Consider the following 72,089-nt stretch of genomic DNA (forward strand, 5'->3'; position numbering starts at 1 on the left):
CACAAGCTTTAAATGACACAATAGAACAGATAGATTTAATTGATATTTATAGGGCATTCCATCCAAAAACAGCAGATTACACTTTCTTCTCAAGTGCACACAGAACATTCTCCAGGATAGATCACATCTTAGGTCACAGATCAAGCCTCAGTAAATTTAAGAAAATTGAAATCATATCAAGCATCTTTTCCAACCACAATGCTATGAGATTAGAAATCAGTTACAAGATAAAAAACGTAAAAAACACAAACACATGGATGCTAAACAATACATTACTAAATAACCAAGAGATCACTGAAGAAATCAAAGAGGAAATAAAAAAATACCTACAGACAAAGACAACTAAAACACAATGATCCAAAACCTATGGGATGCAGCAAAAACCGTTCTAAGAGGGAGGTTTATAGCAATGCAATCCTACCTCAAGAAACAAGAAAAATCTCAAATAAACAACCTAACCTTACACATAAAGGAACTAGAGAAAGAAGAACAAACAAAACCCAATGTTAGCAGAAGGAGAGAAATCATAAAAATCAGAGCAGAATAAATGAAATAGAAACAAAACAATAGCAAAGATCAATACAGCTAGAAGCTGGTTCTTTGAGAAGATAAACAAAATTGAGAAACCTTTAGCCAGATTCATCAAGAAAAAGAGGGAGAGGACTCAAATCAATAAAATTAGAAATGAAAAAGGAGGAGTTACAACACCATAGAAATACAAAGCATCCTAAGAGACTACTACAAGCAACTCTATGCCAATAAAATGGATCACCTGGAAGAAATAGACAAATTACTAAAAAGTATAACCTTCCAAGACTGAACCAGGAAGAAATAGAAAATATGAACAGACCAATCACAAGTAATGAAATTGAAGCTGTGATTAAAAATCTTCCAACAAACAAAAATCCAGGACCACATGGCTTCACAGCTGAATTCTAACAAACATTCAGAGAAGAGCTAACACCAATCCTTCACAAACTCTTCCAAAAAATTGCAGAGGAAGGAACACTCCCAAACTCATTCTATGAGGCCACCATCACCCTGATAACAAAACCAGACAAAGATACTACAAAAAAAGAAAACTACAGTCCAATATCACTGATGAATATAGATGCAAAAATCCTCAACAGAATACTAGGAAACAGAATCCAACAGCACGTTAAAAGGATCATACACCCTGATCAAGTGGGGTTTATCCCAGGAATGCAAGGATTCTTCAATATACACAAATCAGTAAATGCGATACATCATATTAACATATTGAAGAATAAAAACCATATGATCATCTCAACTGATGCAGAAAAACCTTTTGACAAAATTCAACACCCATTTATGACAAAAACTCTCCAGAAAGTGGGCATAGAGAGAACCTACCTCAATATCATAAAGGCCATATATGAAAAACACACAGCAAACTTCATTTTCAATGGTGAAAAACTGAAAGCATTTCCTCTAAGATCAGGAAAAAGACAAGGATGTCCACTCTCACCACTGTTATTCAACATAGTTTTGGAAGTCCTAGCCACAGCAATCAGAGAAGAAAAAGAAAGAAAAGGAATCCAAATTGGAAAAGAAATAAAGCTGTCACTGTTTGCAGATGACATGATACTATACATAGATAATCCTAAAGATGCCACCAGAAAACTACTAGAGCTGATCAGTGATTTTGGTAAAGTTGCAGGATACAAAATTAATGCACAGAAGTCTCTTGCATTCCTATACACTAACAAGAAAGATCAGAAAGAGAAATTAAGGAAACAATCCCATTCACCATTGCAACAAAAAGAATAAAATACCTAGGAATAAACCTACCTAAGGAGGTAAAAGACCTGTACTCAGAAAATTATAAGACACTGATGAAAGAAGTCAAAGGTGACACAAACAGATGGAGAGATATACTGTGTTCTTGGAATGCAAGAATCAACATTGTGAAAATGACTATACTAGCCAAAGCAATCTACAGATTCAATGCACTCCCTCTCCAATTACCAATGGCATTTTTTACAGAACTAGAACAAAAAATCTTAAAATGTGTATGGAGACACAAAAGACCCTGAATAGCCAAAGCAATCTTGAGGGAAAAAAAATGGAGCTGGAGGAATGAGACTCCCTGACTTCAGACTATACTACAAAGCTACAGTAATCAAGGCCGTATGGTACTGGCTCAGAAACAGAAATATAGATCAGTGGAACAGGATAGAAAGCCCAGAGATAAGCCCATGCACCTATGGTCAACTAATCTATGACAAAGGAGGCAAGGATATACAATGGAGAAAAGACAGTCTCTTCAATAAGTGGTGCTGGGAAAACTGGACAGCCACATGTAAAAGAATGAAATTAGAACACTCCCTAACACCATACACAAAAATAAACTCAAAATGGATTAAAGACCTAAATGTAATACTGGACACTATAAAACTCCTAGAGGAAAACATAGGAAGAACACTCTTTGACATAAATAACAGCAAGATCTTTTTTGACCCCCCCCAGAGTAATGGAAATAAAAACAAAAATAAACAAATGGGACCTAATGAAACTTAAAAGCTTTTGCACAGGAAAGGAAACTATAAACAAGACGAAAAGGCAACCCTCAGAATGGGAGAAAATATTTGCCAATGAATCAAAGGACAAGGGATTAAGCTGCCAAATATATAAACAGCACGTGCAGCTCAATGTTAAAAAAACAAACAACCCAATCCAAAAATGGGCAGAACACCTAAATAGACATTTCTCCAAAGAAGACATACAGATGGCCAAGAGGCACATGAAAAGCTGCTAACATCACTAATTATTAGAGAAATGCAAATCAAAACTACAGTGAGGTATCACCTCACACTGGTTAGAATGGGCATCATCAGAAAATCTACAAACAACAAATGCTGGAGAGGGTGTGGAGAAAAGGAACCCTCTTGCACTTTTTGTGGGAATGTAAACTGATACAGCCACTATGGAGAACAGTATGGAGGTTCCTTAAAAAACTAAAAATAGAATTACATATGACCCAGCAGTCCCACTACTGGGCATATACCCAGGGAAAAGCATAATTCAAAAAGACACATACACCTCAGTGTTCATTGCAGCACTATTTACAATATCCAGGTCATGGAAGCAACCTAAATGCCCATCGACAGATGAATGGATAAACACGTGGTAATATATACAATGAAATGTTACTCAGCCATAAAAAGGAATGAAATTAGGTCATTTGCAGAGATGTGGATGGACCCAGATACTGTCATACAGAATGAAGTAAGTCAGAAAGTGAAAAACAAATATCGTATTTTAACACATATATGTGGAATCTAGAAAAATGGTACATATGATCAAGTTTGCAAGGCAGAAATAGAGACACAGATGTAGAGAACAAACGTATGGACACCAAGGGGGGAAAGCGTCGGGGGGATGGTGGTGGTGGTCGGATGAATTGGGAGATTGGGATTGACATATATACACTAATATGTATAAAATAGATAACTAATAAGAACCTGCTGTATAAAAAAATTAAATTTAATTAAATTTAAAAATGAATTATTTTCATATTTCATGAGGGGACACCAGAATAAGGAGAAGTGCCTCAACTCTTCCAGCTTCACCCAGCTCGGAAACCAAGTCCCCCCCTTCAGAGATGAGGACATCAATCAGTCGACCCTCTGCTGCTCCAGCCTGAGGTCCCCTTCCTCTCTTTGGTTCTCCACTGTGGATAACCAATGTTCTTGGCTCCTTGTTTGATCTTAAAATCAGTGTTTGATGAATCAGTCAGAAGACTTGGACATTCTGTTCAGAAAACAAGTTTATAAATTCATCAGCTCTTGCTGGATCTGCAAAAGTATCCTGGCATTCTCAATAGAATAGCAATCTTCTGTCCCCAGATGACTTCATGAAGTGTGGGACTTGTGTGAGGAGATGATACAGACAGTTTCCCATTGCCCTGAAAGAGGCACACCCTGTCACAGCTCCCTGCCTTTACCCATGCTGTCCTCTCTTCCCTGCCCTTATCCACATGTAGCATTCCTATGCGTCTTTTAGAACTCATTTTGACTGTTATCATCTCCTTCATCAAGGCTTCACATGCATTCTCAAGTTCTGCTTTCTTAACAAAGTCCCAGTTTAGTTCAGGTCTCCACTTACTCCTCTCCCACCAGGATGAGTGCCTGGTGAAAGGCACTGACTTTAGCCCCAGCTCCCTGGAAGGCCTCACCAGTGTAAGCATAATCTCTGCCCCTTTGCCAGAGATTGGATCTGTAGCTTTGACCAATCAGACAAGAGTGGAAACATATAAGGACTCTTGGTCCTCACAAGTAGGGTGGGATTTGAGGAAGAAATGCTCAGCCCTCTTCCTCTGGACATGCTGTGTCTGGCTGTGGCCTTGGGGTGGCTGCCACCTTCTCACTTCCAGCCTGAGGATGATGCAAACACTGATGATAACAGAGCAGAGACAAGGACAAAAATCTGAGTTCTTCAAAGCTTTGTAGAGCCATTGAAACAACCAGACTTGAGGTTGGCCCTACTTCTAGATGCCTTCATATATAAGATAGTAAATGGCCTTATTAACTGCCAGAGCCCTACTTTCTGTTTCTTGCAGCAGCTGAAAGCCTCCTAATTTATCCAATGCTTTTCCTTAACTACAAGCCACACCTTCAGTCAGAATTGGATATTTATTCCTTTGATTGCTATAACACTGTGTATATACCTCTATCAGTACATCAATTCTGGGTTTTAATGATCCACTTATGTCTATCTTCCTTACTATGAAATCAAGGATCATATTTTTATTTGATTCACACTTTACTTATTTATTTTTAGAGTTTAGTGTTATGGCTGACACATATCAAGTAATTAATGAATATTTGATGAATGAATGAATGAATTTACTCAGAATATGTCAAGTGAGTGCCATAGGCAGCCTTAGGCATAAGCAATTTAAATAACTCCTTGAGATCCTAGCCCTTTAGACCCTGCTTCCAGGACTGACTGATTTTTCCGTCATCTGTCCATCTATCCATCCAATCCACAGAAATGCCAGGCACCATGCCAACCCCTAGGAATTCAGAGAGATACCCTGTATTGTGCTGGTATAGATTCCATTCTGCCCTCCACAATGTAAATTGGGGGCCCTCTGGCCCTTTGACACCACTTCAGGTATAAAGTGTTTCTGGGGGCATGTGGGAAGCTGGCAATGGACAGAACTACAGCTCTCAGTATAAACATATAGGCCAGCACTGACAAGGAAGTGCTTAGTTTTCTGTTCAGGAAGTAGAGGTGGACACGCATCCAAGAGAGAAAAATAGCAGAGGGTGCTGCTTCCCATCTGAGAACTGGGGGCCCTGATTCCCACTGGGCCTAGTTACACAGAGTCACTGCGCACATCTGCTGAATTGTCTTTCTGGCCGATTGTGGCTTTTTAGTAATGGAGAGAGCTTGCAGCTTCCTAAGAAGAGAACACTCTCTAGAAATTTAAGGATTTCTGAGTATTTCTATTTGATTACCTGTTTTTTCTTCTCGTCCAGAAAATTACATGCTGCAAGCCACTGGGAAAAAGGCAGGAGAAGGTCAGACTCTAGATATAGCCAGGACCTTCAGAGATTCTGGAGTTCATCTCCTTTTTATCAGGACATAATATGTTTAAGTGTTCAGAGTTCAAGTAGTATCTCTGTGGGTAGACTGACTGTGAACTTCTCCTAATCATCCTTGCAATTCCCAATGGTCCCTAAGAGTTCCAGTCTTCTGGGAAAATCTTTTCCTTTAATGTCCAAATAAAATAACTCAAAATAACTCAAATAACTGGCCACTGTAGTTTGGGGAAGTACAACACCCTCTCCAGCATTCTGAAAATGCCTAATGGAGTACTTGCCTTCCTCTGCTGGCTTCTTGTCATCTCTCTCCCTCAACTTCGAATTCCAACTAATTCTTGGTCATCCTTGGTTTCTCACCACCACGCCTGCCAACTGCTGCCCTCTTTGTTCTGTTTCCCCCAGGATGTGGGCAGAATTCCCTCTTCCTTCATTTCTAAAGTACTGTTAATCACATGAAGGCTATTGTATATAACAGATTTTAACTAAATATTAACAGAGAGGCATCTTTAATTCTAAAATTCTTTAGCTATCCCTTCACAGAGAATTTATGACCAACCAATTCTCTTGTTGTAGCTAAGACCTGTTCTATTTCTTCTTTTACCTGATTCCTCAAGAGATTCCAAAATTTCTATTACTGGATCTCAGAGGAACACTTTTAAAATTATGCTGATCATTTTAGTTTCCTTTATTTTGGTATTTCCAATGCAGTCTACAACCTGAGCCCTACCTTCCCTGTCTATAAACTGTGGTGTATTTCCCTAAAAGGACAAATTTTTCTCTCATGTCTCTTTTCTTGCATCGGGATTGTAGAAAAGACTAAAGTAAGATTTAAATGAGCAATTTTTAAATCTCCTTATTGCACTTGTTTCTCAGTTTAGATGCGATATACTTGGTATGTGAGGTTCTTGGCATGTGGCAAAACTCAATCTTTAACAAGAGTAATATTCGATATTTCCTTGAAGATAGTGATTAATCTCATGAATATTTCATGTGTTGTTTCCCTTTTTCATCTTGTGATCCTTTTGAAGACTCCCATAAATTCTCTCTTGAACCCTAATTCTCAATCCAAACAAAACAAACTGTAAAGTCCACTTTGTGAATGCTCTCATCAGCAAGCAAAGCAATTTCACACTCCAGCTGGCTTCTGAGTAACACCCAATTGTCACTTTACTCTGAGAGTCTTAGTTTCCTCTTTTGTAAAATGAGGAAGTTTGCCTACTTTTTCTGTAGCTTCCTTCCAGCTTTAGAATACCATATATGCCTCTTAAAGATGATGGGGGAGGAGATAAGGGGTTGGATCCAGGAAGTGGAAAAGGCCAGCTAATCTTATTTGTATCTCCGACCATCTGCTGCCATTAACACTAACAGCCGCTATTTGTTTTTTAGTAATCGAGTGATCTCAACTCTCCAGTTTAAGAAATAAGTGAGTACTAATCTTGATTTAAGTGCTAAGAGATCCTCATATTTCTCCTTTCCCTGAAATAAGACTATTAATACTGACCCCTATCTGGTTTGATAAACAAAATGTTTCAACTAAAATTAAGTGATAGGGGTAATACAATCCAAGTTTGAAAAAGTTTTTTCTCCTTAATTTTAATTTAAACCATTTTCCCTTTCTTCTGGAACTGTTTCAGAACTACCCAAGAAGACCTAAGAATTAGTAAATGAAGGGACAGTTGTATGGAAAAATAAAAGAAAAAAATGCAGGATTAATGTCTGAGGTTAGATTTTAGCTTGCTTGGAAATGTTAAAAAAATTAAGTTGAAGCACCATCTAGTGGCTCTCAGTTGTGTTTTATAAAAGTTGCTCCCAATTTCCCTCAGTTTAGGACCACAATTAATTTGTTGTGCATGTATATGTGTATGCACATATGTGTTCAGAAAAGAAAAAGAAATTTTTTTTGTCTTATGTAGGGGTAGGAGGTTGAGAGGGAGTACCTTAGCGTTTTACTCTGCCCAGAAAATCTTGGCAGTGAGAATGGATCAGACAAGAAGCATGAACTTGGTTTAATCTCTTCAGGGAATGATGGAGTCTTTTTCATGGAAAAATAATTAGCACAATAAAGTCCCATAGATTTCAGTTCCTCTGTTTTTCCTGCTCACATCCTCTCTAAGAGCCCACAACAGTATCTTTATCTTCCCAATCCTATAATGCAGACATGTCCTCGCATGTCTAGGGATTAGCTGACTATTAGGTCACCTCTTCACACCACCTGATTCCCACGTCCTTTCCTATCACAAGCCTACAGCATTCCTTGAGCTTACACAGCCAGCTATTCCTCTGGAACTGTCAGAAAGATGGCTCTCATACCTATGATTACTATATTCTGAAGTTACATCTGTTTCATTATCTCTAAGGGAAGAATGAAAATAGACCATGACAATGCACATGAATAGAATATACCTTGCTTCATAATCTCTAGGGGAAGAACAAAAATAGGCCATGACAATGCACATGAATAGAACATAATCCATGTTGCAAGATTGACAGCAAACCTTATGATTGGTAAACTAGATATTTGTATCAATCAGATTAAGTTCAACTACACATGGAGTAAAACCCAAAACAACAGTGCCATGAACAAAATAGCTTATTCTCTATCACACAAAAGTTTAGAGGTAGGTAGTCTATGGTTACTCCATGCTCATCAGGGACCAGGATCCTTCCATCTTTCTTTTCCACCATCTTAATGAGTAGCTTCCGTCCTCAATGTTACCTAAGACCCATGTTGGCTGCTGGACTTCCAGTCATCACACCAATGCTGCAGGCCAGGAGATAAGAAGAAAAAGCAAAAGAGGACCTCTTCTTTCTCTTTAAAGAGCTTTCCTAAAAATATCACACAAAATGTTTGCTTACACTTCATTTTTGAAAACTTTTGTGGGTGGTCATACTGAGTTGCAAGGGAAACTGAGACATATCTTTTAGCTAAGTATGTCTCCACACTAAATAAAATTGGTGTTATATTACTAAGCAGTATATCAGAAACCTAATGTCACAATAATGCTTTGTAACAAAACCACAAAAACCACTGTGACAATTGGTCAAATGTCTGGGATTAACTGGGGGGTCAGGTAGGCAGCTCCTCTGATCTTGACTGAGCTTCTTCTCACTTCTGGGAGATGGCTGATGACTATTGGATTGTGTAGGCTGGCCTCAACAGTGAAGTGGAGGATGAGCCTGGGGTGTCTCAGCTCTGTTCTGCATGTTTCTCATCCTCCAGAAGACTAGCTCAGGCATGTTCTTGTGGAGTAACAATAGAAACTTGCAAGACCTCTTGAGACCTAGGCTCAAAACTGGTACATGCCACTTCTGCCTCATTTGATTGGCTAATGCAAATTACATGGGGTGGAAAAATATGAACTTTCTTTATGAAAAGAACTCTAAGGTTATTGACAGATTACATGAGTAGAGGGAGAAGAGAAAATTTGGACTCATGAATACAATCATTTACTGTGAGGAGAAAAGAGAAAATGAGCATTGAACCGGGCAGCTAGCAATCTGTGCAACAGTATCTTTGAGTCTGTGACTGAATTGTGGTACTATGCTTTTTTCCATTTTATGCCCTGTCTTAAAAGTCAGGGAATTATGATTTAAAAAGAAAAAGAAAAGAGCAAATATGTTATACACGACATTATTTACTAATTTTTTTCTTGACTCATGTTCAGTTAACTAATGGAGTAGGTATTAATCTTAGCATTTGTCTTACTGTTTACTGTAGGCAGAGACTGGATGTATAATATATGTACCCAAAACCTGATTCTATTTCTTCCAAGGCAACTACACTACATTTTTCAGCTTCCATAGAAGTTGTGTGGCTATGTAACAAGCACCAGCCAATGGAATGTGACCAGAACCGATTACTACTAAAATCCTCCATCTCTCTCCGTTTCTCTCTCTCTCTCTCTCTCTCTCTCTCTTTCTTTCTCTCCATCTCTCTCCCATTCACCAGCTGAACGGAAATACTCTGAGAAGGGCAGAGCCATAGGATAAAATGCTAGCTTACAGCAGAATTCTTCCTGCCACCCACATTAGCCCCACCAACCTGCATTGGAATGTGAAGTGAGCAACAATTAAATTTTTGTGTATGAATACACTGAGATTTGGGGGTTGTTTGTCAACAGCTAGACTATCCTGCTTAGGTTAGTATCCTCCAGGTAGTATGCATTCATTTTCTCTCTTAGGGTTTTGCTTAAAATAAAAGTAACAACCCAAACCACCTGCCACTTTACACAATAAAATTTTCCTTTAACTAAAAGGACCCTTTTTTACTATAGGATTGGCATAAATATCAATGAAGTTAAGGTTCTAGTTTACAGTGGCCCTAGAATATGTTAGAGTTTCACCAAGCACTCTTACTCTTATCACAGTTAACCCATTGTGTAGTGCAGACAAGAAACTGAGACACTGGAGCTCTAAAAGGTGAGGTGACATTCAGCACTGTCTCCAGTGACTCTAACAGTTCCTTATGTGGGATCAACTTACAATTTCTTCAGAAATGCAGGTGCTACTAAAAACGACTCCTGGCCACTTATTTAATGATCAGGTCAAACATGCAATACAAATATCTCAGTAATTGCTAGCAAGCGAGAAAAGGATGTGAGGTCAGCTATGGACTGACTTGAAAGCAGTGTTTGTAGTGGTTCCAGCCATTGAAACGTTGATTAACATCTCAAGTGGGTAGAGGAAACAACTAGATAGGATGAAAGCACCATCCAAAGAATCTAATGGGTGTAGAAAAACTGCACAGCATTGTTATTTGCTTTTTGCTGAGCCATCCTCCTCTTTCGGCTGAGAAGCAGGGTTGTTTCTCATTTGCAAATAAGAACTCAGTAGGGCAAGGGGAAAGTAGATGTGTCATCCTAGGCATTTATAATGGCAGGTGACAAGCTTTTGCATGTGTATATACATATACACTAAGAATTTGAAAGAGGTTTGACACCTATCACACGAATTCTAAACACAAATGTATCTAACAGTAACAGGAGCAGTTGAGCTAGATGTTGAACCCGAAGGCTGATCTCAACTGGCTGCTTTTTTGTGATATCAAGTCTAAATTAACTTCCAGATTTTTTTATTTTCTTGCTCTAGGAAAAAACATAAAATATAAAATTAAGCAGAAATGAATGCAAGCCTTCAGAAGTATAGAAACTGGGAAGTAAACACTGAAGGAGCCCCAGCTAAACTTCATTTCCCCCACAGAATTTTCAAAGGATGGTCTAGGACAGGTCTTTCCCAGGGAAAAACTACAATGAAGCAGACTCTCTTGCCCCAGTGATGCAAGAATTTCTGCCTGGGATCTCAGTTGTTAACAAGGCTTTTATGTCAAAGAAGGAGCTGGGGCACAAACAGTGTGCCAAAAAATGGGTCAAGCTTTTCCCATGACATTGTAAACGCAAAGTCTTAAAATAATGTTTTCTTTCTAATGAGTCTGTATTTTTCACTCTTCATCTCCTACCTGCAATCATTTGTTTGCTGGAAGTAGATGAAGCCCACAGTGACTAGGATAACCAAGAAAAGAGAGAATTTCACATAGAGAATGATCAGTAAGCCTGATGCTGGAAATCCCAGGGATCTGACACCTTTAAGCATAGGCAACACAGACAGGGGTGAAGAGCCATTTCAAAAATTCTTCTAATGAAAAAATTAGAGTCTGTAATTTAAAAGAGCCTTTTACAATATTCCTAAAAGTTCACAGACTATCATAGTCAAAACCCCTTCTAAATTACAATTTGAATTCTGCTAGTGTATAATTCTTTCAGGACAGAATTTAGGAATGGTGTCTTTGTTTTTGTACATGGTATTTTTTTTATACTTTAGACTTATATTATTTATTACTTCTTGATATCATTCTTTATCAGATAATCTTTCCCAACTCCAGACATTTGAAGAATAGCATTTGTTTATAGCTTGATTGATTACAATGTCTTATAGGACAAAGAAGATGTTTTAAAATCACATTTCCATTTGCAATTTGAAACTCTTCTGCCACCTGGGTTTTTCCAAAGGACCTGCCTCTCTGAAATTCTGTTCCCTTTTCTATTAACTTTTGTAATAATCACATTGCAAAGAATTAATGCGATTAATTGAGGCATGTTTAAATAATCTTGTATAGTACCTCATTTGTTAATTTCCCTACCTCTTGCTTTTCTTCAAAACCAAATTTAAGGCAATTTTAATTTAATAACAAACCTAAGAGTTACCCTGAGTTCATTTAAAATGCTAATTAGATAACATTTTGTACACACAATTAGCATTATATTAATATTTTATTTTTACAGTATTAGAGTCAGCATGAGTCATTAACATAGTTTGTTTTTAGTAAATATTTTCTGAATGAATAAATGCACAGTAAGCATTGTAAAAACCTCCCAGTTTTATATGAAAAAAGGAAATGTACTTTCTAACTTCCTGTGTAAATGTTAGTCTTTTGGGATATTATTCTTAAATATTTTGAGCACTATTTTATGGTACTTTCTACACAGTGAAGTGGTTTTGTTACTGAGTTGCTGTCACCCCTTTAGTAGGGTATTTTATGTCTTCCTACTTTCATTTATCCATCTGTGAAATGGCCCCAAGAACTGCTGAAAAGATAAAATGGGACTAATTAGGACCATCATTCTGAAGTCTTTACTCCTATGAAAATGGCAGCCAAAGAGTGTGTGAACTCTAAGTACTAGTCTGACTCTTCACTCAAAAAGTCATGTCATCCTGTTAAATAATCTGCTCAAGGCCTAAACTAGAAGACTATCTCCTAGGCACTGTCAGGGAAGAAGAAGAAGACATGTCACATCCCTCAAAAACCTCACAATCCAATTGGAGAGTCAGACCCAGACAAATGAAAAGATAACTTACAAGACACTAAACAGCACTAAGTGAGCTTTACGGATTGTAAATCATCTAAGGAATAAGAAAGCTTAATCAACTCTAACTGGGAGGTCAGGGTGAAGTGGAATTTGAACTGAGCCTTGCTGATAACAGGATTAAATAGGTTAAGAGATGAAAAAAAGACTTTTCAAGGGAAAGAAACAATATGAGCAAAGTTTTGAAGATGAGTTAACTTTAACCATATTTGGAGCATAGAGTGGGATATATAGAGATGAACTCTGTGATGATCTGAGCTTAAGTCTGCAGTTATTTGTGTCAGGCACTGTGCCAAACTCTGGGGATATAGAAATGAATGATATGGTTCCCATTCTCAAGGAGCTTACCCAATACTGGGAGTCAGAGAAGTGGGTGGTCAACTAAAGGGCTGTGGAAGTACTCAGACAGAGGCATGCATGAGGCTTTATGTGGGCACAGAGAAGGAACAGCTAACCAAACTTCAGGGCAAGAGAAAATTATCCCAGAGGAATTATATCAAATTAAGTCTTAAAACTTCAATAGGAATTGATCAAATGGAATGGAAGAAGAGAGTTGGGGAAAGAACTATACTATGAAGAAGTAGAAATTGCTTGTAAAAGAGAAAGAAGACTAAAAGAGGATAACACTTTTGAGGAGCCTGAAGAGGCCCATATGCATGGGGTACAGGCTGGAGAATAGCAAGACACAAGGCAAGGAGAGCAGCAGGCCAAAGTGATTTAGTTTTCTATGAGGCAAGGAGAAGTCACTGGGGGCACTTAAATAGGGGAGCAGCATGTTTTTCAATTTGGAAGTCACTGGCCGCAGTATAGGGGAATGGAGGGAGGAAAGCTGGGGGACAGAAGACCTGTTAAAAGGACATGATCATGTGCTCAATTAGTGCAGTCAGGAGAAAGAAAATGGTCTAGATTTAAGAAAGAATTTAAGGTAAAATCAGCAAAACATAGTAACTGATTTCCATTATGGGAAATAAGAAAAAGTGCTATTGTGGGATATTTTTAATTTTCTGGCTTGGGTCATTTATCAAGACATAAAATATAGGTATGGAGCTACAGAATGGGTAGAGGAGAGGAATTATGTTTCAGGAATATGCACATTGGGGTGTCTCTGATGCATTCAGATGAACCTTTTCAATTGGAAATTGATTTTGATCATGGGGTAGCAAAGGAGAGAAATCTGGGCTAAAAATATAGATTTAAGAGTCAAGAATTAGACAATGGTGGAAGCCATGGGTAAGGATGAGACCTCTCAAGGAACAGGGGTAAAGGTGAAAAGAGACTCAGTGATGGAACTCATAGAAATGCCTTCCTTCATGGAATGAGTAGTTGAAAAGGTATCTATTAAAGAAGACTAAGAAGTTGGCTGAAAGTTAATAAGAGAACCAAGTGAATATGGGAGGAAAACAGATAAGGGAAGAGAGACCGCATCAAATATCACAAAGAAGCTAATTAATAACAAGGAATAAAAAAATTATATTTTATTTGGAATCTGGGAGAACTTCAGTGCTTTTTGTTAGAACATTTTATGTGCACACAGATGCATGTGAGTTGAGTAGATGTGAGGTGGCATAGAAAAGACAGACAATATAGAATCCTCCTTTTTAAAAAAAATTTTTTTAATTGAAGTATAGTTGATTTACAATGTTGTGTTAGTTTCAGGTGTACAGCAAAGTGACTCAGTTTTAAATATATACTTTTTGAGATTCTTTTCCATTATAGGTTATTACAAGATATTGAATATAGTTCCCTGTTATATACAGTAGGTCCTTCTTGTTTATCTATTTTATATATACTAGTCTGTATCTGTTAATCCTAAACTCCTAATTTATCCCTCCTCCTTGCTTTCCCCTTTGGTAACCATAAATTTGTTTTCTGTGTCTGTGAGTCTATTCCTGTTTCATAAATAAGTTCATCTGTATCATTTTTTAAGATTCTACATATACATGATATCATATATTTGTCTCTCTCTGTCTGACTTCACTTAGTAAGACAATCTCTAAGTCCATCCATGTTGCTACAAATAGCATTATTTCATTCTTTTTTTGTGGCTGAATGATATTCCATTGTATATATGTATTTAGGTTGCTTCCATGTCTTGGCTATTGTAAATAGTGCTGCTATGAACATTGGGATGCATGTAACTTTTCAAAGATAGAGTTTTCATCTTTTCCAGATATATGCCCAGGAGTGGGATTGTGTTTTTTTTAAGGAACCTCCATAATGTTCTCCATAGTGGCTGCACCAGTTTACATTCCCACCAACGGTGTAGGAGGGTTCCCTTTTCTTCACACACTCTCCAACATTTATTATTTGCAGATTTTTTGATAATGGCCATTCTGACTGGTGTGAGGTAATACCTCATTGTAGTTTTGATTTTCATTTCAATTTGAGATGCTAATTATTAGAGCTAAGAGCTTGAGGAAGTCATAGCATCTAGTTTTAAATATGGGAGGAAAACAGCCATGTTTATATAATCAGTCTTAGGGAAAAGATTTGTGAAAGAGAAAAGACTGAACAAAACAGAGCAAGGATAATTAATGGAGCACAGCTTCTGAGGACATGAAAGAGGAAAATAGAGTATAAGTTGAATGTTTGGTCTACAGAAGAGAAGGTCAGGTGGGACTGGAGATAAATGCATGGGTCTAGAGACAGGAAGTATAAAATAAGAGCCTGGAGTTGGTGGGAGATGGATACAGGAAAATAAAGATTAGAAGTGAATATACTGATACATGCTACAACATGGGTGGTTCTTGAAAATATGCTAAATAAAAGAAGCTAGTCACAAAGGCCACATATTATATGGTTCCATTTATATGAAATGTCCAAAATAGGAAAATCTATTGTGAAAGAAAGTAGATTAGTGATTGCCTAAAACTAGAGGAATGTTGGAGTTAGGGAGTGATAACTAAAGGGTAGAGGGTTTTGTTTTGGAGTGATGAATACGTTCTAAAACTGATTGTGGTGATAGTTGTACAACTATGTTCAAAGACCACTGAATAATGCACTTTAAATGGGCAAATGTATGGTATATAAATAAGATCTCAATAAAACTGTTGCAAAAACACAAATAAATATGACAGGTGTTATGAATAATTAATAGGTATGATTATTTTAATAGTTATAATAATGAGTATAATAGCTAATGTGTACTAATATAATTAATATAATAATAGTTAATATTTCTTAATATAATACATACAATAGCTAATATTTATTGAGTACTGACTTTGTGCTAGGCACCATGTTAAGTAAGTATATTATTTTATTTAATTAACACAATAACTCTGTGAGGTGGGTACTTTCATCCTATTTAACAGATAAACCACGAGACATTAACTCGATCTATTTTGGTGATCATTTTACAATATATACAAGCATCAAATATTATGTTGTGCACCTGAAACGAATATAATGTTATATATCAATTAAAAAAACAAAATCATGAGACAGAAATTAAATACTGTTCAAAGTCACACAGTTGGTAAATGAGAAGCCATGTATCACCAAAGGCATTGCCATTATTACCAAAGGCATTGCTCCTAATCAACAGATAATATTCCCTGGAACAATATGAACAATATGAAGGCATGGACTTTGTCTTTTCATCTTTGTATCACCAGCCTTAAACACATAATAACATTCAATAAATGTCTGGCCAATGAATTGGTTTCAGATGACAAGGGAGAAAGAGAAGGAAAACTTGACTTTTACTCAGAGTAGCAAATAAAGACTACTATAAGAAGCAAAAACATCAGGAAGGAAATAATTATTGTTCTTGGCTATCTACTGAATAAGTATTGTTAAATTATATAAAAGTATTGATATTTTATACCAATAATTAATCTCAAAGTAAAAGCCTGGATCACTAAATTAGCAAATAATATTTTATGGCTGCCAGAATAAAAAGTATTTAGAGAATATATTAGTAAGGAGTTATTGAGTTAATTCCTTCTCTTTGATAAAGGAATACAAACAATTTCTCTAGCATACTAATGCATTACCCAGTTAAATTTTAGAGAATATCTTCAAATTAGGAGCATAAGCTTTCTTATCTTCTGCTTGGTTGTTCAGTCTTCTGTGGAGGAAAAGGCTGAGCATCAACTTCACTACTCTAAAGAAACAGGTGCTTACCTTGATCCAGCTCTATGGACAAACTCTTGTTCCCAGTCAAGTGGGAGACAGAACAGGACACATTAGGTACACGGCGGCCCTCCCAGTGGCATGTACTCTGGACAGTCACTGTGCCATTGCCCCAATGACATTTTTGCTCAGTGACACAATCTCCCTCTGGGGTCCAGGAGATCTGTGCAGCTGGCTTCCCTACAACTGCCTTGCACACTGCAGTTTCATTCTCAGTTTGAACCAGGGTCACCTCAGGGGGCACTGCAGAAATGTAGGGGAAATGCTTCAGTCTTAACACATGGGCTCAATAGTCGTGGCCCACGAGCTCTAGAGCACAGGCTCAGTAGTTGTGGCACACGGGCTTAGTTGCTCTTCGGCATGTGGGATCTTCCCAGACCAAGGATCGAACCTGTATCCTCTGCCTTGGCAGGCGGATTCTTAACCACTGCACCACCAGGGAAGCCCTCTATTTATATATTGTTGAATTCAGTTTGTTAATATTTTGTTGAAGATTTTTGCATCTATATTCATTAGAGATATTGACCTGTAATTTTCATTTTTTTGTAGTGTCTTTGTCTGGTTTTGGTATCAAGGTAATGGTGACCTCTTAGAATGAATTTGGTAGTGTTCCCTCCTCTTCATAGTTTGAGAAGGATAGGTATTAACTCTTATTTATATGTTTGGTAAATTTCCTTGTGAAGCCAACCAGTTATGAACTTTTGTTTGCTGGGAGTTTTTTGATTACCGATTCAATTTCACTACTAGTGATCTGTCTATTCAGATTATCTATTTCTTCCTGATTCAGTCTTGGAAGACTGTCTGTTTCTAGGAATTTAGTCATTTCTTCTAGTTTGTCCAGTTTGCTAGCATATAAATATTTAGAGTATTCTCATGATTTTTTGTATTTCTCTGTGATATCAGTTGTAAATTGTCCTCTTTTATTTCTTATTTTGTTTATTTGCATCCTCCTTTTTTTCTTAATGAGGCTGGTTAAAGTTTTATCAATTTTGTTTATCTTTTTCAAAAAACAGCTTTTGTTTCATTGATCATTTCTTTCTTTCTTTCTTTCTTTCTTTCTTGTCTCTATTTTGTTTATTTCCTCTCTGATCTTTATTATTATTCCTCCCTTCTGCTGACTTTAGGCTTTGCTTGCTCTTCTCATTCTAATTCCTTTAAAGAAATTAGGTAGGTTAAGTTGTTCATTTGAGATTTTTCTGTTTCTTGAGGTAGACCTGTGTCACTATAAACATCCCTCTTAGAAATGCTTTTGCTGCGTCCCATAGATTTTGGAATATTGTGCTTTTATTTTCATTTGTCTTGAGGTATTTTCTGATTTCTTCTTTGATTTCTTTATTGACCCATTGGTTTTTTAGTAGCATGTTGTTTAGCCTCCACATGTTTGTGGGGTTTTTTCCCCATTTTCTTCCTGTAATTGATTTCTACTTTCATACTGTTGTGGTTGGGAAAAAAAATACTTGATATAACTTCTATCCTCTTAAAGTTATTGAGACTTGTTTTGTGGCCTAGTATATGATCTATTCTGGAGAACGTTCCATGTGCATGTGAAAAGAATGTGTATTTTGCTGGTTTGGATGAAATGTCCTGTAGATATCTATTAAGTCCAACTGGTCTAATGTGTCATTAAAGACCATTGTTTCCTTATTGATTTTCTGTCTAGAAGACCTGTCCATTGATGTAATTGTGGTATTAACATCCCTAATATTACTGTATTATTGTCAGTTTCTCCCTTTATGTCTGTTAATATTTGCTTTACTTTTTCAGGTATTCGTATATTAGGTGCATGTATGTTAACAAATGTTATATCCTATTCTTGTATTGAACCCTTTATTATATAATGCCTTTTTTTGTCTTTTGTTACAGACTTTGTTTTAAAGTCTACTTTGTCTGAGATGAGTGTTGCTACCCTTGCTTTCTAGTCATTTCCAGTGCATGAAAAAGCTTTTCCACCCCCTAATTTTCAGTCTGTGTCTTTTTTTTAATTGAAGTATAGTTGATGTACAATATTACATAAGTTACAGGTGTACAATATAGTGATTCACAACTTCCAAAAGTTATACCCTGTTGATAGTTATTACAAAACACTGGCTATATTCCCTGTGTTATACAATATATCTCCATAGCTTATTTCATACAGAATAGTTGTATCTCTTAATCCCCTACCCTTATTTTGTCTCTCCCCCTTCCTTCACCCCACTGCTAACCACTAGTTTGTTCTGTAAATCTGTGAGTCTTCTTCTTTTTTATTATATTCATTAGTTTGTTGTATTTTTAAGGTTCCACTTAAAAGTGATATCATACAGTATTTATCTTTGTCTATCTGACTTATTTCACTTAGCATAATATCCTCCAAGTCCATCCCTCTTGTTGCAAATGACAAAATTTCATTCTCCCCCATGTTTTCTGTTTTTGATGTCATATTTTACATCTTTTTATCTATCCCCTATTTATTGTAATTATATTTGATTTTACAATTTTTGTCTTCTAACCTGCATACTCATTTAATTAAGTGGTTGATACATAGCCTTTTTATATATTTGCCTTTACTAATGAGAATTTTCTTTTTCTATCAATTCTTAGTTCTTGTTGTAGCCTTTTCTGCTTAAACAAGATCCTTTAACACTTCTTGAATGATCAGTTTAGATGAACTCTTTTAGGTTTTTCTTCTGAAGCTCTTTATTTCTGCTTCAATTCTGAATGATAACTCTGCTGGGTAGAGTATCCAAAGTTGTAGATTTTTGCCTTTCAGCACTTTAAATATATCATGTCACTTCCTCTGGCTTGAAAAGTTTCTGCAGCAAAATCAGTTGATTACCTTATGGGGACTCCCTTGTATGTGACCCTTTGTTTGTCCCTTGCTTCCTTTAAAATTCTGTCTTTATCTTTAACTTTGCCATTTTAATATGATATGTTTCAAATCATACCAATGTTTTCTTAGGTCAGTTTCCAAGGCAATTGAAATAAAAGCAAAAATAAACATATGGGATCTAATCAAACTTATAAACTTTTGCACAACAATGGAAACCATAAAGAAAATGAAATGACAACCTCTGGACTGGGAGAATATATTTGCAAATGATGCGACTCATAAGGGCTTAATTTCCAAAATAAACAAACAGCTCATACAACTCAATAACAAAAAAAAAAACCCCTCACTTCCGGGGAAGATGGCGGAAGAGTAAAACGTGGAGATCACCTTCCTCCCCACAGATACACCAGAAATATAGCTACATGTGGAACAACTCCTACAGAACACCTACTGAACGCTGGCAGAAGACCTCAGACTTCCCAAAAGGCAAGAAACTCCCCACGTACCTGGGAAGGGCAAAGCGGAGAGATTGCCGCACAGAGGATCGGTGCCGACCGGCACTCACCAGCCCGAGAGGCTTGTCTGCTCGCCCGCCTGGGCGGGCGGCGCTGTAAGCTGAGGCTCGGGCTTCGGTCAGAGCGCAGGGAGAGGACTGGGGCTGGCGGCGAGAACTCAGCCTGAAGGGGGCTAATGCGCCACAGCTAGCCGGGAGGGAGTCCGGGAAAACTCTGGAGCTGCCGAAGAGGCAAGAGACTTTTTCTTCCCTCTTGGTTTCCTGGTGCGCGAGGAGAGGGGATTAAGAGCGCTGCTTAAAGGAGCCCCATAGACGGGCGCAAGCCGCGGCTGAAAGCGCGGAGCCCAGAGACGGGCGTGGGACGCTGGGGCTGCTGCTGCCGCCGCCAAGAGGCCTGTGTGCGAGCGCAGGTCACTGTCCACGCCGCCCTTCCGGGAGCCTGTACAGCCCGTCACTGCCGGGATCCCGGGATCCAGAGACGGCTTCCCTGGGAGAACGCACGGCGCACCTCGGACTGGTGCAACGTCACACGGGCCTCTGCCGCTGCAGGCTCACCCCGCACTCCGTGCCACTCCCTCCCCCCCAGCCTGAGTGAGCCAGAGTCCCCGAAGAGGCTGCTCCTTTAGCCCTGTACTGTCTAAGCAAAGAACACACGCCCTCTGGCGACCTACACACAGAGGCGGGGCCAAATCCAAAGCTGAGACCCGGGAGCTGTGAGAACAAAGAAGAGAAAGGGAAACCTCTCCCAGCAGCCTCAGAAGCAGCGGATTAAACTCCACAATCAACTTGATGTACCCTGCATCTGTGGAATACATGAATAGACAACAAATCATCCCAAATTGAGGAGCCAGGAGTCAGTGCTGTGCCTCTGAGGTGGGAGACCCAACTTCAGGACACTGGTCCACAAGAGACCTCCCAGCACCACATAATATCAAACGGCGAAAATCTTCCAGAGATCTCCATCTCAACACCAGCACCCAGCTTCACTCAACGACCAGCAAGCTACAGTGCTGGACACCCTATGCCAAACAACTAGCAAGACAGGAACACAACGCCACCCATTAGCAGAGAGGCTGCCTAAAATCATAAAAAGTCCACAGACACCCCAAAACACACCACCAGACGTGGACCTGCCCACCAGAAAGACAAGATCCAGCCTCATCCACCAGAACACAGGCACTAGTCCCCTCCACCAGGAAGCCTACACAACCCACTAAACCAACCTTAGCCACTAGGGACAGACACCAAAAACAACGGGAACTATGAACCTGCAGCCTGCAAAAAGGAGACGCCAAACACAGTGACATAAGCAAAATGAGAAGACAGAAAAACACACAGCAGGAGAAGGAGCAAGATAAAAACCCACCAGACCTAACAAATGAAGAGGTAATAGGCAGTCTACCTGAAAAAGAATTCAGAATAATGATAGTAAAGATGATCCAAGATTCTATTTCCAAGACCCAAAATCTTGGAAATAGAATAGACAAAATGCAAGAAACAGGTAACAAGGACCTAGAGGAACTAAAGATGAATCAAGCATCGATTAAAAACACAATAAATGAAATGAAAAGTACTCTAGATGGGATCAATAGCAAATAACTGAGGCAGAAGAACGGATGAGTGAGGTGGAAGATAAAATAGTGGAAATAACTGCTGCAGAGCAAAATAAAGAAAAAAGAATGAAAAGAACAGAGGACAGTCTCAGAGACCTCTGGGACAACATTAAACGCACCAACATTCGAATTATAGGGGTTCCAGAAGAAGAAGAGAAAAAGAAAGGGACTGAGAAAATATTTCAAGAGATTATACTTGAAAACTTCCCTAATATGGGAAAGGAAATAGTTAATCAAGTCCAGGAGGCACAGAGAGTCCCATACAGAATAAATCCAAGGAGAAATACGCCAAGACACATATTAATCAAACTGTCAAAAATTAAACACAAAGAAATTATATTAAAAGCAGCAAGGGAAAAACAACAAATAACACACAAGGGAATCCCCATCAGGATAACAGCTGATCTCTCAGCAGAAACTCTACAAGCCAGAAGGGAGTGGCAGGACATAATTAAAGTGATGAAGGAGAAAAACCTGCAACCAAGATTACTCTACCCAGCAAGGATCTCTTTCAGATTTGATGGAGAAATTAAAACCTTTACAGACAAGCAAAAGCTGAGAGAGTTCAGCACCACCAAACCAGCTTTACAACAAATGCTAAAGGAACTTCTCTAGGAAAGAAACACAACGAAGGAAAAGACCTACAACAACAAACCCAAAACAATTAAGAAAATGGGAATAGGAACATACATATCGATAATTACCTTAAATGTAAATGGACTAAATGCTCCCACCAAAAGACACAGATTGGCTGAATGGATACAAAAACAAGACCCATATATATGCTGTCTACAAGAGACCCACTTCAAACCTAGAGACACATACAGACTGAAAGTAAGGGGATGGAAAAAGATATTCCATGCAAATGGAAACCAAAAGAAAGCTGGAGTAGCAATTCTCATATCAGACAAAATAGACTTTAAAATAAAGACTATTAGAAGAGACAAAGAAGGACACTACATAATGATCAAGGGATCGATCCAAGAAGAAGATATAACAATTGTAAATATTTATGCACCCAACATAGGAGCACCTCAATACATAAGGCAAATACTAACAGCCATAAAAGGAGAAATCGACAGTAACACAATCATAGTAGGGGACTTTAACACCCCACTTTCACCAATGGACAGATCATCCAAAATGAAAATAAATAAGGAAACACAAGCTTTAAATGATACATTAAACAAGATGGACTTAATTGATATTTATAGGACATTCCATCCAAAAACAACAGAATACACATTTTTCTCAAGTGCTCATGGAACATTCTCCAGGATAGATCATATCTTGGGTCACAAATCAAGCCTTGGTAAATTTAAGAAAATTGAAATTGTATCAAGTATCTTTTTTGACCACAATGCTATGAGACTAGATATCAATTACAGGAAAAGATCTGTAAAAAATACAAACACATGGAGGCTAAACAATACACTACTTAATAACGAAGTGATTACTGAAGAAATCAAAAAGGAAATTAAAAAATACCTAGAAACAAATGGCAATGGAGACACGACGAACCAAAACCTATGGGATGCAGCAAAAGCAGTTCTAAGAGGGAAGTTTATAGCAATACAATCCTACCTTAAGAAACAGGAAACATCTCGAATAAACAACCTAACCTTGCACCTAAAGCAATTAGAGAAAGAAGAACAAAAACATCCCAAAGTTAGCAGAAGGAAAGAAATCATAAAAATCAGATTGGAAATAAATGAAAAAGAAATGAAGGAAACGATAGCAAAGATCAATAAAACTAATAGCTGGTTCTTTGAGAAGATAAACAAAATTGATAAACCATTAGCCAGACTCATCAAGAAAAAAAGGGAGAAGACTCAAATCAATAGAATTAGAAATGAAAAAGGAGAAGTAACAACTGACACTGCAGAAATACAAAAGATCATGAGAGATTACTATAAGCAACTCTATGCCAATAAAATGGACAACCTGGAAGAATTGGACAAATTCTTAGAAATGCACAACCTGCCAAGACTGAATCAGGAAGAAATAGAAAATATGAACAGACCAATCACAAGCACTGAAATTGAAACTGTGATAAAAAATCTTCCAACAAACAAAAGCCCAGGACCAGATGGCTTCACAGGCGAATTCTATCAAGCATTTAGAGAAGAGCTAACACCTATCCTTCTCAAACTCTTCCAAAATATAGCAGAGGGAGGAACACTCCCAAACTCATTCTACGAGGCCACCATCACCTTGATACCAAAACCAGACAAGGATGTCACAAAGAAAGAAAACTACAGGCCAATATCACTGATGAACATAGATGCAAAAATCCTCAACAAAATACTAGCAAACAGAATCCAACAGCACATTAAAAGGATCATACACCATGATGAAGTGGGGTTTATTCCAGGAATGCAAGGATTCTTCAATATACGCAAATCAATCAACGTGATACACCATATTAACAAATTGAAGGAGAAAAACCATATGATCATCTCAATAGATGCAGAGAAAGCTTTCGACAAAATTCAACACCCATTTATGATAAAAACCCTGGAGAAAGTAGGCATAGAGGGAACTTTCCTCAACATAATAAAGGCCATATATGACAAACCCACAGCCAATATTGTCCTCAATGGTGAAAAACTGAAAGCATTTCCACTAAGATCAGGAACAAGACAAGGTTGCCCACTCTCACCACTCTTATTCAACCTAGTTTTGGAAGTTTTAGCCACAGCAATCAGAGAAGAAAATGAAATAAAAGGAATCCAAATCGGAAAAGAAGAAGTAAAGCTGTCACTGTTTGCAGATGACATGATACTACACATAGAGAATCCTAAAGATGCTACCAGAAAACTACTAGAGCTAATCAATGAATTTGGTAAAGTTGCAGGCTACAAAATTAATGCACAGAAATCTCTGTCATTCCTATATACTAATGATGAAAAATCTGAAAGTGAAATCAAGGAAACACTCCCATTTACCATTGCAACAAAAAGAATAAAACATCTAGGAATAAACCTACCTAAGGAGACAAAAGACCTGTATGCAGAAAATTATAAGACACTGATGAAAGAAATTAAAGATGATACAAATAGATGGAGAGATGTACCATGTTCTTGGATTGGAAGAATCAACATTGTGAAAATGACTCTACTACCCAAAGCAATCTACAGATTCAATGCAATCCCTATCAAACTACCCCTGGCATTTTTCACAGAAGTAGAGCAAAAAATTTCGCAGTTTGTATGGAAACACAAAAGACCCCGAATAGCCAAAGCAATCTTGAGAATGAAAAATGGAGCTGGAGGAATCAGGCTCCCTGACTTCAGACTATACTACAAAGCTACGGTAATCAAGACAGTGTGGTACTGGCACAAAAACAGAAAGATAGATCAGTGGAACAGGATAGAAAGCCCGAGATAAACCCATGCACATATGGTCACCTTATCTTTGATAAAGGAGGCAGGAATGTACAGTGGAGAAAGGATAGTCTCTTCAATAAGTGGTGCTGGGAAAACTGGACAGGGACATGTAAAAGTATGAGATTAGATCACTCCCTAACACCATACACAAAAATAAGCTCAAAATGGATTAAAGACCTAAATGTAAAGCCAGACACTATCAAAGTCTTAGAGGAAAACATAGGCAGAACACTCTATGACATAAATCACAGCAAGATCCTTTTTGACCCACCTCCTAGAGAAATGGAAATAAAGACAAAAATAAACACATGGGACCTAATGAAACTTAAAAGCTTTTGCACAGCAAAGGAAACCATAAACAAGACGAAAAGACAACCCTGAGAATGGGAGAAAATATTTGCAAATGAAGCAACTGACAAAGGATTAATCTCCAAAATTTATAAGCAGCTCATGCAGCTCAATAACAAAAAACCAAACAACCCAATCCAAAAATGGGCAGAAGACCTAAATAGACATTTCTCCACAGAAGATATACAGACTGCCAATAAACACATGAAAGGATGCTCAACATCTTTACTCATTAGAGAAATGCAAATCAAAACTACAATGAGATATCATTTCACACCAGTCAGAATGGCCATCATCAAAAAATCTAGAAACAATAAATGCTGGAGAGGGTGTGGAGAAAAGGGAACACTCTTGCACTGCTGGTGGGAATGTGAATTGGTCCAGCCGCTATGGAGAACGGTATGGAGGTTCCTTAAAAAACTACAAATAGAACTACCATATGACCCAGCAATCCCACAACTGGGCATATACCCTGAGAAAACCATAATTCAAAAAGAGTCATGTACCAAAATGTTCATAGCAGCCCTATTTACAATAGCCCGGAGATGGAAACAACCTAAGTGTCCATCATCGGATGAATGGATAAAGAAGATGTGGCACATATATACAATGGAATATTACTCAGCCATAAAAAGAAAGGAAATTGAGCTATTTGTAATGAGGTGGATGGACCTAGAGTCTGTCATACAGAGTGAAGTAAGTCAGAAAGAGAAAGACAAATACTGTATGCTGACACATATATATGGAATTTAAGAAAAAAAATGTCATGAAGAACATAGGGGTAAGACAGGAATAAAGACACAGATCTACTAGAGAATGGACTTGAGGATATGGGGAGGGGGAAGGGTAAGCTGTGACAAAGCGAAAGAGCGGCATGGACATATATACACTACCAAACGTAAGGTAGATAGCTAGTGGGAAGCAGCGCATAGCACAGGGAGATCAACTCGGTGCTTTGTGACCGCCTGGAGGGGTGGGATAGGGAGGGCGGGAGGGAGACGCAAAAGGGAGGGGATATGGGAACATATGTATATGTATAACTGATTAAATTTGTTAAATAAAAAAAAAAAAAGGGGCCAAGAGGGTCAGGGAGAGGGACTAAAATAAATTAGTTTAGAAAGCCCGTAAAATAAAAAAAATAAAAAAATTAAAAAAACCCAAATAACCCAATCGAAAAATGGGCAGAAGACCTAAACAGTAATTTCTCCAAAGACACACAGTTGGCCAATAGGCACATGAAAAGATGTTTATCATCACTAATTATTAGAGAAAGGCAAATCAAAGCTACAATGAGGTGCCACCTCACACTAGTCAGAATGGCCATCATTTAAATGCCTACAAATAACAAATGCTGTAGAGGGTTTGGAGAAAAGGGGACCCTCCTACTCTGTTGGTGGGAATGTAAATTGCTCCAGCCACCATGGAAAACAGTATGGAGGTTCCTCAAAAAACTAAAAATTGAGTTTCCATATGATCCAGCAATCCCACTCCTGAGCATATATCTGGACAAAATTATAATATAATTTATCCAGATAAAATTATATGGCACTATTTACAATAGCCAAGGCATGGAAACAACCTAAATGTCCATCAACAGATGAGTGGATAAAGAAGATGTGGTATATATATACAATGGAATACTACTCAGCCATAAAAAGAATGGAATAATGCCATTTGCAGCAACATGGATGGACCCAGAGATTATCATACTAAGTGAAATAATCAGAAAGAAGAAAGACAAATACCACATTATATTACTTATATGTGGAATCTAAAATATGACACAAATGAACATATCTATGAAACAGAAACAGATTTACAGATATAGAGAACAGACTTGTGGTTGCCAAGGAGGGTGGGAGTGGGAGAGGGATGGATTGGGAGTTTGGGATTAGCAGATGAAAACTATTACATATAGAATCAATAAACAATAAAATCCTACTGTAAAGCACAGGGAACTATATTCAGTATCCTGTAATAAACCATAATGGAAAAGGGTTTTTGAAATGCGATATGTCTTCATGTGGGTCTCCTTGGGTTTATTTTGTTTGGGATTTTCTTCAGGTTCAGGAAATTTTCAGCCATAATTTCACCAAATACATTTTCAACCCTTTCCTCTCTCTTCTCCTTCTGGGACCCCTATAATGCAAATGTTAGTATGCTTGATGTTGTCTCAGAGGTCTCTTAAACTATCTTTATTTTTTTAATTTGTTTTTCTATTTGGTGCTCTGATTGGGTGATATTCATTTTTCTATCTTCCAGATTACTTATTCATTCTTCTCTATCACCTAGTCTTCTGTTAATTCCTTTTAGTGTATTTTTTATTTCAGTTATTTCATTCTTCAGTTCTGACTGGTTCTTTTTTTTATATTTTCTAGTTCCTTGTTAAAAGTCTCACTGTGTTCATCTATTCTTTTCCCATTTTGTTTTAGCATTTTTATTACTATTGCTTCAACATTTTTATCTGGTAAATTATTTATCTCCATTTCATTGAGTTTTTTTCAGGGTTTTTTCCTTGTTCTTTAGTTTGAAACACAGTCCTCTGTCTTTTTATTTTGTTTAACTTTATCTGTCTCTATGAAACTAGGCAAAACAGTTACCTATCCTGGTCTTAAAGGGATGTCCTTGGGTGGGAGCATTACTATGCAGTCTGCTTGTGCCCAGTGGCTTTTGTGAGATAGTTGGATCTGAAGTGAGCATGGGTCACATCTACCCCCAGGGTTTGCTGGCAACCACCACCTTGGTGGGAGGTAGGGCTGGAGGTGGAGGGGTAGAGCCAGAGCCAGATGTGAGCTGGGGTTTCTCCTGTGCCCAGTGGCAGTCACCACCCTATCAGGGGCAGGGGCAGGGCCCAAGGGTTTGGAGCAGAAGCCCTGAGGGAGCTGGGTTTCTTCCCGTGTGTGATGGCAGTCTCTACCTTGGTTGGGGTACTGGAAAGGGCCTGAGGGCTTGAGACTGCATATCAATGCTGGGTCACTTTATTCCCCATTGTGCACACTTTGGTTAGAGGCTGGGTCAGGCCAGAGGGTTTGGTGCCTCACTACTGAGCTGATTTTGCTCCTGCTGGCAATGTCAGTCTCTACCCTGGAGCTAGTTTAGCTCCTCCTAAAGGTGGACCGGAACATGTGTGCTGGCAAAGGCTGCCTCCACCCTTGTCCGAGGCAGGGTTGGGTCCGAGCTGGTTCTGTTTCCTCTAAGTGTACATACTCTCCTTGGTAAAGGCAGCCTTCACCCTAATGGAGAGCAGGGCCAGAGCAGGAGAGGCTACAGCAGGCACCCAATGTGGCTAGGGTACACACTGGGGCTGCCCTGGCAAGCTGGCCAGAGCCCTGGCAGTTTTCAATCTGCTTCTTCCATGCTGTGCCTGGGAGTAAGCAAGCATGTGCAGTGCTTTTCAAGAGTGTTATCTTGGTTTCTTTCAGCTCTCTAGTAAGTCCCACTGGTTTTCAAAGAGGATTCATCTTCCCGGTGTTGGACCCTTGTGCTGGGGTACCTCAAAATCCTTGCTCCCCAGGGAAGATCCCTCAGCCCATGATGTCCCCCTCCTCTTCTGTTTCCCTGTTAAGGGTTGGGTCCTGACCTGATAGCTTCTCCTCCCTCCTAACCAACTTCATGAGGATCTTTCTTTACAGTGTTGGTTGTAGAAGAGCCTTTCTACCAGTCTCCAAGTTGTTTTCAGTAAGAGTTGTTCCACGTGTAATTGTATTTCTGATGTGTTCACAGGGGAGGTGAATGTAGCGTCCTCCTATTCCACCATCTTAATCTCCCTCTCTATGTTTAACTAATTGAAAACTCACCAAACTGCTGTTAACAGTGACTGCACCATTATACACCAGCAATATATAAGTATTCCAATTCCTGGGACTTCCCTGGTGGTCGAGTGGGTAAAACTACATGCTCCCAATGCAAGGGGCCCAGGTTTGATCCCTGGTCAGGGAACTAGATCCCACATGCATGTGGCAACAAAGAAGCCCACATGCCAGAACTAAAGATCCCGCATGATGCAACAAAGATCCTGAGTATCACAACTAAGACCTGGCGCAGCCGAAATAAATAAATAAATAATTTTTAAAAAGAGTTCCAATTCCTCTGCAACCTTGCCTACACCTGTTTTCCATTTCAGTAGTAGTAATAGTAGTAACCTCCTAGTGGGTGTTAAGTGGTATCTCATTGTGGTTTTGATTTGCATTTCCCTAGTGACTAGTGATATTGACCATCCTATCATGTGCTTGTGCCTACTTGTATATCTACCTTGGGAAAATGCCTATTCAAGTCTTTTACCCATTTTTAAATTGGGTTGTTTGGTTTGGAGTAGTACAAATTTTTTATATATTCTGAATACTTAAACCTTATCAGATATATGATTTGCAATTTTTTTCACATTCTATGCATTGTTTTTCACTCTTTTGGTAGTGTATTTTGACATAAAACTTTGTGTACAAAGTTTTTAATTTTGGTAAACTCTGATTTCTCTATATTTTCTTTGGATGCTTGTGCTCCTGATGTCATATCTAAAAATTGTTGCCAAATCTAAGGGGATTGAAGATGTTTTCTTCTAAGAGTTTTATAGCTTTAGTGCTCATACTTAGGTTTTTTAAATCTACTTGGGGTTAATTTTTTAATATGATGTGAAATAGGGATCCAAGTTTATTCTTTTTCATGTGGTGATCCATTTGTCCCAGAACAACTTGTTGAAGAGACTTTTCTTACATACAGTGAATGGTCTTTGCACTTTTGTTGAAAATCAATGGGCCATGGGAGAATGGTTTTATTTCTGGACTCTCAATTCTTTTCCATTGGTCTACATGTTTATTCTTTGGCCAGTTCCAAACTGTTTCAAGTACTGTAAACCTGTAGAAAGTTTTAAAATTGGGAATGTCAGTTCTCCAACTTTATTCCTTTTTCTCAATATTGTTTCGATTATTTGGGGTCCCTTGCAATTCCATATGAATTTGAGGTTTTTACATTTCTGTATAAAAAAAGAGGCTACTGGAATTTTGATAGAGATTACATTAAATATACAGATGTCTTTGAAGAGTATTGTCATTTTAACAATTATTACGTCTCTTATACATGAATACAGAATGTCTCTCCATTTATTTAGATCTTTAATTTCTTTGAGCAGTTTTACAGTTTTCAGTATACAAGTCTTGCAACTCCTTGATTAAGTTTATTCCTCAATATTATATTCTTTTTGATGTTATTGTAAATAAAATTGTTTTCTTAGTTTTCCTTTAAGATTGTTCATTGCTAGTGCATAGAGATACAATTCATTTTTGCATGTTGATTTTGCATTGTGCAACTTTGCTGAATTTGTTTATTAGCCCTAATTTTACTGGTGGGGGAGTACTACGTTTAGGATTTTCTACATATAAGAAGATCATGTCATATGTGAACAGAGATAGTTTTATATCTTCCTCTCCAATGTGGACATCTTTCATTTCTTTTACTTGTTTAATTGCCCTGGCTAGAACTTCTGGTATAATGTTGAAATTCCAAAACATAGAAGTAGCAAAAGTGGACATTCTTGTCTTGTTCCTGATCCTAGGGATAAAGCTTCCAGTTTTCATCACTAAATATGATATTAGCTGTGGGGGAGGGGTTATAAATTCCCTTTATTATGTTGAGGACTTCCATTCCTAGGTTGTTGAGTGTTCTTATCATGAAAGAGTGTAGATTTTGTCACATACTTTTTCTATATCAATTCAGATGATCACGTGGGCTTTTTTTCCTTCAGTCTACTCAAATGATGAATTACATTGATTGATTTTCATGTATTGAACTAACCTTGCATTCCTAGGATAAATCCCACTTGAACATGGTGTATCATTCTTGTAATGTGCTACTGGATTCAGTTTGATAGTATTTTGATGGAGATTTTTACATCTATATCCATAAAGAATGTTGATCTGTATTTTTCTTTATTTGTGATGTCTATGTCTGGTTTTGATATCAGGGTAATGCTGTCCTCATAGAATGAGTTGGTAAGTGCTTCCTTCTTTTCTGTTTATTGAAAAAAAATTGAGAAACATTGGCATTAATTCTCCTTTAAATGTTTAGTAGAATTCACCAATGAAGCCATTTGGCCCTGGACTCTTATTTGTTGAGAGGTTTTATATTACTGATTCAATCTTTTTACTTATTACATATGTTCAGATCTTCTATTTCTTCTTGAATCAGTTTTGGTAATGTGTGTGTTTCTAAGGGTTTATCAATTTCATGTATGTTATCCAATTTGTTGGTATACCATTGTTCATAGTATTCAATAAATAATAATACTTTTTATTTCTGTAAGTTTGGTAATACTGTCCCTTTCATTCCTGACTTTAGTAACTTGAGTTTTCTCTCTCTTATTTTTTAGTCAACTGGCTAATTTTATTGATCTTTTTAAAAAAATACCTTTTGGTTTTACTGACTCTATTGTTTTCCTATTTTTTATTTATCTCCACTCTAATCTTTATAATTTCCTTCTTCGGTTAGCTTTGGGTCTAGTTTGCTCTTCTTGTCTTGTTCCTTAAGATGTACATTTAGGTTATTGATTTGAGATTTTCTTCTTTTTAAACATAGGGTTTTACAGCTATAAATTTGCCTCTGAGCACTGTTTCCATTTTCTGTAAGTTTTGGTATCTTATGTTTTTATTTTTATTCATCTCAATGTATTTTATAACTTCCCTTGTGATTTCTTTTCTGTCCCATTATTAGTTTTAAAAAATGATGTTTAATTTCCACATATCTTTGAATTCTCTAGTTTCATTCAGTGATGGTGGTCAGAGAAGATACTTCATATGATTTCAGTATTTTTAAATATTGAGACTTGTTTTGTGGCCTAACACATAGTCTGTCCTGGAGAATGTCCCATGTACACTCAACAAAAAATGTGTATTCTGCTTTTTGGGGGTGGAGTGTTCTGTATTTCTGCTAGGTCTAGTTGGTGTATAGTATTGTTCAAGTCTTCTATTTCCTTATTGGTTATCTGTCTAGTTGTTGTATTCATTATTGAAAGTGGGTTATTGAAGTTTCCAGCTATTATTGTAGAACTGCCTATTTCTCCTTTCAATTCTGTCAAATTGTGTATATGTTTATAATAATTATATCCTGCATATGTTATATCCCACATACTGACTTTGTTCTCAAAACTTAGACATTTTTATTTGCATTGGAGTTAACCTATTTCCTATTTGCCAAAATCTGTTCACTTTCAAGGTCACTTTTGGAGACTGCAGTCTTTCATCAACATGGCTTAAGCTGCTTCTGCTTGGACATATCTGGGGCTCCAGGTAGTCTGTCACCCTCCACAATCAGCTTGACTCCCTACACTTCTTCCCCAATTCTCTGGACAGCCTTTCTCATCTTTCTCTTCTACCTGCCTTTCTAAAGTGCATATTTTTAACACTGAAATAGTTACTTACATGAATTTCCTGTTCAGGCTGATTCTTACCACAGATATTTCCACCACTAATACAAACGTTTTATCTAATATCTTTAAACACGTGAATGGAAATATACCACATACACACAAACCAAATATTAGGTTTTCACCTAATATTTGTGGTAAGTTGTGGTCATCATAAACATCATGGCTCAGAAGAAATTGTTCTTTGCTTATTTCTCTTCTGAACCACAGGCAAGGTGGTTGGTTATGTTAATGCTATAATTGCTATAACTGTTCTAACATTTTAGCAATATATTATTTAATCAGTAGTCCCTAAATTGTTGTGACTATGAATAAGACTTTGTTAGTATGTTTTATTTTATTTTGATCCTGAGAGGGGTTTTTTTTAATCTCTTTTTCTCAGAAGGAAAACTAGCTCTGCTAATAACTCCATGATTACACTGTCAGATATAATAGATCCTACCACACATTCAGTGAGTGGCATGACAGATAGACATACTCTGGACTAGGGTGAGCTACAATGGGTTATTGTAGATGGTGATATCCCACCAAAAAAATATAAATAAAAATTCTAAATCATGATTGGTGATGAACAATAAATCCATTTAAATGTATAGTTAAAACTAAATACTTGAGAGAATTATGTATAAAGAACACAAGTGTTTTAAACCTTCAAAATGTAAAAATAATATATAACCAACAAATCAGAAAGTGGGAGGAAAGGCTGTTTGAAGAAGTGTAAAGTTGGTCTTTATCTTATCTCCCTGTTGGCAGGGAGTCAACAAACACAGTGACAGTGAAAATACAGGTTTAAAATGTACAGTTACATCATCCTTTTAATATTGTTCACAATCTTTTTTTAACTTACAGAACTCCTTTAGAAATGAGTGTCTCATCTGGTAAGGATATTTTTTTTCAATATTTAGGGGGCAATTGTCCAAACTCACTGGAATAGACACTTTCTCTACTTGACATGCTGTGCTTTTGTTTTGGTTTTTAGTTTATTGGCTGCCTTATACATCATTATGATACACCAGAAAATATTGCTTCTGCAAAGGAGCTTACTTTTTTATATTTAAGCTAAATTTTTTTAGAGCAGTTTGAGATTCACAGAAAAATTAAGCAGAAAGTACAAGGAGTTCCCGTTTGCCCTCTACTCCCACACGTGCATAGCCTCCCTGATCGCAAACATCCCCAGCAGAGTGGTACATTTGTTACAATCAGTGAACCAATAATGATGCAGCATTATCACTCAAAGATCATAATTCACATTAATGTTCACTTTTGTATGTGGTAGAGACATTTTTATCTCACATCCAGCAATGACTTCTGCTTCTTTCACTAGCTTAAAATAAAGTAACAATAAGCATAATAATTTTTATGTAAAGTAATTAATTTTTATTTAAACATGCTTATATGAAATAATTTTTATAAAATAATTTCTGTCTTTCCTTCTTTTTACATATAGTCATAGAAAAGTGTTCAGCTAATGTTATCACTGGTTGTTTTGTGTGGTGGAATTTGAAGAAATTACATTTTTCTGTATTGCCTGAATGTCCTATTATAAATATGTTTCATCTCACAAAAATAAAATGTCATTTTTAAAAAGAAAAAACTAAAGAGAAAATTATACACCTTAGGGACCACTGATAAATATTTCCACAGTAAGTGTTAATGCTGATTTATAACATATTTGGCAGAATTGACTTAGAAAGCTATCTTGAAAAAGCAGGAGACTTGAAAAAAAAAGAGAAAGATATAGTAAACAATTCGATTTGGGAAGATAAGAATAAGTGGGATAAATGGAGTATTTCAAATGTTTATTTAGGCTAAAAATAGAAAGTATTTACATCAAACATAACCCATACTTAAGGCAGGTTAGACCAACTCCCATAGTGTACTCATCTGCTATGGCAGCAGTAACAAAATACCACAGACTGACTGTTTGGCCTAACCACATGGTGTTTGTCCAAAAGGCAGGTTATTAAGGTTGGAAGGTGTGTTTGTTGGTAGTCAACAAAAACGGAAGTTATGCTTGTGTTAATTTTAAAGAAAGTGACCAATAAAAATCTAAGTGATTATTTATAAAACACAGCAAAAACAAAAAAGAGAGGAAGCTCTGAAGCGAAGGAATGAGTTTTAGTCTTAACTATCAGAACCTGTTATAACTCTAAAAAAAAAAAGAGAGAGAGAGAGAGACTCACAGCCAAGAACTCAGTAATTTACAATCAATTCAGGTAAAACAAATGATACAGCTTATGAATTTTCATTATTTTTTCACACTTGATAATATTTTATAATTTTATATAATTTTCTAAAGTTATGTTTTCCAAACTTAAAACTAATTCAGTCATAAGTGATCCTAATATGTATTTCATATCAGCTAAAACAGCAATTCTCAGGCTTTTTGGTCTCAGGATTTCTTTATACCCTTAAAAATTGTTGAGAATCCCAAAGAATTTGCCTTAGAAAAATTTGGAAACACACACACACAAATACACAAATACTCCATAAGCCATTAAGGCAGTATTATCAACATATGCCATGTAGCATCTAGAAAACTAATGTGCACTCATGTAAGAGAATGTAATGCCAAAAGCAAATAACATATTAGTATTATTATGAAAATATAAACAACCTTGAAAACCTCCTGCAAGGGTTCCTTGGACCACATTTCAACTAGAGCTAAGCTAAAACAACCTTGAAAGCTCAGATTATTCTTCTTTTATCCATTTGTGTGCCAAAAAAATGTTAGGGAGGAGAAAAATGTAGAAAAAAGAAAAATGTAATTTCATTTATTTAGTCCCATCATTTTTAATTTAACAATTCTAGTTGGCAAAGCAACTGTGAATAAAAAGCTCTTTACACTTTGAAAGAGAAACCTGCTTTTTTTTATTATATGTTATTTTCTCCCACCAAGATCACTGCTGTACCTTGACATATCCAAAAATGCATGCATATAAGACATAAAAGCTTTTCACATAAATGGTCAGTTACCCCCAATATTTAGTTCCATCCTTGTCAATAAGAAAAAAATAGTTTAAGTGACATGTGAGGCATGTGGTATGGTGCCTGGCAGAGTAGTAAACATTCAAATAATGACAGCTATTGCTGTTTGCTGTAAGTATTGAATACTAAGACTACAGGGGTAGCATAGCAGGATCACAAATTTTGTTGCCTATGAATTTCCCATTTAAGTAAACGTACTTTGAGTCCACTTTAATTAACTAATAGATAACTTGCATCCAGTAAACTTCCAGAAAGCAATGGATCCCACAACAGGCAGAATGCCCAGAAGGAAATAGAGACTTATGCAGACTCCAGGGGGTGGAATAACCTGGAGGCTCAAGACCTTTAAATACAAGCACAAGTAATGCCTTAAAGGTACATTCCTTATTGACAAGTCAGGTTGATCTATAGTGTATTATTGACACTAATAATGCTTTTTGCTCAGAGTAGCAAAGGAATCTGGAGAAAGGTGTTTTGCTTTTCTCTTAAAAATTTAAGAATTTCTAGTGAAATTTTGCCTAATGTTCCACAGAACTTCCTTGTAAAGGAGTCTGTAAATAAGATATCAAATGTTAGCATTCTGATCAAAATGTTTTTGACCAATGTGCTATTTAAAATTATTTAAAGAGTTTTATTCTTAGAAAATGAATATTATGATATTATACAAAAGAACATCAGTATGGTATTTTGGGATATTTCCTGATATGATTCACAATATATTTTTTTAAATAATCAAAAGTTGCCTGAAAAGCTAGCCCTCCCCATCCCTACACAGTTCCTCTACTCTTTCCACCACCCCCCAAAACTGCTTTTATGACAGTCATCAGTGATCCAATGATTGATTCAAAGAACATTTAAAATTCCTATTCCACCTGACATCTTGAAGGAACGTGAAATTTTTGCTTCTTCCTCCCTCAAACTCTTCTGTTGGTTTCCATACATTTTCTTTCCCCATGGACTGCATTCTGCCTCTTTTATTAGATTCTCTTCTTTGGCCCACTCCTAAAAATGTGGTGTTCCCCAGATTCCATCTTGTGCTTGCTTCTGTATCCAACTCAACATCCTTCCCTAAAAAAATTTGATTCATTCCCATTGGCTTATCCATTGCTTGAAAGAAGATGACTCCCAAATCTGAATCCCACTTTAACTTCCTATGTTTCAAACCTGTGTTTCCAACTCATCTGTAAAACAGATTGAATCCAAACAAATCATCTTCACTTCATTCTTTGCATTCCTTATGTAAACAATGGCATCATCATCTACATTTACTGACATAAAATACCCAGTCATGTAACTCCTACTTGAAGTCCCATATTTAATTGATATAAATCCTATTGATCCTGCAACCAAAATACCTAAATCCTATTGATCCTGCAACCAAAATACCTTCCAAATATTTTATATTACCATTATTTATATCCAAGTCTAGCCCTTATTATCTATGTCCTAGACTATTAAAATAGACTGCAAACTAATCTCCTTGCCACTAACTTCTTTTAATCTTAGCCCATGAAAACCATATCATGTCATTCCCTTATTTGAGACCCCCTATTGCCTTTCTATTGCTTATTGAATAAAATATAAATTCCTTAGAATGGCATAGAAGGCTCTTCACAACTGGGCCTTAGTTTATTTTTCAAGACTTATATCTAGTCGAGAGATTAGAAACACTGGTCAAATCTAAACTGCAGATACGTGAATTTGTTTTGAGCTCATACAACAACATTTTTCAAATGAGAAAATTTTACATAAAAATCTAGATGTCAAGCTCTTTTGAGAAATTTTAAGATGTGGCAATACTGAGCCCTCATTTTCCAATGGAAATCATCTGCTGGACCTGAAGTGTTAAATTACTCTTATACATTCTCACACGCTTTACATGGAATATTGCTCTCCATTTTGCCACAGTTTACCATCTAGCTCACTTAGACTCCTCTATGTTAGCTGTCTGTCTCCTAAAACTCCTTAACACCACTGACCTAGTCACCATCCACTCTCCCCACACTGCATTTCTTTCAAGTGATTTCAAGTAATTTGATGATTCTAAGTCTTTGTATATTCAGTCATCTTTATTTAAAATACCCTCAAACAGATGGAGAGATACACCATGTTCTTGGATTGGAAGAATCAATATTGTCAAAATGCAATCTACAGATTCAATTCAATCTCTATCAAATTACCAATAGCATTTTTCACAAAAAATTTTATAATTTGTATGGAAACACAGAAGACCCCAAATAGCCAAAGCGAACTTGAGAAAGAAAAAATGAGCTGAAAGAATCAGGCTCTGTGACTTCAGACTATACTACAAAGCTACAGTAATCAAAACAGTATGGTACTGGCACAATAACAGATCAATGCAGCAGTATAGAAAGTCCAGAAATAAACCCACACACCTATGGTCAACTAATCTATAACAAAGGAGGGAAGAATATATAATGGAGAAAAGACACCCTCTTTGATAAGTGGTGCTGGGAAAACTAGACAGCTACATGTAAAAGAATGAAATTAAAACATTCTCTAACACCAAACACAAAAATAAATTCAGAATGGATTTAAGACCTAAATGTAAGATGGGATAGTATAAAACTCTTAGAGGAAACATAGGCAGAACATTCTCTGACATAAATTGCAAGCAGGATCTTTTTTGATACATCTCCTAGAGTAATAAAAATAAAAGCAAAAATAAACAAATGGGACCTAATTAAACTTAAAAACTTTTGCACAGCAAAGGAAACCATAAACAAAATGAAAAGACAACCCTCAGAATGGGAGAAAATATTTGCAAACAAAATGACCGACGAGATTAACCTCCAGGGGCTTCCCTGGTGGCGCAGTGGTTGGGAGTCCGCCTGCCAATGCAGGGGACGTGGGTTTGTGCCCCAGTCCGGGAGGATCCCACATGCCGCGGAGCGGCTAGGCCTGTGAGCCGTGGCCGCTGAGCCTGTGCGTCCGGAGCCTGTGCTCCGCGGCGGGAGAGGCCACGGCAGTGAGAGGCCCACGTACCGCAAAAAAAAAAAAAAAAAAGAGAGAGATTAATCTCCAAAATATACAAACAGCTCATGCAGCTCAAAAAACCAAACAACCCAATCAGAAAAATGGGTGGAAGACCTAAATAGACATTTCTCCAAAGAAGACATACAGATGCCCAAGTGGCACATGAAAAGATGCTCAACATCACTAATTATCAGATAAATGAAAATCAAACCTACAATGAGGTATCACCTCACACTGGACAGAATGTCCATCATCAAAAAATCTACAAACAATAAATGCTGGAGAGGGTGTGGAGAAAAGTGAACTCTCCTACACTGTTGTTAGGAACATAAATTGGTAGAACCACTGTGGAGAACAGTATGCAGTTTCCTTTAAAAACTAAAAATAGAGCTACCATATGATCCAGCAATCCCATTCCTGGGTATATATCTGAAGAAAACCATAATTCGAAAAGATATATGTACCCCAATGTTCATTGCAGCACTATTTACAATAACCAGGTCATGGAAGCAACCTATGTGTCCATCAACAGAGGAATGGATAAACAAGATGTGGTATATATATAGAATGGAATATTACTCAGCCATAAAAAAGAACAAAATAATGCCATTTTCAGTGACATGGTTGGACCTAGAGATTTTCATACTGAGTGAAGTAAGTCAGACAAAGACAAATATCATATGATATCACTTATATGTGGAATCTAAAAAAATGGTACAAATGAACTTATTTACAAAACAGAAATAGAGTCACAGATGTAGAAAACAAACTTATGGTTACCAAGGGAAAAAGGGGTAAGGGAAGAAATAAATTGGGAGATTGGGATTGACATATACACACTACTATATATAAAACACATAACTAATAATAACCTATATACCCCAGGGAACTCTACTCAGTACTCTGTAATGACCTATATGGGAAGAAAATCTAAAAAAGAGTGGATACATGTATATGTATAACTGATTCACTTTTCTGTACACCTGAAACTAATACAACATTGTAAATCAACTATACTCCAATAAAAACTGAAAGTAAAATAAAATGCCCTATTTTTACTTTGTCAGTCTAATTAACTTTTTAAACTCTTATCTATCCTCCAGGCCTCATTCAAATTTTATCCCTTGTATAAAGTACTCTCTAAATTCTCCCCACTCCCATTTACCATTTAAGGGTCACTGTTTCTTCTATAATTCTGTAATTCTGTTACAGCAACCAACAGGAGAATTGGCAACACAATAACTAGAAATAATAGGATAGTACCAAAACCACCATAAAGTAACATAAGGTTAACAAGGTTAAAAAGGGAAAAGAAGAAACAGAAAATAAAATGAAAGAACTGAACTTTTAAAATGAAAAATTCAATCATTGGAATTAAATCTCAGTGGGTGGATTAAAAAGCAGATTAGACACAATTGAAAATAAAAATTGTAAAGTGGTAACATAACCTGATAATTAAAATGCATTGTCAGAATGCACTAAAAATTGATAAACAGATAAAAAATTAAAGTGGAAAATTGTTCTGAGAAAATCAACCTCAGTTCAATAATAAGACATAAAGCAAAGTAAAACATGAAAGAGGGAATAAAACAAATGGAAGACAGAATGGAAAAATTCAATGTAAGTCAATTAGAATTTCCTGAGGAGATAACCGAGTACATAAATAGGTGATGACTTGTTTGGTAAGAAGTTTTGATAATCAGATCAGTTGCTGCAAGCCTACTCACCTATGGTTAGACTCTTATTCCCATACAACTGTAAAACAAAGCAGGTCACATAAGATACATTGTTGCCTACCCAGTGGCATGTGCTCTGGACAGTCACTTTCCTGTTAATCGGAGATTCATACTCAGTGATGCAGTCTCCTTCTGGGGCTCAGAAAATCTGTGCTGCTGGCTTCCCTGCAAGTGCTTTGCACACTGAAGTTTTATTCTTCCCCAGAAGAAGGGTCACCTCTGGAGATGCTGTAGATGAGGACAGAAAAAAATTGTTCAAGTTTAATATTAAAAAAGCAACAAAGTTTTATCCATGAATATTTATTAAGGATCTACTTATAGTACATGTTGGTTAAGGGCATGGGCTCTGGAGTTAGATTATCTGGGTCCAAATTCTGCCACAACTGTTTCCTAACTGTGTAATCTTGAACAAGTTTCTGTGCTTATCAAATAAAAGATTGATACTAATTTGTAATGTATTAATTATGTAACAGTAGGAAACAAAAATTCTGCCAATTACTCATGACATGTTCTCTACTGTAAGATGCATCTTGTGCTAGAATATCCTCCGTTTTCTCCTCCAGATCAATTCTTCAATCTCTTCTGCCATTCTCTGGGTCCTAAGAGGCTGACTTATTGGAGGAATTGGCAGTAAATGTAGGTCAAAGGTGGGAGGAGAGTGAGGTCAGGGTATTATATCTTTCCTGTGGTGGTGTCAGGGTTTGCCTATATACCACTACAATAGCCATAGTCCTCTAGGCAGCCCTCTCAAAGCCACTGCTTTCTTCAGCTTCCTTCATCGTGTAACTTCAAGCCAAGGAGTGGAATGCCTTCCAGAGGGTGCAAGCCACCAGGTCCTTCATTATCTCTTATTGGTTGGGGAAACCACATCTTTTTAAAGCATGCATACTCTTATAAAACTCTCCTCAAGTTACTCAAAGTGTGCTGTTTGTTTTTTGCTGCTGCTCTGACTGATGCACATCCCACTTTGGAGATGTTAAAATGTGAAAAAAATATTGCAGCTAAGATATAGTGAAATATATCACTTAGCTTCTCTGTGCCTCAGTTTCATTTCTCTTAAATAGAAATAATATTCCTCTTAGAATTAGTATGACTAAATGCACTAATGCATGTAGAGTACTTAGAAGAGCATGTAGTATGTAATAAGTTCTCAATAAATATCATCAGTATATTTAAAACATTGTGATAGGTGCCATGAATTATACAAAGATGGGTAAAGTACAAAGCATCCTGGTCATCTTAGTAAGTGACAGCTTAAAATCAGTTATTTTGACCTAAAGCCCAGTATTCTTCTATCAAAACTTCCTTGATAATCCAAAATAACTGGAAAGAAGATCACTCTACCTTAGTGCAAAAGCACTTTTAAAACACTTTTTAGAATAAATGGTGTTATTAGTTTTAATTATGTACAGTAACACAATGTAATAATTAAAATGCATTGTCAGAATGCACTAAGAATTGATAAAAAGATAAGAAATTAAAATTATCTTGAATGTAAAAATGGTAGTTATTTATAAATAAATAGATTCTTCAAAAGATAGAAAAGTGATTAGAAAACTAATCTTCGTTGAGCATCCACTATGTGAGAGGCACTTCAAGACTGAGTACTCACAAACTGTCTAACGGAGAAACGGCTACCCCGGTTGTACAGATGAGGAATCTACCTCTGAAGGGCAGAGCAGAGACTCAAACCCAAAGCTTCCACAGACAGCAGGGTGGAGCACAGGGAACAACCATGACTTTTCTATATCACACTGCCTCTGGAATGCTTAAAAAAATAAAATCCCCGGGCTTCCCTGGTGGCGCAGTGGTTGAGAGTCTGCCTGCTGATGCAGGGGACATGGGTTCGTGCCCCGGTCCAGGAAGATCCCACATGCCGAGGAGTGGCTGGGCCCATGAGCCATGGCCGCTGAGCCTGCGCGTCCGGAGCCTGTGCTCCGCAACGGGAGAGGCCACAACAGTGAGAGGCCCGCGTATCGCAAAAAAAAAAAAAAAATCTCCTAACATGGCTTAAATAACACATACCCACTTATAAGGAGATATATGTTTACGTGTGAGTTTGTTCTTAGTCTCCTTTTTGGGGTTTCTGTTTGTTTCTTTGTTTTTGCAAATGACACAAAGATGCAGTCTAAGAATTATCACAAGTGTCTTTTTTCAAAAAACAAGACTTCTTTAAAGCCTTGCTACTGAGTATGATCTACAGACCAACAGCAGCAGTCTCACCTGGAAGCTTGTTAGAAATGCAGAACATTAGGCACCCAGACAAGGACTGTTGTAAAATTGCTAGCCAAGGAAACTAGAAAGAGAAGAATAAAACTGAACATTTTCAAAGACAGAAAAATTCTGGTGGAAAACAATCTAAAATATCTTTCTCATCATGGTTTCCTCTATTTCACTCCAATACCTTTCACCCTTCCCACCACCACTCCAAACAAACTTACCAGCTGTGAAAGGGAGAAAAATTGTGAAAAGTATCCCAAAAGATGAAGACATATTCTGAAGGGAGTTCCCACCTTCTTTTTTTTTTTTTTTTTTTTCCTATCCCTACCTCTCTGTTTTCCTTCCACCATACCATACACCTAGCTGTGGTCTTTTTCTTCTCCTGATCTCTCTCATAAGCACTGATGAGAAATCCCCTACTGTCTTACTCCACTGTATTTCTGGCTATTGAGCAATTTAAGAAGAAGCATTTCCTGTTTGTAGAGTTGAGGTGATAATGACTGAACTTCCTGGTTTGTGCTTTTATACATTTATTTCTCTCCAGCGAAGCATATATATTTGACCCACTATTCAGATCCAATGGTAATCACTTGAGTTATATCCCAGATAATGTTAAAATGATTCTTGGAGCTTCCCTGGTGTCACAGTGGTTAAGAATCCACCTGCCAATGCAGGAGACACGGGTTCGAGCCCTGGACAAGGAAGTTCCCACATGCCATCGAGCAACTAAGCCTGTGCACCACAACTACTGAGCCCGTGAGCCACAACTACTGAGCCCATGTGCCACAACTACGGAAACCCATGTACCTAGAGCCCGTGCTCCCAACAAGAGAAGCCACCACAATGAGAAGCCTGCACACCACAACAAAGAGTAGCCGCAACCAGAGAAAAGCCCGCGTGCAGCAACGCGAAGACCCAACACAGCCAAAAATAAAATAAATAAAATAAAATAGATAAATTTATTTTTAAAAATGATTCTTATGAGGCATGTATCAGTATATTCATTTTTATAAATAAAGAAGTAGAGAAGTTAAGTAACTTATCCTAACTTGATTAATGACAGAGCTATAGAACCAGGATAGAAACCGTGATCTTTTCATGGATAGTTTTCCTTCCCTTGCACTGTACTGTGTGTGTGTGAGTGTGTGCATGTGTCTGTGTGTGTCTATGTATATCTGGTAATTTGTTGTGTGGTTTATGAGAGACGACAAACATGATCTCTTCCTCTAGAGGTATGCACTTTAATACAAAAAACACTGAGGCAGAGAGTATTTAAAAGTAAAACACTCCAAAAAACCATAATACAAATAGTTCTCCACTCATATGACCCCTTCCAAGTAGAAAGCTTGGACTGGAGCTAGAGGTCAATCTGCATTCAGGAATTAAAGCCCAGCTGAGGAAATTTTACTTTGATCCATCCAAGAAATCCTATGCACAAGCCCTGGGCTTCTGTCTTCTGCAGGTGAGGAGGGGACCAGGTACCATGATAATGCTGCATCTGGCATTTCTGAGGCACCTCCAGCCTGGCTCCAGCACAACTGCCCCCTTGCTGTTTCTGAACATGGCCCTAGTGGAATGTCATCCCTGCCACAAACTAACAGAGGACACCACTGCCCACTGCACAAGCTCAGACCTTTCGTGGGAGAGGCCAGGTCCTCCTTGCCTCCACCCGACCTGCCTAAACATTCACCCTTACACTTTCACACCCTGCTGATGATGTTACCCTCTTCTACTTCATAATTTCCACTTTATTTCTTTTTTCTTCTTTATTCTGTTTGTTTCTGGCTAAGGCATTTCGGGATATGCTGTCTTCTACCACAAAATAGAGGGTGGCATGGTAGGGGAATCAATCTACAGATTCAATGCAATGTTAACCTGGGTTTTCTATGTGGAAGAGACAGTGAAGGCTGAGGGGCTGGACTGGTAGGCAGAAGTTTCTGCTTATAAATTCTCCTTACATCTTCTTGAACAGATGATAATCCTTCCGTTTGGGTTTGTTCTATTAACAAATGGTTAACATAGGTTTCAGTTTGATTATCCAAAGGAACGATTAATGAAAACTTCTTGTGAAAAACATCAGGATCAGCTTCTTGTCACCAGATAGATAATTCCTCTACACATTTGAAGATGAAAGTTTGGATTCTTTTAATTGGTGAATTTTATTACCATCAATATCTTGGTTACTGTCAATATAGTATAATTTAGCAGAATGTTATCATGGGGGTAAACTGAGAATGGTGCACAGGGATCTCTTGTGTTATTTCTTACACTTACATGTGAATCTATAATTATTTAATTATTTCAATTTAAAAAAATTGAAAGTCAGGTGTGGCTGAGGGAGGAGAAACTCCCTGAAGGTTATAGTCAAAGCGTTTATTAGGACTGGCCTGTGAGACATGGACTGAAGGAAGATGGAGAGCCTCTCTTCCAGTGTGATTTTGATCATGGCCTTTACCAGAGCATTTGAACTAGTTGCTGGATTGGGTCACCATGAACTTGCCCGTCAATCACAGGGAGACCTGGCCTTCAGAGATGATGGCCTTCAGTCCTGGGAGGAGCCTGCAATTCCTCATCAACCTTCCCAGTTTGTACCATCCATGGGAATCCAGGACAGTAAGGAGCTAAACAGAACCTGCTGTCTGTATGGGGAAACCTGCATCCTGGGGTCCTTTTTGCCTGCCCTCCCTCTTTCTATGGACGGAACTGTGAGCATGACTTGCACAAAGAGAACTGTGGACCTGTGCCCCATCACACCTGGTTGCCCAGGAAGTGTTCCATGTGTAAATGCTGGCATGGCCAGCTTTGCTGCCTTCCTCAGTCATTCCTACCTGGTTGTGATAGATGACCACCTCACAGCTTCTGGGACTCCAGAATTAACACTGTCTGCATGTGCTCTTATGCTACCTGGCATCTGCCTTGCTATACAAAGTTATAATTAACCCATATTTGCATGCAACGTTTGTCATACAAATTTCATGACCTGTAAAGGCTGTCCCTCCAATGTCCCACCTGAGAGATGATGATTTGTTAGTTGCCTTGAAATAGTGAATAGATTTCCCTAACACAGTGAAATAGTGAATAGATGGTCCCTAACATTTCCTTAAAGTACCAACTACTTTCCTCTGCCCTGCCCTCTCCAAAAAACTACTTAAAAAAAAAAGTAACCCATATCTTGTGCCCAAGTCCTATGTTTCTTGATACATGTAACTCTAGCAAGGGCTTATTAATAGTTTCCTTTAAACAATTGAATTCTATCTTCAGATTATTAAAGATTACTCCCAGTGTGGAACTGAGTATAAAACACTGAATAGAGTTGATCAAAATCAATTAAGATAATATCTTGAAAAGGAAAGGAAAGGAAGTATCTGTAAAGGGAGCAAAGAAGAAGAGAGGGGCAGATATCAGAGGTGAGAGACAGATGCTGGAGAAACGGAAGTGTGCGTGTGTCCCTAGGAGACTAGATATTAAAGTGGGAACAAATGAGAAAAAGTTGAGAAAATAAAATGGATTACTTGGTTGATCGGATGGGTATAGAGAAGCAAGCTAAAAAGCTAAGTTGAAGGACAAGTTTCTATCATCTATAGGAAGCTGTATAAGACAAGGGCACCAGTTTTCTCAAGGATTTGAAAAGAGAATAAAGTCTCCTTGAAAAAAAATTCTATGTAAAGTCCCCCAATGTATTAAGAGTGCTTAATACATTATGATTTCTCCATACTATGCAATTATTTTAATGGTGGTAAAAGATAAAATGTTCACAGTATATTTAATTGTAAATGAGGTGATAAAACTATACATTGTAAAGCCCATTTAAAAAATATGTATCTGGTGTGTATCTGGTGTGCCTAGTAAAAGTGGGAAGTACGCTGAAAAAAAAATGAAACTGGGGTCTATATCTCAAATCTTGATGTTAGTAAATTTAGGATAATAGAAAGGAAGTTGGTTGCAAACTTATAGAACTTACTGGCCTAATTTCAGAAGCTGCAACACATGGATGGAATAAAATAATTTGAGGTATTATTATATACATGATCCATCCATAAGGGATACCTCTAATTAATTAGGATATTCTGTAGTTCATCACTACACCTAAGTTTTAGGGGAATTCACACCCTTTCAAAATTGTTCTTTAGTATCTCTGACAGAGATTTAATATAGTATTTGGGAGTTGGTGGTTGTCATTTCTAACATCAGTCATAGGAAGTTTTTTAAAAACAAACTCATCACCTCACATAGTACCTTTCTTTGTATACTTGAAATTAGCAAGTTTTGAGTATACAATACAGTATCATTAACTATAGTCACCACGCTGTACATTAGATTCCCAGAACTTATTCATCTTATAATTGAAGGTATGTACCCTTTGACCAACATCTCCCCATTTCCCCAACATCCCAACCCCTGATAATCACCATTCTACTCTGTTTCTATGATTTTGACTTTTTTTCCCTTAGATTCCACATATAAGTGATACAATGCAACATTCGTCTTTCTCTCTCTGGCCTATTTCACTTAGCATAATGCCTTCCAGCTTCATCCATATTGTCACAGATGATAGGATTTCCTTTCTTTTTAAAGGCTGAATAATAATCCATTACATGTATATACCACATTTTCTTGATCCATTCATCCGCCAACACACTCTTAGGTTATTTCCATACCTTGGCTATTATGAATAATGCTTCAGTGAAAATGAAAGTACAGATATCTCTTCAAGATAATAGTTTCATTTCCTTTGGATATATACTTAGAAGTAGGATTAGTGAATCATGTGGTAGTTCTAGTTTTAATTTCTTGAGGAATCTCCATACTGTTTTACATAGTGGTTTACCAGTTTACATTCCCATCAACAGTGCACAAGGGTTCCCTTTTCTTCACATCCTTGCCAGCATTTGTTACCTCTTTTCTTGTTGATGATAGCCATCCTAAAAGGTACAAGGTGATAGCTCATCATGACTTTGATTCGCATCTCCTTGATGACTAATGTTGAGCACCTTTTTGTGTACTTGTTGGCCATTTATATGTCTTCTTTGGAAAAATGTCTACTCATGTCCTTTGTCCAGTTTTAAATTAGAGTATTTGGTTTTGTTTTGTTTTGTTTTTGCTATTGGGTTGTATGAGTTCCTTATATATTTTGGATATTGACCTCCTATAGATACATGGTTTGCAAATATTTTGTTCCATTTCGTAGGTTGCCTTTCCATTTTTTATTGAGGCATAATTAACTCATATAACATTATATTAGTTTCAGGTGTACAACATAATGATTTGTTACTTGAATATATTATAAAACGATCATCACAATAAGTCCAGGTAACACATGTCACCACACATAGTTACAATTTTTTTCCTTATGTTGAGAACTTTTAAGATTTACTCTGTTGGCATCTTTCAAATGTGCAACACAGGGTATCATTAACTATAGTCACCATGCTGTACATTATATCCCCATGACTTCTTTATTTTATAACTGGAAGTTTATACCTTTTGACTCCCTTCACCCACCTCCTACCCCCCACCTCTGGCAACAACCAATCTATCCTCTGTATCTGTGAACTTGGTTTGGGGTTTTTTTGTTTTGTTTTGTTTTAGATTCTACATAAGTGAGTTCATATGGTATTTATCTTTCTTTGTCTGACTTATTCCACTCAGCATAATGCCCTCAAAGTCCACCCATGTTGTCACAAATAACAAGATTTCATTCTTTTTTTATGGCTGAATTATAATACATTGTAGGTATTTACCACATTTTCTTTATCCATGCATCCACCAGTGGACACTTAGATTGTTTCCATGTCTTGGCTACTGTAAATAATTGATCCAGCAAAGCAGAGTAAAAGAAAAAATAAAACAGAGCTGGGGGAGGAAACATAGTAAATGAGACATGTAAAGTAAGATTGTAAAAATATGGCCAAATATGTAAGTAATCACAAATGTGAATGGTTTAAATTCTCTCATTAAAAGTTTAAATTCGCCCTCACACTCATCAGAATGTCCATCATCAAAAAATCTGCAAACAATAAATGGAGAGGGTGTGGAGAAAAGGAACCCTCCTACACTGTTGGTGGGAATGTAAATTGGTACAGCCTCTATGGAGAACAGTATGGAGGTTCCTTAAAAAACTAAAAATAGAATTACCATATGACCCAGCAATCCCACTACTGGGCATATACCCAGAGAAAACCATAATTCAAAAAGACACATGCACCACAATGTTCATTGCAGCACCATTTACAATCGCCAGGACATGGAAGCAACCTAAATGTCCATCAACAGAGGAACAGATAAAGAAGATGTGGTACATATATACACAAAATATCATGTGTCGGGTGTCATTATTAGTTTTACATGCAAAATAGACTAAAAATCCTTTTAAGGATAAAGCCTAGAGGAACCAAAATGTCTTCAGGGAGACAAACATTAACAAAACAAAATAGCTGTCTTAAACATTTCAAATGGCACAATTAAAGAATGAAATGGATTTTGTTTTAATTTCTACCATGTTGAAAATTTTTAATTTTCAGTATCATTTTTTCCTGCTATGGAGTAAATAGACGTATTTTTCATAATTAAAACATATATTTAATAATATTAAAAATGATTAATATACACATTCCCAATTTTTTATTCCACAGAAAAATGTAGAAAAGGGTCATGTCATCCCATGGCTATTCCCTTAGCACATAGATCATATTTTATAAATATCCCAAGTCCTCCATAATGCATATTTAGCTGGTTATAAAAATTTGTTATTTGATAAATGCATCACAATAAAGTGCACACCATAAAAATACACATTTCCAATTTATCACATCTGTAAAACTATTAGGCATTAGATAGCAATACCTCTATAGAGATATAAGTTCAGAAGAAGCTAATGTCCTCACGTGTCTGTTCTCCCTCTCTCCCTCCCTCCGTCCCTCTCTCCCTCTCCCTCTCTCTCTCTCTCACACACACACACACAAGCATGAAAGAAAAATATAAATTCAGTTTTATTAAATAGTGAAATTCTTATTATAATCTTATATTAGCTAACAGTAGGTTGGCATTTTACAGATATTAAAATAACAGAAAAGGCACATTCAAACAGGGTTGGAGGGAATGTAAATTGACACAGTTTGACATATTAGTCAATAAAAGAAATGCACAAACCCTTTGACCTGGCAATTTCACTCAAGGAAATTATCTTACAAATATATTCAAACACATACAAAGAGATATAGTCACAAGAAACATTCTATGTAGCATTGTTTATAATAGCAAAACAAACAAAACAATCTAAATGTCACTCAAGGAAATTATCTTACAAATATATTCAAACACAAAGAGATATAGTCACAAGAAACATTCTATGTAGTATTGTTTATAATAGCAAAACAAACAAAACTTAATCTAAATGTCCACCACTAGAGTTGTGGTTAATTAAATTAAACTCCATTACATACAATGGAATTTTTTGTAACCATTAGGAAGAATGAGGTAGCTCTGCTTGTGTTGATATAAAAGATCTTCAGGATATATTATATTATTAGCTTTCTATAAGTACAGAACAAAACTATGGTATGTTCCCATTTGTGTCTTGACAGGATATGTGTATGTATATGTAACTGGACATATAAGTGCACACATATACCATGCACATATAGATATGACATATGCACATAGAAATTTTCTAGAAGATTACATAAAAACTGTTGGTTAATTGTTCCTTCTGTGGAGTTACTTGAGGTAACTCAGTTTTCATCATTTACTGTATTGAACAATTTGAATATTGTATCGTGAGCATGAGCTTTCTTTGTAATAATATCAGTTTTTCAAAGAACTACCTAGTAACAGCTAAAATTCTAAAATTTCAAATGTATAAGGATATGAATGCAAATCCTCTAGAATGTCTCTGTCTTCTAAGAATCTTTGAAAAGCTAATTTCAAAATAAGCCTTCCATTCCAGAACTCCAAGAAAATCAAAACAGTATCTGTACTGTATCTTGATTCATTTGTCCTGGCACTACACTTCAGGAACATATACAGTATGGAGACTCATCCCATCAACTTCACTTTGTAACACCTTAGACATCTTCACCCTGTTTGTAGTATCATAAAGTGGGTTGTTCTTCTCTGTGTAGCTGGCATAGGGCTGCATTTCATCCTAAGAAATAACCCAAAGTTAAAATCAATTCAAAAAAGCCAGAAATCAGTAACCACCTATGTTTTTCTAACAAGGGCCCACAGCTTTAGTGTCTACCAATAGTAGTCTCTGGGCTTACATGAACATAAGAGCAAGATTTTTCTAATATTTTATAAAAAAATTATTGATTATTTAAGTCTCAGTGTGACATGATAACAGTTGTCTGAAAGTAGGAGTGGAGAAGAATGGAGTGATATGAGAAGTATTTCAGAGGAGAGTGTCAAAGACTTAGTAAGCTATTGGCTATAAGAGATTATAGAGCTGGATAGGTTTTAAGCTTGGGTAAGAGAAATGATGATGGTATTGAAAAAAGGAGGCCAAGAATTAGAGCTGGTTTAATGGGAGAGGAAATACCAATTCAACTTCTCCAAAGATTACAGCCCAAATGAGGCAAACATTATGTCTTTTGTAGGATGCAGTTCTTGAAATAAAAATATGGATTTGGAGTGTATATAAATAGTACTTGGTGGATAATTAACAAAATAAGTACACCTGACAGCACTGTAAAGTTAGAATTTTTGCTTTTCAACTAAAATACTAATAATGATGCAAATTACAAATTATGTGACTAGATTTTCATACTACATAGCTTAAAAGTTTATAAATATTCTTTTTAATCTTATCTTACCTCCTCAACAACTGCAGTATGTTCTGTTTTTTTCAATTTACATTTTCTGCAAAAATAAAAATTAGCTGGAGTGAATGTCAAAACATTATTATTCAGATTGAAAATGGAAAAACAAAACAGTATGCTATTGACAATTGTGGTTCATTTTGATAGAAGCCTTAATAAATCTGAAATGAACTACCGGAAATGAGTGAAGAATGCTGCTTGTAAGTTAATTTGTCCAAATAAGGTAATTCTGGATTTTGGAAAGGGAAATGAAATTATGCAGAGAAGTTTGATGTAATAGAATATATGTGACACCTCATATTTGGTGTATGAAATGAATTATTGTAATTCTTTTCTCAAATAGAAAATAGCATGCACTGTCTCTCCCAAGATCCTGCCCTAAGTGGGCTGTGCTTGCATGTCTAATTCACTATGCTTGCATGTCTAAGTAACCTAGAAAAATCTCCCTCATCATTAGTGTAGTCCAAGTCTGTTATTTTCAGGACACACTTATTGATTATGAGAGAACTGAGGTTAACCTCTTTTTTTTAATTTTTATTTTATGTTGGACTATAGTTGATTTACAATGTTGTGTTAGTTTCAGGTGTACAGCAAAGTGATTCAGTTATACATATACATATATCGATTCTTTTTTACATTCTTTTCCCATTTAGGTTATTACAGAATATTGAGCAGAGTTCCTTTTTTACCTAGTCAGTTCCATTTTTCTGACTCTTTTTAATCCAATAAAGCAGGAGAAGTGAAAGGATCAGTCAGTACCTGCAGCCACTGATTTTCAAAAGCCAAATGGATCCAACGATGACCAAGATAATAAAAATAGGGGGGATGATACGTAAAATTCTTAAGTGTGCTGATGCTTTGGCATCTGTAAATGTAGACACAAAAATATATGATTTCCTATTATTCAGCAGTAGAAAGAAATGAGCTATCAAGCCATGAAATCATGGAGGAAAATTAAAAGCATATTACTAAGTGAAAGGAACCAATCTGAAAAGGCTAAATACTGTATGATTCCAACCATATGCCATTCTGGAAAATACAAAACTATGGAGTAAAAAGATCAGGGGTTGTTAGAAGTTAAGGTGGAAGGAGGAATAAATAGGTGGAACATAGAGGACTTTTATGACAGTGAAACTACACTATATGATACTATAACGGTGAATATATGGTATTTACACATTTGTCAAAACTCATAGAATGTGCACCTAGAATGAACCCTAATGTAAACTCTGGACTTTGAGTGATAATGATGTGTTAAGGTAGGGTCATTCATTATAACAAAGGTACAACCGCGGTGCGGGGGGATTTAGATAGACAGGGAGACCATGCATGTGTAGGGTCAAGGGTTATATGGGAACTCTGTACTTTCCACTCAATACTCCATCATCATAAAACTGCTCTAAAAAATAAAGTCTGTTTAAAAATTTTATATATAGCATGGTTCAAGAATGTCTCACAGTACATGAAATTCATTTCTGTGATTTTATTTGAAAAACTTTTGATCCATTTATAGTTCAAATAATTGTTATAATTAAATTGCTTTATCACCTCAGACTCTTAAGTTTTCAACAAGACATCATCTTGTGTCAGTATTTTGTTGCTTTAAGGATTCATGTGGTGAATTCCTGTAAGAGAGATGTGAAATTTACACCTCTCTGTTACAGTAATAGAGTGTTTCTCATCTCCAGTATTCAGAAATAAATAGAGTTGTAAGGAAGCTATTTGGATAAATAACCCTAATTCTGAACTCACCTTTCTTCCAGGGCATTGAAACTGAAATGAATGCAGGGCAGCAACTTTAAACTATTCACTGACTGCTGGCAGCAACACAAAGTTCAATCTGACAGGAGGACAAGTCAACCAAGGAATTGCCAGCTCTGAGAGGCTTTGAGACTGTGCTCCTGGTGTTTTGTGAATGCGGCTGGGGCAGCAGAGGGAGGTGAGTGGAGGCCACATCCAGTCCCTCCATCTTCCTTCAATACTTTGTTTTTAAATATTGGATTTTTATTTGAAAAAGTTTGGTTTTGCATTTTAAAATGACAACATTGTTTTGAAACCCTCTCTTTCAAACTAATGGGCTCTCTTTTATTGGAAGTGCACTAGCACAGGTGAAGGTCCACCCTGCGAGGAAGACATATCTGCACGGGGTGGGAGTGAACTAGAGAGTCCCTCCAGTTCTGAGATTCTATAAATATGACATCATATTGTAATACTGGGTGGTCGGACTTCATACATAACCAGTGGCAATTACTCTTCTCAGTAAATACTGCTAAACTATTAATATGTATATAAAACTTTAAGAATAGGTATTAGAAAATTGTGGTTTAAACCCATGTGTTTTCCTCTTCTCCTTTCTTAACACTTACTAAAATATCATCAGAGAATTTTTTAAAGTATAGACTTGCAAAGACAAAGAGAACATGGATGAAGACAAGAGCAGATGAAAGATTTCAACTTGTTTTTAGGGTGAAAAATGAACAGAAGAATGGCCAATAATTCAGAGTGAAATAAGTATAAACCTTAGTGAACTCCAGGAAGACTCTAGAGTAGGAAAGGCCAAATATAGAGAAGGGGGAATGTAGGGACTGAAGCGTGGAGCGAAAGTTAGAAGCTTCCTTGAAGGTCTGTATTAAGAACAGATGGGCTGCCAAGTCTCCTCCCAGCCCACGCAAGCAGGTCTCACACCTTCCCCAACCAGCAGAAAACAGGAAGTGTGGCCCAAAAAAGATGAACTGGAGAAACTCCAGAGTGTCAAGGATCCAGACATAATGGAGGGTGAAGATGAAGTGTCATTAAAAGAAAGTTGAGTTCTGAACAGTCACACACACACACACACACACACACACACACACACACACACACACACACACACACACACACACACACACACACACACACACACACACACACACACACACACACACACACACACACACACACACACACACACACACACACACACACACACACACACACACACACACACACCACTTCCCTCTCCTCCCTGCTCCCAGAACATTGATAGTCAGGATTATCCCTCCTAGGCAAGAGACTGGAGAGTTATTTTCTGCAGAGTCTATATAGCCTCAGAGAAAAGATCTTCAGGTACATAAGGAAATAAGGAATCCCCAATTTTAAAACAATCACCTGTTTTCACCCTATAGAAACCTACTAACTAACAAACCCACTCACAGATAATATAGCTTCCAATCAGCTCCTTAGTGCTCACTTTGAAGTGAACAGATAGCCAAGGAGTTAAGGAAAGCCTTGTATGTGGAAGAAAGATTAAAACAAACAAACGTCAGGAAGGCAGAAGGAACTCAGATTACACAGACGTGGCATCAACCAGAGGACTGAGGGAAAGAGAACATCCAGGACAGTAGCTGTGCAGCATGTCTCGTGACCAACCAGGCCAGATTAGAACAAGAGCGTGTAAAAACTCAAGAAAGAATGTCTTCAAGAAAAAAAAAATGGAACTGACATTACCTAACAAATCTGACCATGTGGAAAGCAGTATTAAGAGGCGTTTTCTAGGGTTTTGTTTTGTTTTGCTTTTAGTGTTAGTGATCATTAATAATAGGTACATGCATTATTAAGGAAATGAAAAAGGAAAGCAATTAAGGCCAGGAAAAACAAAAAGTTATTCAAAAATGAAAGTATGAGTTTATCTCTTGATTCAGAGCTTAACAAAACATACATGTTCAAAATAATGTAAACACTGGCTATTTAATTTAACCAAAAATTGCTATTTTACTATATATGAATGGTGAGGGAAGAGAAGGTAAAGTTAAATCCTCATCTACCGTAAGAGGAAGTGGGTACACTAGGTTTAAATTTGCTATATTAAGAAATAGCAGCACAACCATGTTGTTTATAAAAACTGAGTCAATTACTAGAAGAAACACTTGAAGATCTGAAAGTACTTGTCTCTAGAGAGTTGTGTAAAAATGGAGAGGTGGGGTTGGAGAGGCAGAGATGGCTAATGTTCTTCATGGTAGCCTTATAGAACAACGTAGACTTTAAACTATATGAGTTATGTTGATTAGAATAATGCTTTTTATAACAAAAAATAAGAGTAGATGGGAGCAGAGAGTAGAGAAACTAAACTGTAATGAACTGAATCATAGATACTATTGTAAGACATTAAAGAAATTTCACTGGAAGAGCCTGGAGGAGAAAATTCTACCAGACTGAAAATTCATGAAGATAATTTATGAGCAACATTATTCTCCTAATAAAATAATAATTATTTGTTTAAAATTACCCATTATCCTTCTATTAAAACCATAAGTATTTATGTAAATGTACACTACACAAGCCAATTTAGTAGTACAGAAGAGAACATTAAAAGAAGAATAAATTGGGAAGTTCACTAGTGGCCTAGTGGTTAGGATTCAGGCTTTCACTACCATGGCCCAGTTCGAATCCCTGGTCCCAGAACTGAGATCCCAGAAGCTGTGCAGCATGGCCGAAAAAAGAAGTAGAATAAATTGCATTTGATAATATGACTTTTTACAATAAGTTTTTATATTATTCTTCCAGGCAATCTCTTTACTTTGAGGAGGAAAGGGAGATAAAGTGGAGGGTGGAAAGGACATCCTTGAATGAAATTTCTCCGCACACTCCTTTTTCCTTCTTAAGGTAACTCTTCTGAAAGAATGGAAAGATCAAAAACAAAACTAGAAAAATTACTAACCTTGATCCAGCTCTATGGACAGACTCTTGTTGCCAGTCAAGTGGGAGACAGAACAGGACACATTAGGTACACGGCGGCCCTCCCAGTAGCATGTACTCTGGATGGTCACTGTGCCATTGCCCCAATGACGTTTTTGCTCAGTGACACAATCTCCCTCTGGGGTCCAGGAGATCTGTGCAGCTGGCTTTCCTGCAACTGCCTTGCACACTGCAGTTCCATTCTCAGTTTGAACCAGGGTCACCTCAGGGGGCACTGCAGAAATGTAGGGGAAATGCTTCAGTCTTAACACATGGGACATGGGATTCGGAGATTTGTTTCAGCCCAAAATCTGGTTATCTGAAACACCACAATATATGACGTTCCTTACCTAACACTTGGAGGTGATATCCACGATGGAAATTCCCATTAGGTATTACCATTTGACACCTGTAATACCCATCATGAGTGATGGCCACTGGATCAATCTGAAGGGCAGGATTCTCGTCAAGTCTGGAGGCCCAGGTTATTCTCTCATCGGTACAATTTCCTCCCTTGGTCTCATTTGTATCACCCCTGAAGGCTCTGAAGCAGGGCAACTTGTCTCTGAGGACTATTTCCCATGTTGTTAGCAGTATACTTGTCCACAGCACAAGAGGGCAAGAGAGCACAGTCTTTGTACCCACTAGTACTGATAGTGAAGTGTTAACTGTACACACACACACAAAGACACACATGCACAAACAGAGAATAATAAGAGAAAAGCTTGATAAAGAATTTCAGTGTTAAAATTTATTCACAGCATATTACATGAAATTGTACTTGAACATTACTTTGCGTGGTCTTATTCCAGAAATATTAGACTTACGTAAGAAATTAACATTCATGAAGTATACATAAAGTATTAAACCCATCCAAAGATTAACCAACTTCCTCCAGTATTATGCGTCACTAGGAAAACAACATGAATTATATATGTGACAAAATTGTTTAAAGTGTTATGAAATTAATTCAGGAGATTTGATCTATAAGACAAACAGATGAGAATGCAGAATCTAAATTAAAAGACAAAGGCAGTTTTCTAAATCTAATCTTTTGGCTTCAGAGACTATTAGATTTATCATACAACTCATGCTCCTCAGGGGGGAAAAAATTGAATAATTAGTGATGTGGTTTTCTCCTCCTAAGTTCTGATGAAAGTGAAAAATCAGTAACATCAAAACTAAACACCTATCCTTAAGGGTGGCAATTCAGACAAACATAAATGTGGAAAGATATGGTACTTTCATTAAAAATAGCTAAGATGGCAATCAGGCTGAACAAAGTGGAAATTATTTTGTTTAATTTTTATTCAGAGAATCACAAAATCAGTTAAATCAACAGATTTTATTTATTTATATAAAGAATAAAAATTTCCTTTATTCTTCCTAACACCTCAGATGTACTTCCTAAGTCTACAAAACAACACTGAAAAGCACTTGCTCTGTCTTTCAGATGTAAATATGCACACTTAAGTATGTATTTACATACAAACATGCATATTTTAATTTATATATATATATAAATTGAGATGTGTATTGCATATCATACTGTGTATATTTTCCTAAGTCTTTTGCTTTTTTGTTGATATATAATAGACCTATCACCATATCAGTATACCTACATCAATCTCACTCTTTTTTTTATTAATAAATTTTTATTGGAGTGTAGTTGCTTTACAATGTTGTGTTAGGAAAACTGGACAGCTACATGTACAAGAATGAAATTAGAACACTCCCTAACACCATACACAAAAATAAACTCAGAGTGGATTAAAGACCTAAATGTAAGGCCAGACACTATCAAACTCTTAGAGGAAAACATACGAAGAACACTCTGCATAAATCGCAGCAAGATCCTTTTTGATCCACCTTCTAGGGTAGTGGAAATAAAAACAAAAATAAACGCGTGGAACCTAATGAAACTTAAAAGCTTTTGCACAACAAAGGAAACCATAAACAAGACAAATAAACAACCCTCAGAATGGGAGAGAAATTTTGCAAATGAAGCAACTGACAAAGGATTAATCTCCAAACATACAAGAAGCTCATGCAGCTCAACATCAAAAAAACAAACAACCCAATCCAAAAATGGGTGGAAGACCTAAATAGATATTTCTCCAAAGAAGATGTACAGATGGCCGACAAACACATGAAAAGATAATCAACATCACTAATTATTAGAGAAATGCAAATCAAAACTACAATGAGGTATCACTTCACACCGGTCAGAATGGCCATCATCAAAAAATCTACAAACAGTAAATGGCAGAGAGGGTGTGGAGAAAAGAGAACCCTCTTACACTGTTGGTGGGAATGAAAATTGATACAGCCACTATGGAAAATAATATGGAGCTTCCTTAAAAAACTAAAAATAGAACTACCATATGACCCAGCAATCCCACTACTGAGCATATAGCCAGAGAAAACCATAATTCAAAAAGACACATGCACCCCAATGTTCGTAGCAGCACTATTTACAATAGCCAGGACATGGATGCAGCCTAAATGTCCATAAACAGAGGAATAGATAAAGAAGATGTGGTACATATATACAATTGAATATTACTCAGCCATAAAAAGGAACGAAATTGGGTCATTTGTGGAGACGTGGGTGGACCTAGAGAGTGTCATACAGAGTGAAGTAAGTCAGAAAGAGAAAAATAAATATCATATATTAATGCATATATGTGGAATCTAGAAAAATGGTATAGATGACCTTATTTGCAAAGCAGAAATAGAGATACAGACATAGAGAACAAATGTATGGATACCAAGGGAGAAAGGGGCGGGGTGGGAGGAATTGGGAGATTGGGATTGACACATATATACTATTGATACCATGTATAAAATAGACAGCTGATGGGAACATATTGTAAAGAACAGGGAACTCTACTTAATGCACTGTGGTGTCCTAAATGGGAGGGAAATCCAAAAGAGAGGGGATATATGTATATGTATGGCTGATTCATTTTGATGTACAGTAGAAGCTAACACAACATTGTAAAGCAACTATACTCCAATAAAAATTAATAAGGGCTTCGCTGGTGGCGCAGTGATTGAGAGTCTGCCTGCCAATGTAGGGGACAAGGGTTCGTGCCCCGGTCCGGGAAGATCCCACATGCCGCGGAGCGGCTGGGCCCGTGAGCCATGGCCGCTGAGCCTGCGCATCTGGAGCCTGCGCATCCGGAGCCTGTGCTCCGCAACGGGAGAGGCCACAACAGTGAGAGACCTGTGTACCGCAAAAAAAAAAAAAAAAAAATTAACTAATAAAAATAAACAGATTTTTAAATAATCTGTAATTTCTTTAGTTTGACCACCTCACAAAAATGAAAAATGATGATGCCAAGTGGTAAGAAATGCTTAGAAGTATTTTTCTAGAAAAAAAGTACTATAGTATATAAATACAAATCAATGCAAAAACAAGGATTAGTTTCCTCTGTAAATTTTCTATAAAAAGGATTTTATTGCAAGCATGTAATAGTGTCAAATATGGCCTTTCAGTGAGTTCCCCTTCCTTCCTATTCATTCACACATATACTCCCTGACAGCTTGCTGTGAACCTTGCTCACAGATTTTGTTTCCATACATTCAGTATCATTATCAGGATTAAATATAGCATTGACCTATTTTTCCATATTTTAAAGTACAAATTAAAACCAGCAAGCATCTCCTAATGTAGAAGCTCACGCTTTCCCATAAGCTGACATGTGTACCTGACAGAAAGGGGTTTGCTGACAGGTGATTAGGTGTATCTGTCACAAGTCACCTGTAACGAAGGAGAGCATCATTGATATCATCAGTTTAACATGAACAGAACCAGCTGTGGTACGGCAAAATTTTTATGTGGATGAAGCTTATTTTTTCTAAACTTTGCATTTAATATTTCTCCTATCCTCTTTTGGTGTCATCTTCCCCCTCTGTGATGTACTCAAGCCTTTGCATTTCATGGCCATATAAAGATCATATTACTAGATGAAGGAAGAGGGAGGATTTTAATGCAGATCTAAGAGGGCAGGCAAATCCATGCTCTTCCCATCACTCCAAGTGGCATCTCCTCATAGCAAGAAAGTCCAATTTGGCAAAGGCTTGGAGAGAAGCAAGAACATGGCTTGTTAGAGAACTGCTAGAGGTCGGGTGTGGGAAGCACATATGTGTATAAGGGAATCGTGATTAGATAAAACCAGAAAAATAAGAGACTGACGAGATAGCAAGTTGTGAATGTCCTGTTGTTCTTGGGATTTGGAAGTTTAGCTTATAAGCAGTGTAAGGCTTTAATATTTAACCTCAGTATCTGACTCATTTTTGTAAAAGAAAGTTCTTGCTAATCAAACAAACATGTATTTGAATAGGGGCACAGTATCCGAAGAAGTAACTCTAATGGTGAGGATTCCAAGCACTGCAGATATTCTCTGTTCTTTCACTTTCCTCCATTCTATAAACTTCAGTCAATCACCCTACACCTATAATGATAGTTCTTACGTTATTGTTATTTTTTCACCCTTTCTTCATCCTCTTCTTTCCTTTTTCATACCTGTTGTGATAAGTTACACAATGGCCAGTACCTCTACAACACTCAGTGGGTTTGGCACCTGTCTGACAGATATATTCTCCATATGCTCCTGTGATCAGCTAGGGTGATTTCACTTCCTGCTTCACTGAGAAGATAGTAGATTCTCATCTCTGCTCCCAAACCAGCAGTCACATCCCATCTTTTCTGCATCCTTTGCCTACGAATATCTTCCAGTCTCATCCAGCCTTATGCACACTGACAAATTCTTATTGGCTTTGGGGCATTTCCTTTCTTTTCTCACAACCATAGCCTAGATTAAGTCCTCATTGCCATGTACCTGGATTGCTGCAAAGGCCTCCTAACTTCTCTCTCTGTCTCAAAACCCTTCTCCTTTCAGTTCATACCTTACACTGCAGCCAGTACTTCATTCTGTAACACAGATGTGATTCCCTCAACTCTAAAACCCTCCAGAGATCTCTCACTGTCTGAAGAATAAGTTCAAATGTCTTCGTATTGGCTTTGAAAGCCCTCTTTTTCACATTGACTCACTTTGCAATCTTATCACCCACTACATTCCCCCAAAACTGCAGAAAAAAACACCAAGCACAATTCCATTTCTATGTCATTTCTCACATCGTTTTCACTCTCTAAGGTGCCCTACATGATGCTCTTTTTCTATTAAAGTACTCTACCTTTAAGACCTGATTCACATGCTACATCATCTGTGAGGCCTTCTCTAAGCCTTGATGCTTAATCACTCCCTCTGTACACTCCTGGTACACTCGATGTGAGTGCTTACCTCCTCTGCCTGTGTGATAACTGTGCTCCTGTCGGGGTTCCCCCACAAAACTGAGCTCCCTGGGGGCTCTCTGATAGTCTTGCTCATCTTGCTTATCTTCATGTTCCCCACAAAGCCTAGCACAGTGCCTGATAGAGAAAGCTCCACAGTCTTCCAGTGGAATTGAACTGTTTTAGGGGAAGATGGGTGAGGTCGTTCAGGTCCCTCATCCCACAGCATTCAGATCACCATATTCTTCAACTAGGCACAAGGCTGGACTTGGTCCAGACCATCGACTATGTTTCTAAGGAAGCTCAACATTCCATGCTTCAGTGCTGGCCTCAAAAAACAAACAAACCAACAAACAAACAGCATACTACCTTCTGCAGGGGGTGTTACAGTGCTCTGCTTTCTGTCCATAGATGAAGTAATTGTTGAAGCTAGAAAATATTCAGAGGAAAGTAGGTGAAATCAATTTTAGATATTTAAATGGAGTGAAAACCATTATTTCTCCACAAGACTTGTATGCAACATGATAGAAAATCAACAAACCATAACTAAAGTTACACAAAAATCCTTGAAAAAGAGAAATTAGAAGCTGTTCCATCACTATATGGAAAAAAACCTGAACATTTGAAAATTACATTTATAAGCTGTTAATCAATGATTCCCCATTTATGTGACACCTCATTTTATACGTAAAACTATTCTGTACAAGGTAACGCAGCCTCCACCCATTCCCTAGTCATAATGGATTCGTCCATCATGGGCACCTCACATGAGTTGGGCTGATGATAGTCCTCCTTCCAGATGCCACACCCTGATTAAAATTGTCTGGTCCATTGGTAGGCACCTCACCCAGCAGGACAAATCAGAGTACTTTCTCAAGAATTTTGAAACCAGAATTGAGAAGAATAGTTCATCCCTCTTTCTCCCCCATTTTTATACTGTGACAGTTAATTTTATGTGACAACTTGGCTAGGACACAGTACCCAGGTACTTGGTCAAAAATTATTTGAGATTTTTCTGTGAAGGTACTTTTTATCAGTAGACTTTGAGTAAAGTAAATTACCCTCCATAATGTAGGTGGGCCTCATCCAATCAGTTGAAGGTTTTAATAGAAAAAGACTAACCTTCTGGGAAAGGGAATTCTGCCAGCAGTCTGCCTTCAGACTCAAACTGCAACTCTTCCCTGGGTCTCTAGCCTGCTGGCCTACCCTGCATATTTTGGACTTGTCAAGCCTCTGCAATCATGTAAGCCAATTCCTTAAAGTAACACAACCTCTCTCTCTCTCTCTCTCTCTCTCTCTCTCTCTCTCTCATCTCTATCTCTATCTCTCTCTGAATCTCTCTCTACAGGATGTATGCCCAACACACATGTACATCCTGTTCTGTTTATCTCAGGAACACTGACTAATACACCTACCTTGGGGTTAAAAAGTAAAACTATACATGAAAACTATACAAGCATCAAGCATTCTTCTATTAGAATTATCATTAAAAGGTGAGCATTACCCCAACTGTAATTAACCTTGACCATCTGCTGCATTAATGAGTTGTTTGATGTAACAAGATCTTCCATTACTGCACTTATGCATTCTGAAAAGACATATGGAGTAAAGAGAGGAATATGCATTAGTATTTCTGACTCCTACCTAAAATCACATTTTTTTCACATCCTTTGGGCTATTTTAGGGTTGCAGTTGCCAATAAATACATAAATTATGACAGGCAAGCAAAAGTCTCAGAAAAATTTGTCTCAGTATGAACTTCTGAATTGATCTTCCTACCTGTTTGGCATACCCCTACTTTCAGTCCAGAGTGCCCCTTACCACCCTCCTGTCTTTATATTCAAGTCAAAGTATTTCTTCTCCCAGGCTTATATGCATTTAATCTATCTCCAATTGTGAAAAAGTGTTTTACTATCTGGTACAGATTTTTCAGGCACCAGTGATGAGGTAGAAGAAGTTTAGAAGTGATGTGTTGGTTGGATGCTGGTATAGAGCAAAGAAAGGAGCTTCCTAAACATTGTTGAGATCACATCATATAGACAACTGTCTATTAAGTTCAAATTTTATAAGGCGAGCTCTAAGTGAGAACAAGCATTTTTAGCGTATCAACTCTTGGCAAATACTCACTAGGCATAGAGACATCATAATAAACAATAGCTTCTTCCCTCCATGAGCCTAAGGTCCAGGCGAGAAATTAGCTATGTAAACAATAATAACATAAAGTTGTTGGTATGATGATAGCAGTATACATAGTGTCCAGAAGATAAAAAGAAAAGATGTTTCATTCTAAGAGTGCAATAGTAAGAGACTAGGAAAGACTCTACAATAGATGATATTTGAGCTGGATCTTAGAAGATCAGTTTTCTAGGAAGGTAGAAGGAAAAAGAAAATTGCACAAAGAATGACATTTAGAGGAAGGGATGAAACCATGGGATTTTCAAAGAACTACACATTATGTATTATATTGCTATTATGTGAGAAAAACTGGATATGTGATTAGAATTGAGGCTGGATATTGGCGGGCTCTAACTATGGAAGACACAACACTCCTAAAAGTTTTCACAAGGAAATGATACACTTCTAATGCATCTACAATGGATGTATCTGTCCAGCAAAGAGAAACATTTTACAGTAAAATTCAGTGCACAGTGTTTTTCTGGAGAAATTTTGAATACACTACTTCTCTTAGCTACCATTTTCTTTTACAAAACATTGATAAATAATTTTTGAACACTCATGTTAGAAACAGATTTTTGGTAATTTGCACATGTTATTCATTTTAGTCTCTCCACATTGACAGGTATTATCATCCTCATTTTAGAGATGAAGAAATACAGATACACAGTGATGAAGCAATTTGGCCAAGGCCGCCCAACTTATAAGCTGCTCCAATTGCCCAATTATTTTCATGTAAGTAGTTCTTCCTGCAGTGAGTAGGAACCAAGGGTTGGATCCTAAGAAATACACCAGGATAAATACACTACCCAAATTGAGAGAGTTGGAGAAGAAAGTCCAAGCCATGTTTCTGTAGAAACACTGATAGACAACGGTCTGAAAAAGCAAATCAAAAGGCAAGTCCATAAAATCAGGATTATAATGGCACATGGATACAAGCATTATGAATGCTGGATCTGAATGGGAATAGTTAAGCTAAGGAGGAAGATTTGAGACAATTGCCAAAATTCATGGACCAAACCCACCACTCCCTCACAAGATTGTAAGCTCCAGGAGGGCAGGGATTTTCATCTATGTTGTTCATTCTTCATCCACAGTGCTTAGAAGAGTGATTTGCACAGCTCCCTTGCAGGTGTCTGGCTCAAGGTGGGTTTAAAATAAAGGTCAACACAACCCTATAGCAAGCTGGACTAAAGATATGGACAGTTAGTTTACAGAAAAAGAAGTATACATGTCTCTTAGTCATTTAGAAAGAAGCACAGCATCATTTATGGTAAAAGAAACACAAATTAAAGCTATGCAGAAATGCCATTTCTCACCAATGAGATCGTCAAAACCCAAAAGTTTGACAACATACTCTGTTTGCACAACTGTAGAGAGATAGGCATGCCAATATACTGCTGGTGGGAATGTAAAATGTTACCGATTCGATAATGGAAAATATGACAGTAAATAGCAAAGTTACATACGCATTTTCCTTTTGACGCAGCCATATCACTTCTCAGAATCTATCCCAAAGATATGCAGGCAACCGTATGAAAATATATGTATACAGAAGACTCGTCATTACAACATTGTAATAGCAAGACTTTTAGAAATAACCCAAATAGCCACCCATAAGGAACTAGTTGTCTAAATTATGGGACATCCACAAAATGAAGTATAATGAAACTCCTAAAAAGAATGAGAGATATCTTTATATTACTATTATGGAGTGATCTCCAGGGCATATTGTTAAGTGAAAGAAGAGGGACAGATAAAAGTGTATACAGTATCACATTTTGTGATATGCAGCTAAAACAAAAATAAACAGCTTACAGAAAAATTAATAGCTTTAAATACTAATTACAAAACAAGAAATATCTAAAATCCACTTAAAGAAGCTAAAAACAAAAGAGAAAGAAGAAAATAAAAGGAAGAGCAGAAATCAACAAAACAGAAAACAAGCAAGACAAAAATTAGCAAAATCAAAAGCTGGTTCTTTGGGAGTTCCCTGGTGGTCCAGTGGTTAGGACTCGGTGCTTTCACAACCAGGGGCCGGATTCAATCCCTTGTCGGGGAACTGAGATCCTGTAAGCCGTGGCGTGACCAAAAAAAAAAAAAAAAAAAAAAGCTGGTTCTTCGAAAAGTTCTTCAATATTTATAAACCAATAACCATATTTATCAAGAAAAAAACAGAACACAAATATCAGGAGTGAAAGAAGGGACGTTAACATAGATACTACATTCATGAAAAGAATAACAAGCAAATATTAAGTACTTTATGCTAATCAAATTCAGTAACATGAAATGGACAAATTCATTGAAAGACACATCTTTCAAACCTCATTTGGGATTAAACTGATAATCTGAAGAGCCTTATACTTATTAAAGAAATTAAATTTGTTGATAAAAATCTTCCCATCAGATTGGCTACACTGACAAATTTAAGCAAACATTTAATAAAGAAGTAATATCAGTTCTACACACAAACCCCCTTCAGAAAATACACAAGGAGGGAACACTTCCCTACTCATTTTATGAGTGTAGAATAAACTGTTCACCAAAACCAGGCAAACACATTACAAATAAGAACGACGGAGCAGTAACCCTTATAAACTTTAAGACACAAAAAATTTTCACAAAGTATTATCAAATCTAGCACTTGTAATACAACATGATCATATAAGGTTTCTCTCAAGAATGCATGTTGGGGCTTCCCTGGTGGCACAGTGGTTGAGAGTCCGCCTGCCGATGCAGGGGACACGGGTTCGTGCCCCGGTTGGGGAAGATCCCACATGCCGCAGAGTGGCTAGGCCCGTGAGCCATGGTCGCTGGGCCTGCCATCCGGAGCCTATGCTCCGCAACGGGAGAGGCCACAGCAGTGAGAGGCCCGCGTACCGCAAAAAAAAAGAATGCATGTTGATTAAAAAAGAATGCATGTTGATTGAATACTCAAAAAATCAATGAAATTGACCACATTAACACAATAAGGGAGAAAAAACATCATTTCAGCAGATGTAGAAAAAGCGTTTGACAGAACTCACCACTCATTCATGATTTTTTAAACTCTTAGGAATAGAAATAAACTTCCTCAAACAGTTAAAGAGCGTCTATGAAAATCCTATAGCTAACATCCTACAAATAATGAAATATTTCCCCTCTAAAATCAAGAACAAAGCAAGAAGTTCTGCTCTTCTTTTCAATTTTGTACTACAGGTTCTAGAGATTGCAATAAAGCAAGAGGAAAAAAAGGCATATAGATCAGAAACAGAAACATAAAACTGTCTTTATTTGCAGATGACATGATTGTTAGAAATCTATAAAACAGCTCCGAGAATTAATTGAAATTAGTACAGTCATAGTATTAAAATGCTAATAATATTTTAAAACAATTATATGTTTATATACTAGCAACACATAATTAGAAAATAAAATTTTTACATCAATTCTATTTGTAGTAATGCAAAAGAAAAAACTTAGGAATAAATTTAACAAAAGATGCACAAGGCTTATACACTGAAAACTACAAAATATATTACTGAGATAAACTAAAGAATACCTATATATATGGAGATAAATACCTTGTTCTTGGATGGAAAGACTCAAGAGGTCAACTCTCCTCAAATTGGTCTACAGATTCAACACAGTCTTAATTAAAATCTAGTAGCCTTTTCTGTGAAAACTAAGAAGCTGGAATTTATGTGGGAGTGCAAACCTAGAATAGCCAAAGCAACAGTTAATAAATGAATAAGACTGGGAGACTCATATTACCTAATTTCAAGCTTTACTCTGAAGCCGCACTGATCAAGGCAGTCTGGCATTGGCTAAAGGATAGGCACATACTTCAATAGAGCAGAATAGAGGGTCCGGAAATAGACTCACACATTTGTGGTCTATTGATTATCACCAAAAATGTTAAGACAATTTAAAAGGAAAAGAAAGGTCTTTTTTACAACTGATGGTGGAACAACTAGATATCCGTATGTAAGATGAAAAAAAGAACTTTAACCACTACTTAATACCATACACAAAAAATTACCTTAAATTTGATTATTGACTTAAATGTAGAAAGCTGAGACTGTAATACTTCTAGAAGAAAACATACGAGATAATCTCTGTGACTTTGGCATATACAAAGATTTCTTATAATACAAAATAACAAACCATGAAATAAAATTTGATAAACTGGACATTATCAAAATTTAAAACTTTTGCTCTTTGAAAAAGAACATTAAGAAAATGAAAAGGGAATCCACAGATTAGGAGAAAGTATTTATAATACATGTATTTAACAAAAGACTGCTATGTAGAATATGTGAAGAACTTTTACAATTCAATAATTTTAAAAATCAATATTAAAAAACAGGAAAATTACTTGAACAGACACTTCACCAATAAGACATTCAAATTGCCAATAAATACACAAAAAGATGTCCAACATTAGTAATCGTAGAGGAAATACAGATTTAAATCACAGTGAGATAATGATTACACACCTATCAGTATGGCTAAAGTTAAAAAGACTGATAATATATATTGGCAAGAATGTGAAGCAATTGGAACTCTCACACATTATAAATGGGAATGTAAAAAAGTATAACTGCACTAGAAAATTTCTGGCAGTTTTTTTCAAAAGTCAAACACATGCCCATTTATAACCTCACCATTCCAATCCTAAGTATTTACCCAGGAGAAATAAAAACATATGTCCACACAAAGACTTGTGCATGAATGTTCATAGCAGCTTTATTCACAAATAACCAGAAGCTAGAAACAACCCAAATGCCAGTCAGCAAATAGATAGATTAATTATCCATACAATGGGATACTATTCAGCAACGAAAAGGAATACACACAACATTGATGAATCTCAAAATCATTCCCTTGAGTGAAATAAGGCAGACACAAAAGAGGACACTACACAGTACACAAAAGAGTACTACTAATGTAAAATGTTAACTAATTTATGGTGACAAACGGCAGATCAGTGGTTGCCTGAAGATACGGGAATGAAGACAAGGATGGACTATCAATATACATGGAGGAATATTTTGGGAATGATAGAAATGTTTTGTACCTTGTTTGTGATGATGATCACAGATATATACAACTGTCAAACCTCATCATAATGTACCTTTTAAATGGATGCAGTTAATTGTACATAAATTATCCCTAGATTTAATTAAAAATAATATCGAAACATCAGGTTGTAACACATAATATTAGAACATGCATCTACACAAACATAAAAGAAAATACAAATGAAAAACCTTGGCACTGAAAATAATGTTTAAAAAAAACCCTTTTCCATCTAAGTCAAAATCATCAGTAGAAGTAAGATGTTTTGTGATTTGACTACTAATGAAACCTCTTAGTCACTTTGAGTACTCACTTTGAGTTTTCTTTCCCAAATCGTCCTTGTCATTTGCCTGAGCAAGCATATACCACCCACACAATAGACACTGTATAGGCATTGACTGTGCAAACCCATACTCCAAAGGCTTCCTCCAGAGAGTGAAAAAGGCTCTCAGAAACAGCACATGGGTTTTTTTTGCTACTTAACAGTTTTTATCTATTGTAAAATCCTGTGCTCTGCTGGGCTCTACTGACTAAAAAAGTTAGAGATAGGCATTTCTGATAATTTCACCATTCTCAATAAAAACCTCTGATTCAGTAACTTGTTAACCAAAATAGAACATGGATTATGCCATACTTAAATAGTCAGTATAGTGCCTTAGATGATTATTTCTAGTGTATGAAGATGGAAGACAAAAAATTAAAGATTTTTCTGCCCTTTGATTCATTGGCAAAGTTTTGGGAGAATACAAACAAGCAGTAAGGAGTCTGATCAAATGAATTTTAAGCTAAAAGAATTCTAAAATTGAAGGAAAACTGTAGCTTAAAGTATCTGGCTATGCTCTAATAAAATTACCATATAGCTGTAAAAGAGAATAATGGAGAATATCTTTATTTTTACATTTCTTCTGATACTTCTCTCCAAAACTTGAGGCTTCTATGCTAGTATTGAACTAATTAGAAGTTATTCTTATTGCTTATTATGGTCTTTGCATCTTGTCATCTTTATTGTTATTTAACATTTTTTTAATGAACTTACTATCAACTCTTTTAAAAAAGGAACATAGAATACAAATATATTGAATATATTTCAATACACTGAAATCTGTGGGAATATTCTGATATTTTACACAAGGAAAATATTTGGTGTTTCAAGCTCTCAAACTTCAAAACTCTGCAAGTTATAATAAATACAGAACTGGACGATTTTGGATTAAGCAATGGCAGGAAAATATGAGGGATATGAGTTTTGCTTCTTACTCTGCTTCTTCCCTGAATCATTATAAATAATTAAATGAATTTATTTAGTTCTCTCCTCTGCAAAACACAGACTGTCATCCTTACTTAATAAGTAAGGAATAACTAGTGAAAGGTATCCAACGAACATTACAAACTGAGGTTTTAAACCCAGTAAAAAGGAAACCATACATCTCTCCTAAAGATTCAAGTTTCATTTAAAATAAATGCAACTTTGAGACTGAGATCTTAATCACACAAAGCAAATTAAAATTACATTGCTGGAAGAACTTTATTTAGCTATACTGAGCACATAACTTTTTCTAATCACCAGTATCGTGAAGTAAATACAGTATAGAAAACTTTACTATAACTTTTTGGCTCCAGAAAGCTTAAAATATCAATCTTAACATTTTAGTTAGTATGTTTGTACTGTGTTTTATAAAACTGCATATTGTGGATATAGGTTAGACATAAAAGTATTATTTCCCAACAGTTTTTAGAGTTATGAATGGATTCAAGCAAGAAGAGACATTGAATTGTTTTCTTTAGAGGTACTGAAAATAAGATGAATTGTCATCCAAATAGTCTAATTCTATTTCTGCTTCTAATGCAATGATTTTCATGTTGGGAACGAGTGGAAGTCCATGATAATTGGCCAGAAAATCCATAAACTTTGTAACTTTGGGGGAAGGGATCCTAATTTACAATTTTTTTTTCTGATATATAATTTAAAAGTACTCCCACCCCTGTAAGAATAATTGAAAGCATAGCCAATTTTCCCCAAAATTTTATTTTCTAGATAGCAAACAGGAATGGTTGGAATAACAGACTCATGTGATCTTTTTCTCTACTAAAGCTACCTGAAAAGTAATGCACGAATTTTACTAGAAATTTTGGAAGAAAAGAAATAGGTTTTTTTCTGCCTTTTTTCACTAGTTTTCATTGAGATGGTATCTTAGTGACCACCTATCACATATATAAGAGCTTTTGGACTGGTGGAGGGAAGCTGGAAGCTGCATTAATAATATTTATTTATTCAATTACAATAGCTAGGCACTCAATAAATGCCCATTTATCATGGAGCTTTCAATCTAATGGGGACAATACACATTAACCAAATAATCAAATAGTTATGTGAAATTGCATTAGTAATAAATGAAAAGTACATAAAATGTATCTTGAGTAACTTATCCTAGTACTGAGGCATGGTAGGCACCCTCTAAGATGGCGCCTACTGTTCCCCCTTCTTGGTACTTGGGTCTTTGTAAAATCCCCTTCTCTTGAGTGTGGGCTGGATTTACTATAACTCACTTCTAACAAACAGAATACAGCAGAAGTGATAGAATGTCACTGCCAAGATTAAGTTATAAAAAGACTGTGGCTTCTGTCCTGGTGTTTTCTCTCTCACTCACTCTTGGCTCACTGTGAGAATATAAATATTTGTTAGGGGTAATTTATTATGCAGCAATAGGTGATTAATACATGGCCTAATGAACAAGAACCTGCTAATAAGAAAGAGAATGAGAGGAGAACATTCCAAATAAAAGTACTTTTATGTGCAGAGAACATGTATCTGGAGGGAATATACTAGGATCTGAAGAAAGACCAAGGCTAAAAAAAGATAGTTTCAGCTTTTGCTATAAATCTAGTCTCCCATAATGATTTCAGGATTTTTTCCCTGAGACAAATGTAGTTTCCTACAGAAAGAGAAGAGAAAAAAAAAAATAAATGTTTGCCATTTTGGCAATATAAAATGGAACATGCCTTTTAAAATTAAAACTATCTCCTTCATCTGTCTCATAGCTTAATATTTCAATTAACATGATCCTTGCCTCCAAAAAGGAAAGAAACTGAAATGCAAAATAAGAAAATTTTTATGTTAAATCATAATTGTTATTTCTGCACCAGAATTTTTCCAGGGGAAAAAAACTATTTTGCAAACATTTGAAATTTTATGATAAAAATTATTTATATTAATGAACAGCAGCTACAAACTTAAATATAGTTAAATCTCAAACATAATATTGAGTAAATAAATGTAGTTATAAAATAATATACATAGTATGATTCCATTTATGCACAATACCAAAAAAAAGGCAAAATAAATTATTTTGTCAGGGACTACATCATATGTACATGGTAAAATGTAAAAAAAAACAGGGAATGATTATACACCAAAGAGAATGATTAT

The 72,089-nt window shown here is 36.7% G+C and overlaps 1 protein-coding gene and 1 pseudogene across 2 annotated transcripts in view; one reads left to right on the forward strand and one right to left on the reverse strand.

Moving 5' to 3' along the window:
• The first annotated feature begins 28,366 nt into the window (after positions 1–28,366).
• On the forward strand, positions 28,367–45,537 carry LOC308617922 (protein Cripto-like; annotated as a pseudogene). The gene is made up of 2 exons: positions 28,367–28,458; positions 45,006–45,537. The product of its transcript is annotated as a protein Cripto-like (transcript).
• A 4,094-nt stretch (positions 45,538–49,631) lies between these two features.
• The window catches only part of CD200R1 (CD200 receptor 1), a 33,541-nt gene continuing 11,083 nt past the window's right edge, over positions 49,632–72,089 (reverse strand). Inside the window, exons 2-8 of the mRNA XM_081235870.1 lie at positions 62,931–63,014; positions 61,796–61,855; positions 56,478–56,795; positions 56,111–56,362; positions 52,174–52,279; positions 51,409–51,454; positions 49,632–50,741 (exon numbers count right to left, since the gene is read on the reverse strand). Coding sequence (XP_081091996.1) covers positions 50,601–50,741; positions 51,409–51,454; positions 52,174–52,279; positions 56,111–56,362; positions 56,478–56,795; positions 61,796–61,855; positions 62,931–63,014 — 1,007 coding nt within the window. The 3' untranslated portion in view covers positions 49,632–50,600. The remainder of the gene's footprint in view (positions 50,742–51,408; positions 51,455–52,173; positions 52,280–56,110; positions 56,363–56,477; positions 56,796–61,795; positions 61,856–62,930; positions 63,015–72,089) is intronic.

The sequence above is a fragment of the Mesoplodon bidens genome (genome assembly GCF_964165515.1).
Source record: "Mesoplodon bidens genome assembly, chromosome: 5".
In the NCBI taxonomy this organism is placed as follows: Eukaryota; Metazoa; Chordata; class Mammalia; order Artiodactyla; family Ziphiidae; genus Mesoplodon; species Mesoplodon bidens.